Source organism: Pan troglodytes, chromosome 20, assembly GCF_028858775.2.
Source record: "Pan troglodytes isolate AG18354 chromosome 20, NHGRI_mPanTro3-v2.0_pri, whole genome shotgun sequence".
Lineage (NCBI taxonomy): Eukaryota > Metazoa > Chordata > Mammalia > Primates > Hominidae > Pan > Pan troglodytes.
This window is the reverse complement of record NC_072418.2, coordinates 25,757,599-25,829,687: the sequence shown is the minus strand read 5'-3', so window position 1 is coordinate 25,829,687 and position 72,089 is coordinate 25,757,599. Positions and strand designations below refer to the sequence as shown.

Below are 72,089 nucleotides of genomic sequence, written 5' to 3'. Positions count from 1 at the left end.
GTGGGGAGCAGCGTCAGGAAGATGTTTCTGGCCTGCGAGGCTTGCACCATCTGAATCAGGGCGGTTCTGTAAGAAATAAATTCACCCCAGGATTCCGGGAGGCCAAGACAGACAGAGCGCTTGCGCCCAGAAGTTTCAGACCAGTCTAGGCAACATGTTGAGACCCGGTCACTGAAAAAAAAATCAGTCAGGTGTGATGGGCCACGCCTGTAGTCCCAGCTACTCAGGAGGCTGAGGTGAGAGGATCTCTTGAGGACACAGTGAATCATAATCTTGTGCCACTGCACTCCAGCCCAGGTGACAGAGCAAGATTCTTTCTCATAGAACATATATATATATATAGATTACATATATATACTTGGCCGCCTGAGATAGGCTGGATTAATACTATCCTCCAAAAGCTAATATAAATGTACATCAGGTCTTTCTAGTGCAGCGCTGAAGAGGCTGCCACTACGTGTGCTGGATGCTGCTTGGCATGGCCAGTGGCTCAGTAAGAGGAGGAGTAGGAGTGGAGGAGTGAAGAAAGAGGAGGAGGAGAAGAGAAGAAAAGGAGGAGGAAAGAGAAGAACTGGAAGAGAAAAGGAGAAGAAGATAGTAAGAAGAGAGGAAGTGGAGAAAAAAAAAGAGAGGGGGACCACAGGACCAGGAGAGGAGAGGAGAAAAGGGAAGCTAGGAGGAAGTAGGGAGAAAAAAAGAGAAGGAGGAGGAGGAGAAGAATAAGAGAATGAGGAAAAAATGAGAAGGAGGAGAAGGAGAGGAGGAGAAAAAAGGAGGAAAGGAGGAAAAGAAGGAGAGAAGGAGGAGGACAGGAGGAGAAGAAGAGGAGGAGGAGAAGAGGAGTAGAGGAGATGGAGAAGGAGGGGGGGACAAGAAGAAGGAGGAGAAGATGAAGAGAAAAAGGAGGAGAGAAGGAGAATGGGGAGCAGAAGGAGGAGGAGATGAAAAGGTGAAGGAGAGGAGGAGGAAAGGAGAAATAGGAGGAGAGAAGGAGGAGAAAAGAAAGAGGAGGGGAGAAAAAGAAAGGAGAGGAGGAGAAAATAGGAGGAGTAGGAGATGAAGAGGAGAAGAAGAGAAGAAAAAAAGGAGGAAGAAAGGGATGGAAGAAAAGAAAAAGGAAATTTAGGAGGAGAGGAGAAGGAATAGAAAAGGAGGAGGAAGAGGAGGAGAAGGAGGAAGAGAAGATGAAAGAGAAGGAGGAGATGAAAAGAATGAGGAGAAAAAAGGAGAGGAGGAGGAGAAGAGAAGGAGGAGGAGAAGGAGGAGTAGAAAAAAGGAGAATGAGGAGGATTAGAGGAGAAAGAAAAGGAGAATTAGAAGAGGAGGAGAAGAGGAGAAAAAGAGAAGGAGGAAAAGAGGAGGAGGAAATGAGGATGAAAGGAGAAGAGAAGGAGGAGAAAGAGAAGGGGAGAAAAAGAGAAGGAGAAGGAGGATAAGAGAAGAAGGAAAAAGGATGGGAGGAAGAGGAGAGAAAAAAGGAAAAAGGATGAGGAGAGGAAGAGGAGAGAAAAAGGAAAAGGAGGAGATGAAGAGAAAAAGGAGTAGAGGAGGAGAAGGAGGAGAGGAAAAGGAGTATGAGGAGAGGAGGAAGAGAGAAGGAGGACAAGGAGAAGAGGAGAGAGAGGAGGAGAGGAGCTAAAAAGGAGGAAAAGATTGAGGAGAAGGAGGAAAGTAGGAGAAAAAGAAAAAGAAGAAACGGAGGAGAAAGAGGAGGAAGAGAGTAGGAGGAAGAGGAGGAGGGGAAAGGAGGAAAGGAGGAGGAGAGGAGGATGAGGAGAAGAAGGAGAAGAGGAAAATGAGGAGGAAGAGGAGAAGGAGGGAAGAAGGAGGAGAGAAGCCGAAAGAGAGAAGAAAAAAGGAAGAGGAGAAAGAGGAGAGGGAAAAAGGAGGGAGGAGAGGAAGAGGAGGAACAGGAGGAGAGAAGAAAGGAGAAGGAGGAGGAGAGCAGAAGAAGAAGGAGGAAAGAAAGGAAAAGTAAGAGGAAGAGAAGATGGGGAGAGGAGAAGGAGGAAGAGAAAAAGGTGGAGAAGAGGAGGGGAGGAGAAGAGGAGAAGGAGGAAGAGAGGAGACGGAAAAGGAGGAGAAAAGGAGGAAGAAAGGAGAAGGAGGAGAGGAAAAGGAGAGGAGGGGAAGGGAGGAGGAAGAGGAGGAGAGGAGGAAGAAGAAAAGAGAGAAAAAGGAGGGGAGGACGAGGAAAGGAGGAGGAGACAGAAAAAGGAGAGAGGAAGATGAGGAGAAAAAGAAGAGGAAAAGGAAGAGAGGAGATGGAAAATGAGGAGGAGGAGAGAAGGTGGTGGAGTGGAGTAAAAAGGAGAAGGAGAGGAGGAGGAGGAAGGGAAAAGAAAAAGGGGGGAAGAACGAGAAGGAGCAAGAGGAGAGGAGGAGGAGAAGAAAAGGAGGTGGAGGGAAAAATGAAGAGGAGCAGGAGAGGAGAAAAACGAAGTGGAGGAGGAGAGGAGAAGGAGGAAAAGGAAAAGAGGAGGAGAAGAAGGAGAAGAGAAGGACAAGAGGAGAAGAGGAGGAGGAGGATGGGAGAGGAGAAATAGAAAAGGAGGAGGTGAGAAGAAGGAGGGAAAAAGAAGGAAAAGGAGGGGAGGAGGAGAGGAGAAGGTGCAGGAGGAAAAAGAGAAGGAGTAAAAGAAGAAGTGGAGGAGAAGAGGAGAAGAAGGAGTAGAAGGAGGAGAGCAGAAAAAGTAGGTGAGGAGGAGAAAAAGGAGGAGAGGAGGAGGAATGCAGAAGAAGTATGAAAAAAGAGAGAAGGAAGAAAAAGAAGAAGAGAGGAGAAGGAGGAGTGAAGAAGGAGGAGGAGAGGAGAAGTACGAAAAAAGAAAGAAGGAAGAAAAAGAGGAAGAGAGGAGAAGGAGGAGTGAAGAAGGAGGAGGAGAGAAGAAGAGAAGGAGGAGGAGAGTAGAAGAAGGAGTAGAAGGAAGAGGAAAAGAAGAGGAGAAGGAGGAGGAGTGGGGAAGGAAGAGGAAATGGAGGAAAAGGAGGGGGAGAGGAGATGGAGGAGGAGAAGAGAGGAGTAGAAAGAAAGAGGAAAGAAAAAGGAGAAGAGAAGGAGAGAAAGAGGAGAGGAGGAGGAGGAAGAGGGGAGAAAAAGGAGAAGAAGGAGAGAACAAGAAGGAGGAGGAGGAAAGGAGGAAGAGAGGAAAACGAGTAGGAGTGAAGGAGGAGGAGAAGGAGGATAGGAGGAGGAGAAGAGGAAGAGAGGGGAAGGAGGAAAAGAGAAGAAAGAGGAGGAGGAAAAGAGTAGAAGAAGGAGTAGAAGGAGAGGAGAAAAAGGAATGAAGGAGGAAGAGGAGAGGAGGAGACAAGGAGAAAGAAAAGAAGAGGAGGAGGAGAAGAGGGAGGAGGAGAGGAAGAGGAAGAAGGAAGACAGGAGAAGGAGGAGGAAAGGAGAAGGAGGACAAGGAAAGGAGAAGGAAGAGGAAAAGAGGGAAAGAAGAAAGAGGAGAAGAAGGAAGAGGAGGAGAGGAAAAGGAGAAGAGAATAAAAGGAGGAGGAAGAGGAGAGAAGAAAATAAGAGGAGGAGGAGAAAAAAGGAATGGAGGAGAGGAGGAGGAGTAAAAGATCAGTAGGAGTGGAAGAAGTGGCAGAGGACAAGAAGAGGAGAATGAGGAGAAGAGGAGAATGAAGAAAGGAGAAGTAGAGGAGAAGGAGGAGGAAAAGAGGAGAAAAAGGAGGAGGAGAAGAGGAGGAGAGGAGAAGGAGGAGGACAGAAGGAGGAGAAAGAAAAAAGAAAAGGAGGAGAGTAGAAGCAGAAGCAGAAAAGGAGAGAAGGAGGAGGAGGAGTGGATGAGGAAGAGGAGACAAGGAGAGTAGAAAAAGAAGAAAAGGAAGAGGAGGAAAAGAGGAGGAGGAGAGGAATAAAAGGAGGAGGAGAGGAGAAGGAGGAGAAGGAGAGGAGAAGTAAAAGGAAGAGGAGAGAAGAAGGAAGAGGATAAAAGGAGGAGGAGGACAATAAGGAGAGGAGGAGAAGAAGGAGGAGAGGAAGAGGAGTAAAATATGAATAGGAGGATGAGAAGATGTTTAGGAGGAAAAGGAGGAGAGCAGAATGAGGAGGAGAAGAGGAGGAAAAGAGGAAAAAGAGAAGGAGAGGAGGAGAAGGAGGAGATGGGGAGGAGGATGAGAGAAGGAGAGGAGTAAAAGGAGGAGAGGAGAAGGAGGAGGAGGAAGGAAAATAAAAAAGAAGGAGAGGAAAAGAAGGAGGAGAGGAGGATGAGTAAAAGATGAGTAATAGTAGGAGGAGAGGGGTAGGAGGAGGAGAGGTTAAGGGGAGGAGGAAGAGAGGAGAATGAGGAAGAAAGAAGGAGGAGAAGAAGAGGAGAGGAGAAGGAGGAGGAGAGGAGGAGGAGAGAAAAAGAAGAGGAAAAGAAGGAGGAGAAGGAGAGGAGAAGGGGGAGGAGAGAAGAAAACGAAAGAGAAAAGTAGGAGGAAGAGAGAAGGAGAAGGAGGAAATTCAGAGGGTGAGAGGAGGAGGAGAGGAGAAATAGAAGAAGGAGGAGGAGTGGAGGAGGAGAAGAATAAGAGGAGTAGTAGGAGAAAAATAAGAAAAGGAGAAGGGGGAGGAGGAGGAGAGGAGGAGGAAAAGGGGGAGGACTAGGAGGAGAAGTGGAGGAGGAGGAGAGGAGAAGAAGGAGAAGAGGAGGAAAAAATGTAGGAGTGGAGGAGGAGAAGAGAAGAAAGGAAGAAGAGGAGAGGAGGAAGAGAAGGGGAAGAGGAGAAGAGATGGAGGAGGAGGAGGAAACTAGAAGGTGTAGGAGGAAAAGGAGAGGAGGAGAGAAGGAGGAGAGGAGAAAAGAATGAGTGGAGGAGGAAGAGGAAATGAGAGGAGGACAAGGAGGAGAGGAGGAAGAGGAGGAGAAGAGAGGGTGAGGAGGAGAGAGGAGGAGGAGACGAGGAAGAAATGGAGGAGGAAAGGAGAAGGAAGAGGAGATGAGAAAAAGGAGGAAGAGAAAAGGAGGAGGAAGAGAGGAGAAGGCAGAGGAAGAGAGAAGGCAGAGGATGAGAGGAGAGGGATAGGAGAAAAAAGAAGGAGAAAGATGAGAGAAGAAGAGGAGGAGAGGAGAAGGAGGAATGGGAGAAAGAAAAGGAAAGGAGGAGAGGAAAAGAAAAAGAGGAAGGAGTAAAAGATGAGTAGGAGAAGGAGAAAAGGCGAAGGAGGAGAGGAGAAGGAAAGGAGGAAAAAAGGAGAAAGAGGAGAGAAGAAGAGGAGGAGAGGAGAAGGAGCAGGAGAAAGAAAAGGAAAGAAGGAGAGGAGGAGAGGAGAAGAAGTAGAAGAGAAAGAGGAGTAAAAGATGAGAAGGAGGAAGAGAAGAGGTGAAGGAGGGGGAGAGTAGAATAAAAAGGAGAGGAGAAGTAGAGGAGAAGGAGGAGGAGATTAAAAGAACAGAAGGAAAGGAGAAAGAGGAGGAGAGGGGAAGAAGGAGAAGAGAAGGAGGAGCAGTGGAAGAGGAGGAGGAGGAGAGGAGGAAAAGGAGAGGAGGAGGAGGAAGAGAGGAGAAGGAGAGTAGAAGAAGGAGTAGAAGGAGGAGGAAAAGAGAAAAAGAAGAAGGACTTGTGGAGGAGGAAGAGGAAGAAGAAGGACGAGGAGAAGAGAAGGAGGAGGAGAAAAGAATGAGGAGAGGAGAAGTAAAAAGAGGGGAAAGAGGAGAGAAGAAGGAAGAGGACAGGAGGAGGAGGAGAAAAATAAGGAGAGGAGAGGAGGAGGAGATAAGGAGGAGAGGATGAGGAGTAAAAGATGAGTAGGAGGAGGAGTGGAGAAGGAGGAGGAGAGGTTTGGGGAAGGAGGAGGAGAGGAGGAATAGGACCGGAGAAGGAGAAGTAGGAGGAGGAGAGGAGAAGGAGGAGGAGAAAAGGAGAAAGAGGAGCAGGAGGAGAGGCGAAGAAAAAGAAGGAGAGGAGGAGGAAATGGAGAGGAAGAGACGAGGAGAGGAGAAAAGGAGGAGAGAAGGAGGAGAAGGAGGAGAGGAGGAGGAGAAGGAGGACAGGAGGAGGAGAAGGAGGACAGGAGGAGAAGGAGGAGAGGAGGAGGAGAAAGAGAAGAGGAAGAGGAGGAAGAAGTGAGGAGAGAAGGAGAGGAGAAAGAGGAGGAGGAAGAGAGGAGGATGAAACGAAGAGAAGTGAAGGAGAGTAGGAGGTGGAAGAGGAGGAGGGGAGAAATATGAGAGGAAGAAAAGGAGAGGAGGAGGAAGAAAGAGAAGTGGAGGAGGAGGGGAAGAAAAGGAGGGGAGAAAGGAGAAAAAGAAGAGGAGGAGAACATGAAGAGTGGAGGAAGAAGAGATGAGGAGGAGAGGAGGAGAAGGATGGGAGGAGGAGAGGAAAAGGAAAGGAGGAGGGAGATGCAAAGGAGGAAGAGAAAAGGAGGAGGAGGAGAAAAAAGTTATCACTTTGCGACAGTAATTATGACTATTTTCATGGCTTTGGATTACAGTTTATTTATTTTATTTAATTAATTAATTAATTAATTAATTTTTTGAGATGGAGTCTAGCTCTTTCGCCCAGGCTGGAGTGCAGTGGCACCATCTCGGCTCACTGCAGGCTACGCCTCCCAGATTCATGCCATTCTCCTGCCTCAACCTCCCGAGTAGCTGGGACTACAGGCGCCCGCCACCACGCCTGGCTAATTTTTTGTATTTTTAGTAGAGACGGGGTTTCACCATGTTAGCCAGGATGGTCTCAATCTCCTGACCTCATGATCCACCCACCTGGGCCTCCCAAAGTGCTGGGATCACAGGCGTGAGCCACCGTGCCCAGCCCTGGATTAAAGTTTAAACTCAACAGGAGAGATGGGCACAAAGATAAAAAATCCAGATTATTTCAGAGCTCAATTTCAGAGCTAAAGGAAAAGGTATGTGGTAATACACCTGTGGACGTTGCCAATGCAAAAGAGTTGCATTATTTTGGTTTTGGATCCAGCCATGTGTCACCATACGCAATGTATGCAGTGCCTAGGAGAGAGCAGAGAGCCACAACACTTAGATGCTGGCCTAGTGATACACCACAATCTCTTTTTGGTCAGAGACCAAACAGTAGAGGAGAGCCACATCATCTAGGTTCTAGGTCCAGCAATACATCACAATACTTTCTGAGAGGAAGACCAAAGCAGGAGCGCCACATCACCTAGGTGAGAGCCCCAGAGATACAGCACAATGCCTTCTGTGGGTAGGGCTCAGGAAGAAGAGGAAAGTTACATAACCTAGGGGCTACAGCCAGCTATATGTCACAATCACCCGAAGGGGCAGGGACAATGCATGACAGGAGAGTCACATCAAGTAAGTGGTGAGCAAAGCAATATTAACAATCAGAGCAGAGTGTCATCTCCTACATTCTGGGCTATGAGATATGTTACAACATCCCCTATGGGCAAAGCCCCAGGTAATAGAAGAGATTTACATCAAATAGTTGATGGGCTAAGAGATACTTCACAATGCCCCCTGCAGAAAGAGACGAGGAGAAATAAATCAGATTGCCTGTGTGCTGGGCCCCAGGGATAAGTCAGTTTTTCATCTGTGGACATGGCCCAGGCAGGAGAGGAGAGTCACATCACTTAGATGCTGGGCACAGAGATATGCAACAAGCTTTTCTATAAGCAAAACCCTGGTAAGAACAGAAAGATACATCAAATATTTTATGGACCCAGAGATACGTCACGATGTTTCCTCTTGACAGAGTCAAGGCAAGAAAGTGACATCACCTTGGTCCTGGGTCCCACAATAGGTCACAATGCCTTCTGAAGGCAGGGACAAGGCTAATGAGTAACATCTTAAAGCTGGGCCCAGCATATATGTAACAATCTCCCTTGTGGGCAGAACCTAGGAAGAAGAGAATTGTCACATTAGCTAGGTGCTGAGCTCAGAGATATGTCACCTTCCCTCCTGTGAACAGAAACCAGGCAAGAGATGGGAGTACATTACCTGGGTGATGAGTGCAGAGAGATGTCACAATCCCCCCTTTAGGCTGGGCCCAGGCAGAAGAGTCATATCACCTGGGTGTTAAAATGAGCAATATGACACAATGCCCCTTATTGGCAGCACCAAGGTAGGAGAGAAAATTTACATCACCCGACTGCAAATCCCAGCGATATGCCACAGTGCCTCCTGTAAGAGGCACCAAGGCTTGAGAATAGAGTCATCTTACCTGGGTGCTGGGTCCAGCAACATATCACAATTCTATCTGTGAACCAAGCCAGGCAGGAGAGTCAAATCAGGTGTTTGGCAGAGGTGTATGTCACAATCACACCTTCAAAAAATACAGGGATGAAATTACCAATCCCTCACATGTCCTGGTTCTAGGTATGAGAGTCCACATGTCTTGTATGATGGGTAAAGTAGACAAGTCACAACCTCAACTGTGAACTGGATCTGTGCAGCAGCTTCTCAATGTTTTCTGGGCATTGTGTCCCCTTAGATAAGTCACAGCCTGACACGTGTGCTAAATTATGGTTTAAGGGTCACAAAATCCATGCATAACAAATTCATGTATGAGAGTCAACATTGCAACTTTTGACTGCCTCTAGATATAAGATTCAAAACCTCAACAGTGGGCCATGCTCATGTGAAAGGAAAACAATCTTTACTCTTGACTGTGTCTGCTTACTACTGTCACAATCTTACCTTTCAGCTAGGCTATTAGTACACTCTCTGTACCACCCAAAGAATTTATGAGATACATGGTTTGGCTCTATGTCCTCACCCAAATCTCATCTACAATTGTAATCTCCACGTGTCAAGGCAGGAAGGTCATTGGATCATGGGGCAGTTTCCCCCATACTGTTTTTGTGATAGTGAGTGAGTTCTCAGAGATCTGATGGTTTTATAAGTGTTGGAAGTTCCTTCTTTATTCACTTTCTCCCTGCTGCCACCTGTTGAAGAAGGTCCCTGCTTCCTCTTCTGCCATAAATGTAAGTTTTCTGAGGCCTCCCCAGCCATGTGGAACTGTGAGTTAATTAAACCTCTTTTCTACATAAATTACCTGGTCTTGGGCAGTTCTTTACAGCAGTGTGAAAATGAAGTAATACAATATGATATGCGTGTGAGTTGCAATCTGCATTAAGACCTCCATGCTGATATGGGCCCATGATTGTACCTGTCACTCTAAGCTCAGGTATGAGAGTCAACACCTCCCCAATTGGCTGTGTCTAAATAGAAGAGTACTCATCTGCCTATGAGCTGGATTTAGAGATGGGTCACTATCCCATATGTGTCCAGATGTTCACATATGACTGACACAATTCCATCTGTAGACTGTGTCTACGTATGAGATTCAGGATCTCAACAGTGGGTTGTGTCCATGTGTGAGGATGACTATCTTAAGGATTGGCAGGGTGTGTATACCAGAAATACAATATCTCCTGTGTCCTTGGACCTGTGGTGACACTCTCTGTACCACTATAGGACTTTAGAGAGTGGTAAACCTCTGTGACTTTTGTACAAAAAGGACACCCAGAATCTTATCTTTTTCCTTAAGCCTAGCTATAAGAGACAGTATCTCTCTCATTGGCAAGTTGAAGGTATGACAGTCATCATCACACCAGTGAGCTGGGCCAAGATATATGTGACAATCACTCCTCCAGATCAGGAGTAAGCAGGAGAGTAACATTACCTGGGTTTGGGGCCAGATGTATGTCACAGTCTTCTCTGAGGGCTCAGCAATATGTCACAATAATCTATGTATTCAAGACCCAGTCAAAAGAGACTCACCACCTTCTTGCAGGGTCCAGTGATACGTCATAATCTTTTCTGTTAGGAGGGTCCAGGCAGAAAAGAAGAGTCACATTTCCTACGTAGTGTATGTGGATATATGTCACAAGGCCCCCTGTGGGCAGGGCCCAGGCAGGAGCCTCTTATTTTCTAGGTGTGGGACCCAGCATTATTTCACAATACACCAAATATGTGGGGCCTAGAAGAAAGGAGTCACATCACATAGGTGCTGAGCCAAATGATATGTTATAATCCCCCTTTTTAGCAGGGCCCAGGCAGAAAATAAAATGTGTCACATCATCCAAGTGATAAACAAAAAGAGTAACATTACCTATGTGCTGGGCTCAGCGATACATCACAATACCTCCTTGGTCAGAGCCCAAGAAGTAGAAGAGAGTTACCTCACCTAGGTGCTGAGTCCATCAATATATCACAGTACCTACTGAGTGAAGGGCCCAAGAATGAGGATTACATCATTTCGGTGAGGGGCCCAGAGCTATGTACCAAAGCTCCCTGTAGGTAGGGCTTAGGAAAAAAGAAGAGAGTCACATAACCTGTTACATAACCTAGACAGATGAGCCCAGCCTTATGTCAAAATTACAACAGTGATCAGAGTCCAGACATGAGAGGAGAATCACATCACATAAATGTTGGGTGAAGGAATATGTCACCATCCCTGCTGGGGACAGAAGCAGAAAAATAAGGAGAATTACACCATCTAGGTAATGGGCCCAGAGATACATTGCAGTGACCCCTGTGGGCAATGACCAGGCAGTAGAATCACATCGCCTGTGTGTCGTGCCTAGTGATCATTTACTTTACATCCAGTGAGCATAGCACAGGCAAACGAGGAGAGTCACAACACCTAGGTGCTGGAATCAGAGACATGTCACAATCTCTTCTAATTGTAAAGCCCACGTAAGCGAGAAGAGTCACATCAAAGAGTTCATGAACTTAGAGATATGTCACAATGCCCCCTGTGGGCAGGGTCCAAGCAAGAGACTCATATCATGTTGTTGCTGAGCCCAGTAATATGTCACAAAGCTTTCTGAGGTCAGGACCAAGGCAAAAGTGTAACATCACCTTACTATTGAGTCCAGAGACACATCACAACCTTTCCTGCAGGCAGAACCTAAAAAGAATAGAAGAATCACATCAACTCAATGCTGGGCCCAGTGATGAGTCACAGTATTCCCTGTGAGCAGCGATCAGGCAGAAGTGAGTCATATCACCTGGCTAATGGGTGCAGAGATGTCACAATGCCTCCTGTAGGAAGGGCCAAGGCAAGAGAGTTACATCACCTGGGTTCTGGACCAAGCAACATATCACAATGGGCCGTGTGGGCAGGGTACAGGTAGGAGAATCACATAACTTGGATGTGGGGCCCAACGTCACAATGCCTTCTGTGCACAGTGACAAAAGAGAAGAGTAGACTCACATTAACTGAATATAAGGCCTAGTGACAGTGATATGTCACAATGCTGTCTATGGGCAGTGCCAAGGCAGTGGAATAGAGTCCCATCATGAAGGTGCTGGGTTTAGCAATATGTCAAAATTCCATCTGTGGGTTGGGCCAAGGCAGAAGTGTTAAATCACTCAGTTGCTGGACAGAGGCATATGTCACACAGTCTCACATGCAGAAAGATACAGGGATAAAGTTAAAGTTCTTGCACATGACCCAATTCTAAGTATGGGAGTCAACATCTCCTTTATGTTGGGTCTAAATACATGAGTCACAATCTTAATGGTGGACTAGGTCTGTGGGTGGGAACCTCGCTTTCTTCTGTGCACTATGCCTCCTTAGTAGAGTCACAGCCTCACAGGTGTGCTGGATCCTGGTCTGAGAGTCACCAGCCCATCTGTGGACTGGATCCACATATAAGAGTCACTTTTTCAAGTTTTGACTGCCTCCAAATGTGACATTCAGAACCTCAAAAGTTGGCTGTGTTCATGTGGCAGTATGATGTGCATACAAGTGTCAAAATCTCACCTGTGCTGTGCCTTGTCAGGAAACACTTTGTAGCACCTGAGGGCTTTATGCATGAGGGTCTCAATATGCTCTGAGACCTCCCTTCTGGTATGGACCCATGGTTATAATTTTTACCCTAACCGCTTGTCTCAGAGTCAACTTCTCTTCAATTGGCTCAGTCCAAACAGAAGTGAACTAGGTTTGGAAATGAGTCACCATCCCAACTGTAGCATATGAAAGAAACAATTCCAGCTGTGGACTGTGTCAACCTGTGTGATTCAGGACCTCACCTGTGGGCTCTGTCCATGTGTAAGGGTGAAAATCCTAATGGATGGTAGGGTGAGAATATGAGAAACACAATCTCATTTGAATGCTGGGTTCCGTGGTGACATTTTGTTCCACACTAGGGCTTTATACAATGTGTGAGAAAGTAGTAATTTTCTATAACCTTCATACAAAGAGGAGACATGGGATCTTACCCGTGTCTCTAACCTCAGCTAAAACAGATAGTATATTTTCTGTTGGCTGGTGTGTGGTATTAGAGTCATCATTGCAACTGTTAGCTGGACCAAGATATATGTCCCTACCTGTGGGTAGGGAGCAAACAGGAGAGTCACATTGCCTATGTTCTGGTCCAGGAATATGTCACAATCTTCCATGACAGAAGGGACCAGGCAGAAGAATAATATCACCTGGGTACTTAGCCAGGAATATGTTACAATCACAATCCCCTCCTGAAAGCTGGATGCAGGATGCAGACTGCAGAACCACATCACCTTGGTAATGGGCCCAGCGATGTGTCAAAATGCTTTCTGTGGGCAAGGCCCAATTAGGAGAGACTCATCATCTGTTTGCTGAGGCCAGCAATATGTCACAATCTTCCCTGTAGGCAGGGTGCAGGCAGAAGAAGAGAGCCACATTGCTTAGGTGATAAATGCAGAAATATGTCACCAGGTCCACTGTGGACAGGCCCCAGCCAGGAGCATTCCATTTTCTAGGTATTGGGCCCAGCAATATGTCACAATACCCAAAACATGTGGGGACCAGGCAAAAAAAAAAAAAAGAGAGAGAGAGAGAGAGAGACTCATATCACCTAGATGACGGATGAAGTGATATGTCACAATCTTCTTATTTGGCAGGTCCCAGGCAACAAAAATGTGTCATATCTCCTAGATGACGAACAAACAGTATCATATAATACCCCTGTCTTCAGGGCTCGTAGAGTAGAGTTGCATCACGTGCTTGTTGGGTGCAGCCATATATTACAATACACAATGTATGCCGGGCCCAGGCAGGAGAGGAGAGTAACATCCCTTAGGCCCTGTGTCCAGGGATACATCACAATGCCTCCTTCAGCAGAGCCCAAGAAGTAGAGAAGGGTCACATTACTTAGGTGCCAGGTACTACAATTTGCCACAATACTTCCTGAGAGAAAGGCCTAGGCAGAGGTGTCACATCACCTTGGTGAGGGAACAAGAAATATGTAACAATGTCCCTGGTAAATACAGCTAGAAAAAAAGATAAGAATCACATAACATAAGGTCAGTGCCCACTTATCTGTCACAATCACACCAGTGGGCAGGGCTCAGGCAAGAGTAGAGAGTAATATAATGTAGGTGCTACAGCAAGAAATATGTCACAATTTTCACTGTGGACAAGTCCCAGAAAGAAAATGAGAATCACATCACCTAGGTCATGGGCCCAGAGATATGTCACAGTGGCCCTTGTGGACAATAATCAGGCAGAAGAATGACATTGCATGTGTGCTGGGCCTAGTGATAATTCATTATTCCTTCTGGGGGCCTGGCACAGGCAAAAGAGGAGAGTCACAACACCTAGCTATTTGGCCCAGAGATATGTCACAATCTCTTCTATGGGCAAAGTCCAGGTAAAACAGCAGAGTCACATCAAATAATTGATGCAGCCAGAGATATGTCATAATGCCTTCTGTTGGCAGGGCCCATGCAAGAGAGTCACATCACCTAGGTGTTGGACCCAGCCATGTGTCACAAAACACAATGTATTCAGGGCTCAGGCAAGAGATGATAGTGACATCATTTAGGTCTTGGATCCATTAAAACATTACAATTTTTTATTGAGCAAAGGCTAAGCAGTCTAGAAGAGTCACATCACCTAGGCTTTAAGTCCAGCAATACCTTGCAATAACCCCTGAGAGGAGGGCCCAGGTAAAAGGATAACTTTATTTAGGTGAGAGGCCTAGAAATACATCACAATTATCTGTGTGGGTAAAGATCAAAATGGGAGGCAGTTCCAAGATGGCTGAATAGGAACAGCTGCAGTCTACAGCTCCCAGTGTGAGTGATGCAGAAGATGGGTGATTTCTCCATTTCCAACCGAGGTAACAGGTTCATCTCACTGGGGCTTGTCAGACAGTGGAGGCAGGACAGTGGGTGCAGCCCACTGAGTGTGAGCTGAAGCAGGGCAAGGCATCACCTCACCTGGGAAGCACAAGGGGTCAGGGAATTCCCTTTCCTAGCAAAGGGAAGGGGTGACAGACGGCACCTGGAAAATCGGGTCACTCCCACCCCAATACTGCACTTTTCCAACAATTTTAGCAAATGGCACACCAGGAGAATATATCCCGTGCCTGGTTCAGAGGGTCCCACGCCCACAGAGCCTCACTCATTGCTAGCACAGCAGTCTGAGATCAAACAACAAGGCCACAGTGAGGCTAGGGGAGGGGCGCCCGCCATTGCTGAGGCTTGAGTATGTAAACAAGCGGCCAGGAAGCTCAAACTGGGTGGAGCCCACTGCTGCTCAAAGAGGCCTGCCTGCCTCTGTAGACTCCACCTCTGGGGGCAGGGCATAGCTGAACAAAAGGCAGCAGAAACCTCTGCAGACTTAAATGCCCCTGTCTGACAGCTTTGAAGAGAGTACTGGTTCTCCCAGCACAGAGTTTGAGATCTGAGAACGGACAGACTGCCTCCTTAAGTGGGTCCCTGACCCCTGAGTAGCCTAACTGGGAAGCACCCCCCCGTAGTGGCAAACTGACACCTCACATGGTCGGGTACCCCTCTGAGATGAAGCTTCCAGAGGAAGGATCAGGCAGGAACTTTTGCTGTTCAACAATATTCACAGTTCTGCAGCCTCTGCTGCTGATACCCAGGAAAACAGGGTCTGGAGTGGACCTCCAGCAAACTCCAACAGACCTGCAGCTGAAGGTCCTAACTGTTAGAAGGAAAACTAACATACAGAAAGGACATCCACACCAAAACCCCATCTGTAAGTCACCATCATCAAAGACCAAAGGTAGATAAAACCACAAAGATGGGGAAAAAACAGAGCAGAAAAGCTGAAAATTCTAAAAATCAGAGCACCTCTCCCCCTCCAAAGGAATGCAGCTCCTTTCCAGCAACAGAACAAAGCTGGATGGAGAATGACCTTGACGAGTTGAGAGAAGAAGGCTTCAGATGATCAAACTTCTCCGAGCTAAAGGAGGAAGTTCGAACCCAATGCAAATAAGCTAAAAACCTTGCAAAAAGATTAGATGAATGGCTAACTAGAACAACCAGTGCAGAGAAGTCCTTAAATGACCTGATGGAGCTGAAAACCATGGCACAAGAACTACGTGATGAATGAACAAGCTTCAGTAGCTGATTCGATCAACTGGAAGAAGGTATCAGTGATTGAAGATCAAATGAATGAAATGAAGTGAGAAGAGAAGTTTAGAGAAAAAAGAGTAACAAGAAATGAACAAACCTCCAAGAAATATGGGACTATATGAAAAGACCAAATCTACACCTGATTGGTGTACCAGAAAGTGATGGGGAGAATGGAACCAAGTTGGAAAACACTCTGCAGGATATTATCCAGGAGAACTTCCCCAATCTAGCAAGGCAGGCCAACATTCAGATTCAGGAAATACAGAGAATGCCACAAAGATACTCCTCGAGAAGAGCAACTACAAGACACATAATTGTCAGATTCATCAAAGTTGAAATGAAGGAAAAAATGTTAAGGGCAGCCAGAGAGAAAGGTCGGGTTACCCACAAAGGGAAACCCATCAGACTAACAGCGGATCTCTCAGCAGATACTCTAGAAGCCAGAAGAGAGTGGGGACCAATATTCAACATTCTTAAAGAAAAGAATTTTCAACCCAGAATTTCATATCCAGCCAAACTAAGCTTCATAACTGTAGGAGAAATAAAATCCTTTACAGATAAGCAAATGCTGAGAGATTTTGTCACCACCAGGCCTGCTCTACAAGAGCTGCTGAAGGAAGCACTAGACATGGAAAGGAACAACCAGTACCAGCCACTGTAAAAACATGACAAATTGTAAAGACCATCGATGCTAGGAAGAAACTGCATCAACTAATGAGCAAAATAACCAGCTGACATCATAATGACAGGATCAAATTCCCACACAACAATATTAACCGTAAATGTAAATGGGCTAAATGCTCCAATTAAAAGACACAGACTGGCAAATTGGATAAAGAGACAAGACCCATCAGCGTGCTGTATTCAGGAAACCCATCTCATGTGCAGAGACACATATAGGCTCAAAATAAAGGGAGGGAGGAAGATCTACCAAGCAAATGGAAAACAAAAAAAGGCAAGGGTCACAATCCTAGTCTCTGATAAAATAGACTGTAAACCAACAAAGATCAAAAGAGACAAAGAAGGCCATTACATAATGGTAAAGGGATCAATTCAACAAGAAGAGCTAACTATCTTAAATATATATGCACCCAATACAGGAGCACCCAGATTCATAAAGCAAGTCCTTAGAGATCTACAAAGAGACTTAGACTCCCACACATTAATAATGGGAGACTTTAACACCCCACTGTCAACATTAGACAGATCAATGAGACAGTAAGTTAACAAGGATATCCAGTAACTGAACTCAGCTCTGCACCAAGCAGACCTAATAGACATCCTCAGAACTCTCCACCCCAAATCAACAGAATACACATTCTTCTCAGCACCACATCACACTTATTCCAAAATTGACCACGTAGTTGGAAGTAAAGCACTCCTCAGCAAATGCAAAAGAACAGAAATTATAACAAACTGTCTCTCAGATCACAGTGCAATCAAACTAGAACTCAGGATTAAGAAACTCACTTAAAACTGCTCAAGTACATGGAAACTGAACAACCTGCTCCTGAATGACTACTGGGTACATAGTGAAATGAAGGCAGAACTAAAGATGTTCTTTGAAACCAATGAGAACAAAGACACAACATACCAGAATCTCTGGGACACATTTAAAGCAGTTTGTAGAGGGAAATTTATAGCACTAAATGCCCACAAGAGAAAGCAGGGAAGATCTAAAATTGACACCCTAACATCACAATTAAAAGAACTAAAGAAGCAAGAGCAAACACATTCAAAAGCTAGCAGAAGGCAAGAAATAACTAAGATCAGGGAAGAACTGAAGGAGATAGAGACACAAAAAACCCTTCAAAAAATCAATGAATCCAGAAGCTGATTTTTTGAAAAGATCAACAAAATTGATAGACAGCTAGCAAAAATAATAAAGAAGAAAAGAGAGAAGAATCAAATAGATGCAATAAAAAATGATAAAGGGCATAACACCACTGATCCCAGAGAAATACAAACTACCATCAGAGAATACTATAAATGCCTCTATGCAAATAAACTAGAAAATTTAAAAGAAATGGATAAATTCCTGGACACATACACTCTCCCAAGACTAAACCAGGAAGAAGTTGAATCCCTGAATAGACCAATAACAGGCTCTGAAATTGAGGCAATAATTAATAGCCTACCAATCAAAAAAAGTCCAGGACCAGACAGATTCACAGCTGAATTCTACCAGAGTTACAAGGAGGAGCTGGTACCATTCCTTCTGAAATTATTCCAATCAATAGAAAAAGAAGGAATCCTCGCTAACTCATTTTATGAGGCCAGCATCATCCTGACACCAAAGCCTGGCAGAGACACAACAAAAAAAGAGAATTTTAGACCAATATCCCAGGTGAACATCAATGCAAAAATCCTCAATAAAATACTGGCAAACCCAATCCAGCAGCACATCAAAAAGCTTATCCACCATGATCAAGTGGGCTTCATCCCTGGGATGTAAGGCTGGTTCAACATACACAAATCAATAAACGTAATCCATCATATAAACAGAACCAAAGACAAAAACCACATGATTATCTCAATAGATGCAGAAAAGGCCTTCGACAAAATTCAACACCCCTTCATGCTAAAAACTCTCAATAAATTAGGTATTGATGGAACGTATCTCAAAATAATAAGAGCTATTTATGACTAACCCACAGCCAATATCATACTGAATGGACAAAAACTGGAAGCATTCCCTTTGAAAACTGGCACAAGACAAGTATACCCTCTCTCACCACTGCTATTCAACATAGTGTTGGAAGTTCTGGCCAGGGCAATCAGGCAAGAGAAACAAATAAAGATATTCAAATAGGAAGAGAGGAAGTCAAATTCTCTCTGTTTGCAGATGACATGATTGTCTATTTAGAAAACCCCATTGTCTCTGCCCAAAATCTCTGTAAGCTGATAAGCAACTTCAGCCAAGTTTCAGGATACAAAATCAATATGCAAAAATAACAAGCATTTCTATATACCAATAACAGACAAACTGACAGCCAAATCATGAGTGAACTCCCATTCACAATTGTTACAAAGATAATAAAATACCTAGGAATACAACTTACAAGGCGTGTGAAGGACTTCTTCAAGGAGAACTACAAACCACTGCTCAAGGAAATAAGAGAGGGCATAAATAAATGCAAAAATATTCCATGCTTATGGATAGGGAGAGTCAGTATCTTGAAAACTGCCATACTGCCCAAAGTAATTTATAGATTCAATGCTATCCCTATCAAGCTACCACTGACTTTCTTCACAGAATTGTAAAGAGCTACTTTAAACTTCATATGGAACCAAAAAAGATCCCACATAGCCAAGACACTCCTGGGCAAGAAGAACAAAGCTGGAGGCATCATGCTATCTGACTTCAAACCACACTACAAGTCTACAGTAACCAAAACAGCATGGTACTGGTACCAAAACAGATATATAGACCAATGGAACAGAACAGAGGCCTCAGAAATAAAGCCACACATTTACAATCATCTGGTCTTTGACAAACCTGACAAAAGCAAGCAATGAGGAAAAGATTCCCTATTTAATAAATGGTGTTGGGAAAACTGGCTAGCCATATGCAGAAAACTGAAACTGGACCCCTTCCTTATACCTTATACAAAAACCAACTCAAGATGGATCAAAGACTTAAACGTAAAACCTAGGACCATAAAAATCCTAGAAGAAAACCTGGGCAATACCATTCAGGTCATAGGCATGGGCAAAAACTCCATGATTAATACACCAAAAGCAATGGCAACAAAAGCCAAAATTGACAAATGAGATCTAATTAAACTAAAGAGCTTCAGCACCGCAAAAGAAACTATCATCAGGGTGAAAAGGCAACCCACAGAAAGGGAGAAAATTTTTGCCATCTATCTATCTGACAAAGGGCTAATATCCAGAATCTACAAAGAACTTAAACAAATTTATAAGAAAAAAACCCCCATCAAAAAGTGGGCAAAGGATATGAACAGACACTTCTCAAAAGAAGACATGTATGCAGCCAACAGACATATGAAAAAATGCCCATCATCACTGGTCATTAGAGAAATGCAAATGAAAACCACAAAGAGATACCATCTCATGCCAGTTAGAATGGTGATCATTAAAAAGTCAGGAAACAACAGATGCTGGAAAGGATGTGGAGAAATAGGGATGCTTTTACACTGTTGGTGGGAGTGTAAATTAGTTCAACCATTGTGGAAGACAGTGTGGCAATTCCCCAAGGATCTAGAACTAGAAATACCATTTGACCCAGGAATCCCATTACTGGGTATATAACCAAAGGATTATAAATCATCCTACTATAGAGACACATGCACACATATATATACTGCAGCACTATTCAGAATAGCAAAGACTCAGAAACAATCCAAATGTCCATCAATAATAGACTAGGTAAAGAAAATGTGGCACATATACACCATGAAATACTATGCAGCCATAAAAAAGGATGAGTTCATTTCTTTTGCAGAGACGTGGATGAAGCTGGAAACCATCATTCTCAGCAAACTATCACAAGAATAGAAAATCAAACAGCTCATGTTCTCACTCATAAGTGGGAGTTGAACAATGAGAACACATGGACATAATGAGAAGAACATCACACACTGGGGCCTGTCAGGCTGTCAGGGGCTAGGGAAGGGATAACATTAGGAGATATACCTAATGTAAGTGACTGGTTGCTAGGTGCAGTGAGCCAGCATGGCACATATCTACCTATGTAACAAAACTGTACGTTCTGCACACGTACCCAAGAACTTAAAGTATAATTAAAAAAATTATATATTGAAACAAACAAGAGCCTGAATACTCAAGACAATCCTAAGCAAAAATAACAAAGCTGAGGATATCATGCTACCCAACTTCAAACTATGCTACGGGGCTATAGTAACCAAAAAGACATGGTACTGGTACAAGAAGAGACACGCAGACCAATAAAACAGAATAGAGAACCCAGAAATAAGACCACATGGCTACAACTATCTGATTTTTGGCAAAACTGACAAAAACAAGCAATGGGAAAAGGACACCCCATTGAATAAATGGTGCTGGGATAACTGGCTAGCCATATGCAGAAAATTGAAATGGACTCTCTTCCTCCATCATCTTCAGCAAACTAACATAAGATCAGAAAACCAAACACCAGGTGTCCTCACTTGTAAGTGGGAGTTGAACAATGATAACACATGGACACAGGGAGGGGAACAACATACACTAGGGCTAGTCGGGGGATGGGAGGCGAGGAGAGGGAGAGCATAAGGACAAATAGCTAATGCATGCATGGCTTAAAACCTAGATGATGGGTTGATAGGTGCAGCAAACCACCATGGCATATGTATACTTATGTAACAAACTCATACATTCTGCACTTGTATCCTGGAACTTAAAGTAAAATTTAAAAAAAGAAACTGAACTCCTTCCTTACAGCGTATACAATAATCAACTCAAGATGGTTTAAAGACTAAAATGTAAAACCCCAAACTATAAAAACTTTGGAAGACAACCTAGGCAATACAATTCAGGACATACACATGGGCAAATGTTTTATGATGAAGATGCCAAAAGCAATTAAAACAAAGGAAATATGGATGAATGGGATCTAAGTAAACTAAAGAGCTTCTGCACAGCAAAAAAAAAAAAAAAAAAAAAAAAAGGAAAGAAAAAAAGAAAAGAAAAGAAAAGAAAAAACAAAAACTATCAGCAGAGTAAGCAGACCACGTACAGAATGGGAGAAAATTTTTGCAAACTATGCATCTGGCAAAGATTTAATTTCCAGCATCTGTAAGAACTCAAATTTACAAGAAAAAAGTAAACAACCCCATTAAAAAGTGAGCAAAAGACAAAAAGAGACACTTCTCAAAAGAAGACATACATGCAGCTAAAAAAGCATATGAAAAAACCTCAACATCACTGATCATTAGAGAAATGCAAATCCAAACCACAATGAGATATTGTTTTATACCAGTCAAAATGGCTATTATTAAAAAGTCAAAAAATAACATATGCTGGTAAAACTTTGGAGAAAAAGGAACGTTTTTACCCTGTTGGTGGGAGTGTAAATGAGTTCAACCATTGTGGAAGACAGTGTGATGATTCCTCAAAGACCTAAAGACAGAAATAAAATTCAACCCAGCAATTTCATCACTGAGTATATACCCAAATGAATATGTCATTCTATTATAAAGTCATTCTATTATAAAGACACATGCACACACACATTCATTGCAGACCTATCACAATAGCAAATACATTAAATCAACCCACGTGTTCATCAATGATAGACTGGATGCAGAAAATGTAGTACATATACACCATAGAATACTGCGCAGCCATTTAAAAAAAAACCAAGATCATGTCCTTTTTAGACATGGAAGAAGTTGGAGGCCATTATCTTTAGCAAACTAATGCAGGAAAAGGAAACCAAATACCACATTTTCTCACTTACAAGTGGGAGCTAGATGATGAGAACACACAGAAGGGAACAACATGCACTGGGGCATATCATGAGGTGGAGAGTGGGAGGAGCGAGAGAAGCAGAAAAAATAACTAATGGATAGTAGGCTTAATACCTGGGTGATAAAACAATGTATACAACCAATCTTTATGACACATATTTACCTATGTAACAAAGCTGCACATCCTGCACATGTACCCCTGAACTTAAAATAAAAGTTAGAAAAAAAGTTGTAGCAAAAAGATAGATTATTTTTGACTGCCTTGGTGCACAGTCCAGAGTCAGCATGGACTGTCCAGCTCTAAGATTCTTATTTATCAGAAAGAAAGCATTCTGTCTTTTGTCTGCACTACTATTATATTGGGTATCCTTCTACTTGTAGGCAAATGTAATCCTAACCAACGTGCTAGCTTTGACATGGAATCCCTGGTAATCTTCGGTAAGACATGTCTCTTTCTTAAGACATTTTCTTATCCGCATAGTGGGGGAGGCAGGAGTGGGGAGATTTAATTCTGAAGTTCTAGTGCTTCTATATGGCCCACCTCCATAATTCCTTGTACAGTAATAGCATCTCAGATTCTTTTTGTAGGACTACTCCACCACAAAGGGCTTATCAGTCCGTGTGTTAAGTGTGGATGTCACCACTTTCTAGATGCAGAGGACAGGGGACATATTGGGTATGCTCCAGTGGGAGCTGCTGGGGGATAAAGGTGGGTCTCACATGCACACATTGTCTGTGGGCCTTGAAGGATCCTGTGTGCATGACCTTTTTGGACAGAAGGTCCAGCTGCCCAGTGCAGAACCCATCTATTTCTGCCCAAGTGAGGAAGATCTGGGCACACCCTGATCACAGCCCTGCTACACCCATCCTAGTTGGTAGGGAGCTTGCACCGTATGCATGCTGAGCTGTGGTTTAAGCACTTTGACATCTAACATCTCACTGGATAACTGGGAAATTGAAGTCTGGAGAGAAGCAGAGAATGGCCCAGAGAACATAAAGTTGGCAGAGTCCAGAGGATAAAAGAGCATTCTGACCTCATAGGCCAAGGTTCATCCTTATCATGGGGTTTGCTTTAGGAATGAGAGTCCCTGAGATCCTGAGAATTTCTGCCAATTTTCTCATATGCAGCAAACTCATGTCTGCATCATTAAACCTGCACAGTTTTGCATGCACGTGTGCACACACAGACACACACACACACACACACACACAGACTTCTCAGATTAAAGGAAGAGTTAACACTGATGGAGTGACGAGAAGAAAGAAGACAGAGGATGGCGGCAGCTTTGCCATGGGGTAGGGGCACCCAGTCTCCTGGTAACATGTCCAGGACCTATAACTGATGACTTGGGAACTTCAAGGTTCCCATGGATCTGCCTGGGCTGTGGCCATCCCCAGGAAAGCTTTCAGAGGACAAAAACTTGGCTTCTGCATTCACTGCTCTGCGTAATTAAAACCGGGAGGAATTCCCCTACACCCAGTATGGAGGGGAATACAGCAGTGAAAACCTCAAACTTTTTTCTCTGTAAATTGAAGTAATTGACCTGAGTGGCCTCTAAATTTCAAAGGCTTAAAAAGGTGAGTTGACCTTGCTGTCTATCAGTTACCCACTCTACTCTCAGATCCTTAGAAATTTCTCTATTATCCTCTGGAGGTTTTTCAGAGCAAAAATTGGCCTGGCGGTTTGTGGGACTGAGCACTCAGCTTAGTATAGAACATGGCAGAGCATCAGATCACTGATCTGAAGGCCATCCCTGTCATAGCTTTGGGGTTCTTTTTTGGAAGTGGAACCAGAGTCATTTTCCAGGCTGGGATGATGGAGTCTTGTGAGTTAACTGGATACCTCAGAACAGTGGAGGCAAACAAGAAAGCATGGGAGGCTTCTGAGATCTCTTACATTGTCCTGGAGCCTGTAGGCCTCACTAACTTGCCCTCCTGTTTCTTAGTTTATTTTTGGTTTGTTAAATTGTTTTAAATTTGGATTTTAAAATTTTGTTTAGTCTGCTGAAAATTTGTCAATTTTTAACTTTTCAAAAAAGCCAAATTTTTTCATTGATTTCTGCTCTAATCTTTATGATTTTTTTCTTCTAATAACTGGATTTGGTTTGTTCTTGCTTTTCTAGTTCTTTAAGATACATTATTAGGTTGTTTATTTGAAAATGTTCCCATTTTTGGGATGTAGGCACTTATACCTATAAACATTCCTGTTAGTACTGCTTTTGTGTATCCCATAGATTTTGATATACAGTGTTTTTATTATCATTTGTTTCAAGAACATTTTTAATTTTCTTCTTAATTTCTTCATGGACCCAATAATCATTCAGAAGCATATTGTTTATTTTTGTGTATTTGTATAGTTTTTATAATTCCTCTTCTTATTAATTTATAATTTTATTCCATTGTGGACAAATAAGATGTTTGATATTATTTCTAGTTTTTGAATGTTTTAGGACTTTTTTGTGACCTAACATATAGTCTGTCCTTGAAAATAATCCATGTGCTAAAGAAAAGAATGCATTCTGCAACCATTAGATAAAATGTCCTGTAAATATTTACTAGGTACATTTGGTCTATAGTCCAACAGATTAAGTCCAATGTTTCTTTGTTGATAATGTGTCTGGAGTATCTGTAACATCTATTCAATGCTGAAAGTGGGTTTTTGGAGTCTCCACCTATTATTGTATTAGAGTCTATCTCTCTCAGGCTCTAATAATATTTGCTTTATATATTTCAGTGCTCAAGAGTTGGTTGTATTTATATTTAAAATTGTTATACCCTCTTGTTAAATTTACCCCTTTATGATTATATAGTAACCTCTCTGTCTTTTTTTTTTTTTTTTTGAGATGGAGTCTTGCTCTGTTGCCCAGGCTGAAGTGCAGTGGCATAATCTCTGCTCACTGCAACCTCCACCTCCCAGGTTCAAGCAAGTCTCCTGCCTCAGCCTCCCAAGCAGCTCGGACTACAGGTGCATGCCACCACGACCAAATAATTTTTGTAGCTTTAGTAGAGATGGGATTTCACCATATTGGCCAGGTTGGTCTCGAACTCCTGACCTCGTGACCCACCCACTTCAGCCTCCCAAAGTGCTGGGATTACAGGTGTGAGCCACCGCACCCAGCCCTCTTTGTCTTTCCTTATAAATTTTGTCTAAAAATCTATTTTTCTGATGTAAGTATAGCTACTACTGCATTTTTAAAATTGACATTGCATATCTTTTTCCATTTCTAAAATTTTTAGTCTATGTATGTCTTTATAGATGAGGTGAATTTCTTACAGGCAAAGGATCAATATGTCTTGTTTTTATATACATTCATCCACTCTGTCTTGATTGGCGAGTTTAGTCCATTTACATTCAATGTTATTATTGATAAGCAAAACCTTACTTCTGCCATTTTATTTGTTTTATGGTTGCTTTGGGGTCTTTTTTATCTTTCTTTGCTTTTTGTCTTCCTTTTAGTGAAGGAGGTCTTCTCTTTTATCTTTCTTTGCTTTTTGTCTTCCTTTTATTGAAGGTAGTTTTCTCTGGTGATGTGACTTAGTTTTGTGCTTTTTATTTTTTGTGTATTCTTGTATGTTTTTTGGTTTGAGGTTACCATGAAGCTTGCAAATGCGATCTTGTAATCTATTATTTTAATCTAATAACAACCTAACACTGTTTGAATAAACAAAGAAGCAAAAAGAATAATAAAAACTGTATGCTTTAAATCTTTTCCCTCAGTTTTTATTGTTTCTATTTATATGTAATTTTACTGTCTATGTCTTGAAAAGTTGTTGCAGTTGTTATTTTTGATTGGTTTATTGTTTAGTCTTTCTACCTTGCATAAAAGTAGTTCACACACCACAGTTACAGTGTTATAATATTATTTGATTTTCTGTGTACTTACTATCACCAGCAACTGTATTTAACTATGTGGTTTAAATAATTCCTCCATCAGCAAGTGTTAGCTGAGTTTGGTTTGCTTTTTCTTTCCGTTATAACAGGAAAGCACTGAATTCAATGCCTCACAATTGCTGAACTCTCCCTTTCTGCACCATGCCACCATTGTTGGGGAATGTGGGAAAAATAGTGTAAAAGACTCAAGACTGTTATTCCTACCCGTTCAGTGCCTCTTTCAGCAATATGAAGTTAAAACCAGGTACCATGAGTGCTCACCTGACTTTTGGTTCTTATGAAGGTGCTTTTTAAATGTAGGTCATTGTTAAATTGGTGTCCTTGCAGGGGGGATGGTTGGCGAAGCCTTCCATTCTGCCATCTTGATGTACCTATGAGCCATCTATGACATTTTAAACTAATTAGTTTAAAGCTACATAACCATTTAAGCTTTCCATTGTCTAAATTATTAGAGGCTCAATTTTAAGATAAATTTTTGGCCTCTACATTTCTTTATTATAACATTTAGTAAATAGAAAATTATCAAGAAACTATTCAAAACATTTAGTCTGTAACTGTCATTGCTACCATACAATAAATTCTATGAGGGCAGGGACTCAGTCTGTGACTCACAGGTTCTCTGATATGTGACTGCTCTTTGTGGGAATTTAACCTCTGCATAAAATAATGAATACATGTCTGCACATTTAAAAAATAATTCCACATAAAATGTAGATCTGATTATCTTAGGAAACTATATATTCCTTCCACAGCATGAAGAGGTTATCCTGTTTATCCTGGGGTCATGGCTTAGGAGAACAATGGGCCTGACTATAGAAAAAACAAGCGGTAATCAGTTTAGAGTTGTTCATAAGCCAACAATTTGAATTATACAAAATAACCATATATACTGAAAAGATGTAGGAGAGAGTGTAAAAGGATACAAAGGTGCTCCTTTAGGACAAAGATGTTTTGGGTGACTCTGGACTCAGGTGAGAATTTAGGAGTGGTGTTGGACCTATGAATGTGTTGGACCCACCACTTGTGTTGAACAGAATAAAGGTCATGGAGCTGTTGGCCCAGGTTATAATTTCCAAACACAAAACACTAAAAAATGATAAAAACACGACATGTCATAAATGTGGAATTCTGTTATTAACTACTCCAGAACAGTGTTTAAAATAATCTTTGTGTTCTTTATGGTGTTCCACTTACCAGTAACATACACAGGAAAAAATGACATTTACAAGCCTATTCAGAATTCAGCACATAATTTGGATATTAGAGATTCAAATATATTTGGAGGCATGTAGTTTAAGCTACGTTCACCTGAGGTTTTGGGGGCTGATGGTGATGACCTGGGAGATGGTCAAGAGGCAGATGGTGCCAATGCACATGCTGTGGCCACTCTGTGAATATAGAAAACAACTTTCTATCTAATATTACTGAAAAAATATTTCAACTCCAAATCAGTCATTGTCTAAGGGACTTTTTTGGAGAGTACCAAGGAGTTGGCCATAGGTGCTTGAGAGTCAAATCTGTGTATCACAGTGTGCATCTGGTAATTAAAGAAAACTCTGATGTCAAGGAAGAAAAAAAAATCCAGCTATTTAACTATGGTCTGAGATAAGATCATTCCTACTGCTATATTACTGGAGACAATCTGATATTTTCAAGTAACTGATAATTTCATTTCCATGTGAGGAGATCTTTCATGGACAGATGAGGTCTGTTTTATGGAGAAAATAGAAACATTCTACTGTGTACTTCCCATTGTATCCAACTCAGAAATATTTTATTGAACCTTTTATTTCACAATACTTTTGTTCTAAAGAGAAAAACATATATATTCCCACTATACTATAACACTACTCTAGAATACTATAACAGGTTTTACATGTATTTTTGTCATAAATCTACAATGTGCTTTATTGTTCCCTTTTTACAGGTGAGGAGATATTAAACAAAAGAAGGCTGAATGACATTTCTAAAGTCACCTCATTGTAAAAACGAAGTTTCAGGTGTAGACAATGTGCTTATCCACTATGTTTCTCAATCTTACAGACACAGATACACTTTAATATGTCACAAATTTGTTATTTTTAATTGTGCATATTTGTCAGTTATAAAATATATTTGTACTTTAAAAGAGTTTTGATTGTAGCGATCTCATTTAAATCTAACCAAATTAAATCTAACCATTTATTATAGGGAAAATTGTATTTTTAGTGAATGAAAATATCAAATAAAGTTATTTCAATGTTAGAATCATTAAATATATTAAAACAAATCCATTTTGGAGAGGAAAACTGGAGGCACAGATACTTATTTACTTAAATAATTGAAATAGTTGAATATTAAGCCTGGCAAGGGTTTAGAATTTTTTTTTCTTTGAGACGGAGTCTCCCTCTGTTGCCCAGGCTAGAATGCAGTGGCACGATCTTGGCTCACCACAACCTCCGCCTCTTAGGTTCAAGTGATTCTCCTGCCTCAGCCTCCCAAGTAGCTGGGACTACAGGTCCCAGGACTACACATGCCACCATGCCCGGCTAATTTTTGCATTTTTAGTAGAGATGGGCTTTCACTATGTTGGCCAGGCTGCGGCTTTAGAATATTTTTAAACCAAGAAGAAATGTCACAAACTATTCAATTCTGAAAACAATTGAAATCCATGCTTTTTTTTTCTAATGTGAAAACATTAAGGTCATCAAGTTACCTCTCCTTGAATCCTCCTTCCCTGATTTAATGAAGCAGTCTTATCATAATTGACAAAGACCAGATGTTTTCTGTCGCCATCCAATTATGATCTTTCTTAAGTATATAATATGCCCTAGCAGGTAAAATAACACAACAAAAAACCTACATTTAATATTTTTGAAAAGAATAAGATAATTCAATCAGCTACATTCTATGCACTTTATATGCATGAAGGTATTGGAGAAATATATCTACTAATCTTGGAGTCATTCCTGACTCTTGTAGAGAAAATAAGAGTTAGCGGATTAATAGTCAAAATGTATTGAAGAACTTTTCATAAAACATATTCCATATCTTTATACATCACAAAGCAACAATGATGACCACTGAGAATTACATTATATTAAATTATGATCAGTTAGGGAATGGCTTATGTTCTTGATATTATATTCTTTCCACAATTTCAGCCTATGAGTTAGTAATTATTTCACACCTTATGCATGGTTTTGGCAGTGGTCAGTTTCTGGAACAGAAGTTACTTTTTCAGACAAGGCACAACCTACAACAAATTTAATTTAAAGATGGAATTGGCTTATATTTGTAATTGTAGAGTTTTATGGATTCTACTTTGAGGCTCAAACAGCACTAATTCACTTGGGTTAACTTCAAATGCATTATGAAGTCAAACTTAGCCAGTTTTTTGGTATCAATATTTGTTGTCTAAGATTCCCCAGGTCTTCCTGGATATTAATGCACCATTACATGTGCATTTTGTTTAATTTTGGTTCAGAGAAAGGAGATGGTACCTCCAGATGTGGCCCCTAAACAATCCCTGCAGCTCAACTCCACTGAACCCACAGAGCCCACTCCGTGTTCTCAATCTAGGTCTGGAGTGAAGCTTTGCCCAAGACAATCTATACAGAGCCTTTTCACAAGTGCCATTTCATGAAATGACAGTTAGATAAAGATGGGAGGAGACTGAGGTAAGGTCCTGGGTGAGTGCAAGCCAATGTGTCAGGTAGGAGACTGCAGAATCAAAGGTTAGTCAGTGCTAAACACAGCACTGCATTAAGAAGATAATCAACCAAGAATGACTATCACCTGGGTTGATATTGCCATTCTTCATGCCTCTTTCTTTTCTCTCTTTCTCCAGACTTCTTTCTTAGATAAGATCAGTCCTGAGAAGTCACTTCACAATGTATAATATGACATTTAGAACTTCAAATATGCCTTTTTTTGGTGCCACAATCCAGTAATTAGGAAGAAACTCACATGTTGAAAAAAGGTTCTATGCTGACCAGTAGAAGAAAAAAAAAATTCACACTGAAAACTCTTATATGAAGTCTGGGCATTGTGGCTCAGCACTTTGGGAGGCAGAAGAGGGTGAATCACCTGAGCTCACTTTGGGAGGCAGAAGAGGGTGAATCACCTGGGGAACATGGTGAGACACCGTCTCTACAAAAATATAAAAATTAGCTGGGCACGGTGGCATTCGCCTGTAGTTCCAGCTACTTGGGAGGCTGAGGCAGGATAATTGCTTGAGCCCCAGAGGCAGAGGTTGCAGTGTGCCAAGATTGCACTATTGTACTCCTGCCTGGGTGACAGAGTGAGACTTTGTCTTAAAAAAAAAAATTACATGGAGACAAACAAATGATCTATTTCTACTCTTTTCCCCAAATTACTATCTAATGTTAGTGAAGCCCACACATTAGGTAACAGCCAGGGGTATGTGGCTGGACTCATCCTCCCTTTCAAATCACAAAACCCTCAGTTTCTGCTAGTCCCTGCTGAGCATAGGGTCACCAGGGGAGAATGAACACAGCTTTTCATTTCTTGTGGTTCTGCATTTCCCAGCCTTCCTTCTATTTCTGAGCCCTAACCCGGAAACTATTCTTTTATGCTCCATCCTGCATGCTGAAGTTGACTTTTTGGTTTATTTTTTGTCACACTCGAGCCTGAGTGTGACAAACAGGGAGAGAAAGAGAGAGAGATAAAAAATGAGAGTAAGGGGAGAAGGTCTTAATTGTAATATTAATTATCTTTTACCTTTGTTCACTCGCTTATTTATTTATTGGTCTTTCATACTGTTTGCTATTTTTTGTTATTGTTATATATTCACTGTTGGTGTTTAAATTTATTTTGAGACAGATGTTGGTCGCAAGTGTTGGACTTAGCCAACAGCTTGCATTGTCTAAAGTCGACCAGGTGGCTCTTGCCAGCGGTAGTACCACACAGGTCCAGCAGAGGGATGCAATCGTGATTCACTGTGGCCTCCATCTCCCCGGTCTTGCCCAGGTGGTCTACCCATCTTGGCCTTCCGAGTAGTACGTGGGAGTACTCGCATTTTCTTCTTCTGTTTGTTCTCTAACCCCACTTTCAGATTGTTTCCATAGTACTTAGAGTGACTTGTTGTTGTTTTTCTTCTTTGTTCTTTTCTCTATTTTCCTTAGCTCCTTCCTGGACATTGAAATTGAAGTTTTAGATTTTGTTTTTTGTCACACTCCAGCCTCGGTGTGACAAATGGAAAAAAGAGAGAGAGAGATAGAAAAAAGAGACAGGAAAGGAGAAGATCTCAATTGTGATATTAATTACCTTATACCATTGTTCACTCCCACTTTATTGGTCTGTAATATTGGTTGTTATTCTTTGTTATTGTTAAATATTTACTGTTGGGTTTTTTTGTTTATTTATTTTGAGACTGATATTGGCCTCGAGCCTCGGACTTAGCTTCCAGCTTACCATCTTTAAGGCTGACCAGATGACTCTCGCTTTGCCATATCTAAGGTCGACTGGATGGCTGTCGCTGGAGGTAGTACCATTCAGGTCCAGCAGAGGGATGCGATTGTTAATCACTGCGTCCTTGATCTCCCTGGTTCCACCCAGGTGATATTCCCATCTCAGCCTGCCAGTACCTGGGACTACTCAGACCTTCTTCCTCTGTTTTTTTCCTAAACACACTTCCAGTTTGTTTCCACAATACTTAAGGGTGACTTGTTGTTGTTTATCTTCTTTGTTCTTTTTTCTTTCTATTCTCCTATGCTCCTTCTTGTACACTGAAGCTGACCTTTTGGTTTGTTTTTTTTTGGTCACTCTCCAGACTGGGTGTGACAAAGAGACAGAGAGAGAGAGAGAGAGAGAGTGTGTGTGTGTGTGTGAGAGAGAGAGAGAAAATAAATGTTAATTTTGACACTAATTACCTTTTACCTTTGTTCACTCCCATTTATTTATTTATTGGTCTTTAATTTTTTTTTGTTGTTATGTATTTACTGTAGGTTTTTAAATTTATTTTGAGACAGATGTCAGTCGCAAGCGTTGGACTTAGCCTACAGCTTTCCATGTCTAAGGTTGACCAGATGGCTCTCGCCTTGCCATGTCTAAGATCGTCCATACGATTCTCAACAGTGGCAGTACCATTCAGGTCCAGCAGGAGGATACGATGGTGATTCACTCTGGCCTTGACTTCCCTGGTCTTACCCAGGTGGTCAACCCATCTCGGCCTCTTGAATACCTGGGACTACTCGGACCTTCTTCCTCTGTTTTTTCTAACCCCACTTTCAGTTTCTTTCCACAGTACATAGAGTGATTTGCTGTTGTTTTTCTTCTTTGTTCTTTTCTCTCAGTATTTTCCTACACTCCTTCCTGCACACTGAGGTTGAATTTTAGATTTTTTTATCACACTGTAGCCTGGGTGTGACATACAGGGAGAAAGAGAAAAGAGATCTTAATTGTGATATTAATTACCTTTTATTACTGTTCACTTCCACTTATTTATTGGTCAATAATATTGTATGTTACTATTTCTTTATTGTTAAATATTTACTGTTTTTTTGTGTGTATTTATTTTTTGACAGCTCTCAGCCACAAGCATTGGACTTAGCTGCCAGCTTGCCATGTCTAAGGTCAACTAGGTATCTCTTGCCTTGCTATGTATAAGGTCGAGCAGATGGCTCTCGCTGGTGACAGTACAGTTTATGTGCAGCAGAGGGATGCGATCGTGATTCACTGTGACCTCAATGTTCCCAGTCTCACCTGGGTGATCTATCCATCTTGGCCTCCCGTGTACCTGAAACAACCTTCTTCCTCTGTTTTTTATCTAACCCTACTGATAGTTTGTTTCCAAAGTACTTACAGTGACCTGCTGTTGTTTTTCTTCTTTGCTCTTTTCTGTGTTTTCCTATGCTCCTTCCTCCTCAGTGAAGTTGACCTTTTAAATATTTTTTATCACACTCTAGCCTGGGTGTGACAAAGGGGAGAGACACACACACAGAGGAGAGAGAGAGAAAGATCTTAATTGTGATATTAATTACCTTTGTTAACTCTCATTTATTTATTGGTGTTTAATATTGTTATCATTTCTTTGTTATTGTTAAATATTTACTTTTTTTGTTTATTTATTTTGAGAGACATTGGCAGTGAGCATTGGATTTAGCTGTCAGCTTGCCATGTCTAAGGTTGACCAGATGGTTCTCACCCTGACATGTATAAGGTTGACCAGATGGCTCTTCCCTTGCCATGTCGAAGATTCACCACTTGGCTCTCACTGGTAGCAGTACTGTTCAGTTCCAGCAGAAGGATGTGATCGTGATTCACTGCAGCCTCAATCTCCCTGGTCACACCTGGGTGTTCTTCTCATCTCAGCCTCCCAAGTACCCGGGACTACTCAGAACTTCTTTTTCTGTTTTTTGTTTTTTTGTTTGTTTGTTTGTTTTCTCAACCCACTTTCAGTTTATTTCCACAGTACTTACAGTGACTTGCTATTGTTTTTCTTCTTTGTTCTTTTCTCTATTTTCCTACACTTCTTCCTGTAAGCTGAAGTTAACCTATTTTCTTTTCTTTCTTTCTTTTTTTTTTTTTTTTTTTTGTCACACTCCAGCCTGGGTGTCACAAATGGAGAGAAAGAGAGAGGAGAAAATCTTCATCGTGATATTTATTGTACTCTACCTTTTTCACTCCTCCTTATTTATTTTCTTTAATATTGTTTGTTATTATTTCTTTGTTATTGTTAAATATTTACTGTTGGGTTTTTTGTTTATTTATTTTGAGACAGCTGTTGGCTGTACGCATTGGACTTAGCCACCAGATTGCTATGTCTATGGTCGACCAGATGGCTCTTGCCTTGCCATGTCTAAGGTCCTCCAGATGGCTCACGTTTTGCTATGTCTAAGGTTAACCATATGGCTCTTGCTGGCAGCAGTCCCATTCAGCTCCAGCAGAGGGATGCAATCCTGATTCACTGCAGCCTTGATCTTTCCAGTCTTATCCAGGTAGTCACACAACAAAACGTCAACCTCGGCATGCAGGAAGGAGTGTAGGAAAATACTGGGAGAAAAGAACAAAGAAGAAAAACAACAGCAAATCACTCTATGTACTGTGGAAAGAAACTGAAAGTGAGGTTAGAAAAAAACAGGGGAAGAAGGTTCGAGTAGTCCCAGGTATTCAAGAGGCAGAGATGGGTAGACCACCTGGGCAAGACCAGGGAGGTCAAGGCCACAGTGAATCATGATCGTATCTTCCTGCTGGACCTGAACGGTACTGCCACTGGCAAGAGTCATATGGATGACCTTAGACATGGCAAGGCCAGAGCCATCTGGTCGACCTTGGACATGAAAAGCTGGCGGCTAAGTCCAATGCTTGCAACCAACATCTGTCTCAAAATATATTTAAAAACCTACAGTAAATATATAACGATAACAAAAAATAACAAACAATATTAAAGACCAATAAATAAATAAATGGGAGTGAACAAAGGTAAAAGGTAATTAGTACCACAATTAAGATGTATTTTCTCTCTCTCACACACACACTCTCTCTCTCTCTGTCTCTTTGTCACACCCAGTCTGGAGTGTGACCAAAAAAAAAAAAAAAACAAAAACAAAGATTAGCTTCAGCATACAGGAAGGAGCATAGGAGAATAGAGAGACAAAAGAACAAAGAAGATAAACAACAACAAGTCACTCTAAGTATTGTGGAAACAAACTGGAAGTGTGTTTAGGAAAAAAAAAAAACAGAGGAAGAAGGTCTGAGTAGTCCCAGGTACTCAGTAGGCTGAGATGGGAAGATCACCTGGGTGGGACCGGGGAGATGAGGCCACAGTGAATTGCGATGGCATCCCTCTGCTGGACTTGAATGGTACTACCTCCAGCAAGAGCCATCCAGTCAACCTTAGACATGGCATAGAGAGAGTCATCTGGTCAGCCTTAAAGATGGTAAGCTGGAAGCTAAGTCCAAGCCTTGAGGCTGATATCAGTCTCAAAATAAATAAAAAAACCAAACAGTAAATATTTAACAATAAGAAAGAAAGAATAACAAACAATATTACAGACTAACCCCACTTTCCATTTGTTCCACAGTACTTAGAGTGACAGTACTTAGAGTGCTGTTGTTTTTCTTGTTTGTTCTTTTCTTTATTTTCCTATGGTCTTTCATGCACATTGCAGTTGAATTTTTAGGTTATTTTTCATTTGTCACACTTCAGCCTGGATGTGACAAAAGGAGAGAGACAGAGAGAGAAGATCTTAATTGTGATATTAATTACCTTTTTTTTTTTTCACTCCCACTTATTTACTTTTGGTCCTTAATATTGTTTGTTATTTCTTTGTTATTGTTAATTTTTTTTTACTGTTGGTATTTTTGTTTATTAATTTTGAGACCGATGCCACCCATGACCCTTGGACTTAGCTGCCAGCTTGCCATGTCTAAGGTTCACTAGATGAATCTCACCTGTGGCAGTACCATTCAGGTCCAGCAGAGGGATGCAATTGTGATCCACTGCAGCCTTCATCTCCCCAGTCTCACCCGGGTGGTCTTCCCATCTTGGCCTCCTTGAGTACCTGGGACTACTGAGACCTTCTTCCTATTTTTTTTCTAACCCCACTTTCAGTTTGTTTCCAGAGTACTTAGAATGACTTGCTGTCCTTTTACTCCCACCCTAATACTGCACTTTTCCAACGGGCTTAGGAAACGGCGCACCAGGAGATTGTATCCCGCACCTGGCTCGGAGGGTCCTATGCCCATGGAGGCTCGCTGATTGCTAGCACAGCAGTCTGAGATCAAACTGCAAGGCGGCAGCGAGGCTGGGGGAGGGGCGCCCACCATTGCCCAGGCTCGCTTAGGTAAACAAAGCAGCTGGGAAGCTCGAACTAGGTGGAGCCCACCACATCTCAAGGAGGTCGGCCTGCCTCTGTAGGCTCCACCTCTGGGGGCAGGGCACAGACAAACCAAAAGACAGCAGTAACCTCTGCAGACTTAAATGTCCCTGTCTGACAGCTTTGAAGAGAGCAGTGGTTCTCCCAGCACGCAGCTGGAGATCTGAGAATGGGCAGACTGCCTCCTCAAGTGGGTCCCTGACCCCTGACCCCCAAGCAGCCTAACTGGGAGGCACCCCCCACTAGGGGCAGACTGACGCGTCACACGGCCAGGTACTCCTCTGAGACAAACCTTCCAGAGGAATGATCAGACAGCAGCATTCGCGGTTCACAAAAATCCGCAGTTCTGCAGACACCGCTGCTGATACCCAGGCAAACAGGGTCTGGAGTGGACCTCTAGCAAACTCCAACAGACCTGCAGCTGAGGGTCCTGTCTGTTAAAAGGAAAACTAACAAACAGAAAGGACATCCACACCAAAAACCCATCTGTACATCACCATCATCAAAGACCAAAAGTAGATAAAACCACAAAGATGGGGAAAAAACAGAGCAGAAAAACTGGAAACTCTAAAAAGCAGAGCACCTCTCCTCCTCCAAAGGAACGCAGTTCCTCACCAGCAATGGAACAAAGCTGGACAGAGAATGACTTTGACGAGCTGAGAGAAGAAGGCTTCAGACGATCAAACCACTCCGAGCTACAGGAGGAAATTCAAACCAAAGGCAAAGAAGTTGAAAACTTTGAAAAAAATTTAGACGAATGTATAACTAGAATAACCAATACAAAGAAGTGCTTAAAGGAGCTGATGGAGCTGAAAGCCAAGGCTCGAGAACTACGTAAAGAATGCAGAAGCCTCAGGAACCGATGCGTTCAACTGGAAGAAAGGGTATCAGTGATGGAAGATGAAATGAATGAAATGAAGCGAGAAGAGAAGTTTAGAGAAAGAAGAATAAAAAGAAACGAACAAAGCCTCCAAGAAATATGGGACTATGTGAAAAGACCAAATCTGCATCTGATTGGTGTACCTGAAAGTGATGGGGAGAATGGAACCAAGTTGGAAGACACTCTGCAGGATATTATCCAGGAGAACTTCCCCAATCTAGTAAGGCAGGCCAACATTCAGATTCAGGAAATACAGAGGATGCCACAAGGATACTCCTCGAGAAGAGCAACTCCAAGACACATAATTGTCAGATTCACCAAAGTTGAAATGAAGGAAAAAATGTTAAGGGCAGCCAGAGAGAGAGTTCGGGTTACCCACAAATGGAAGCCCACCAGACTAACAGCGGATCTCTCGGCAGAAACTCTACAAGGCAGAAGAGAGTGGGGGCCAATATTCAACATTCTTAAAGAAAAGAATTTTCAACCCAGAATTTCATATCCAGCCAAACTAAGCTTCACAAGTGAAGGAGAAATAAAATACTTTACAGACAAGCAAATGCTGAAAGAATTTTTCACCAGCAGGACTGCCCTAAAAGAGCTCCTGAAGGAAGCACTAAACATGGAAAGGAACAACCGGTACCAGCCACTGCAAAATCATGCCAAAATGTAAAGACCATCGAGACTAGGAAGAAACTACATCAACTAATGAGCAAAATAACCAGCTAACATCATAATGACAGGATCAAATTCACACATAACAATATTAACTTTAAATGTAAATGGACTAAGTGCTCCAATTAAAAGACACAGACTGGCAAATTGGATAGAGTCAAGACCCATCAGTGTGCTGTATACAGGAGACCCAACTCACGTGCAGAGACACACATAGGCTCAAAATAAAAGGATGGAGGAAGATCTACCAAGCAAATGGAAAACAAAAAAAGGCAGGGGTTGCAATCCTAGTCTCTGATAAAACAGACTTTAAACCAACAAAGATCAAAAGAGACAAAGAAGGCCATTACATAATGGTAAAGGGATTAATTCAACAAGAAGAGCGAACTATCCTAAATATATATGCACCCAATACAGGAGCACCCAGATTCATAAAGCAAGTCCTGAGTGACCTACAAAGAGACTTAGACTCCCACACAATAATATTGGGAGACTTTAACACCCTACTGTCAACATTAGACAGATCAATGAGACAGAAAGTTAACAAGGATACCCAGGAATTGAACTCAGCTCTGCACCAAGCAGACCTAATAGACATCTACAGAACTCTCCACCCCAAATCAATAGAATATACATTTTTTTCAGCACCACATCACACCTATTCCAAAATTGACCACATAGTTGGAAGTAAAGCTCTCCTCAGCAAATGTAAAAGAACAGAAATTAAAACAAACTGTCTCTCAGACCACAGTGCAATCAAACTAGAACTCAGGAGTAAGAAACTCACTCAAAACCACTCAAGTACATGGAAACTGAACAACCTGCTCCTGAATGACTACTGGGTACATAAGGACATGAAGGCAGAAATAAAGATGTTCTTTGAAACCAACGAGAACAAAGACACAACATACCAGAATCTCTGGGACGCATTCAAAGCAGTGTGTAGAGGGAAATTTATAGCACTAAATGCCCACAAGAGAAAGCAGGAAAGATCCAAAATTGACACCCTAACATCACAATTAAAACAACTAAAGAAGCAAGAGCAAACACATTCAAAAGCTAGCAGAAGGCAAGAAATAACTAAAATCAGAGCAGAACTGAAGGAAATAGAAACACAGAAAACCCTTCAAAAAATTAATGAATCCAGGAGCTGGTTTTTCGAAAGGATCAACAAAATTGATAGACCGCTAGCAAGACTAATAAAGAAAAAAAGAGAGAAGAATCAAATAGATGCAATAAAAAATGATAAAGGGGATATCACCACCGATCCCACAGAAATACAAACTACCATCAGAGAATACTACAAACACCTCCATGCAAATAAACTAGAAAATCCAGAAGAAATGGATAAATTCCTCGACACATACATCCTCCCAAGACTAAACCAGGAAGAAGTTGAATCTCTGAATAGGCCAATAACAGGATCTGATTATTGTAGGTAATAATAATAGGTAAGCTATTGAATCAATAGCTTACCAACCAAAAAGAGTCCAGGACCAGATGGATTCACAGCTGAATTCTACCAGAAATACAAGGAGGAATTGGTACCATTCCTTCTGAAACTATTCCAATCAATAGAAAAGGAGGGAATCCTCCCTAACTCATTTTATGAGGCCAGCATCATCCTGATACCAAAGCCGGGCAGAGACACAACCAAAAAAGAGAATTTTAGACCAATATCCTTGATGAACATTGATGCAAAAATCCTCAATAAAATACTGGCAAAATGAATCCAGCAGCACATCCTAAAGCTTATCCACCATGATCAAGTGGGCTTCATCCCTGGGATGCAAGGCTGGTTCAATATATGCAAATCAATAAATGTAATCCAGCACATAAACAGAACCAAAGACAAAAACCACATGATTATCTCAATAGATGCAGAAAAGTCCTTTGACAAAATTCAACAACACTTCATGCTAAAAACTCTCAATAAATTAGGTATTGATGGGACATATTTCAAAATAATAAGAGCTATCTATGACAAACCCACAGCCAATATCATACTGAATGGGCAAAAACTGGAAGCATTCCCTTTGAAAACTGCCACAAGACAGGGATGCCCTCTCTCACCACTCCTATTCAACATAGTGTTGGAAGTTCTGGCCAGGGCAATTAGGCAGGAGAAGGAAATAAAGGGTATTCAATTAGGAAAAGAGGAAGTCAAATTGTCCCTGTTTGCAGATGACATGATTCTATATCTAGAAAACCCCATTGTCTCAGCCCAAAATCTCCTTAAGCTGATAAGCAACTTCAGCAAAGTCTCAGGATACAAAATCAATGTACAAAAATCACAAGCATTCTTATACACCAACAACAGACAAACAGAGAGCCAAATCATGAGTGAACTCCCATTCACAATTGCTTCAAAGAGAATAAAATACTTAGGAATCCAACTTACAAGGGACGTGAAGGACCTCTTCAAGGAGAACTACAAACCACTGCTCAATGAAATAAAAGAGGATACAAAGAAATGGAAGAACATTCCATGCTCATGGGTAGGAAGAATCAATATTGTGAAAATGGCCATACTGCCCAAGGTAATTTATAGATTCAATGCCATCCCCATCAAGCTACCAATGACTTTCTTCACAGAATTGGATAAAAACCCTTTAAAGTTCATATGGAACCAAAAAAGAGCCCGCATCGCCAAGTCAATCCTAAGCCAAAAGAACAAAGCTGGAGGCATCACGCTACCTGACTTCAAACTATACTACAAGGCTACAGTAACCAAAACAGCATGGTATTGGTACCAAAACAGAGATATAGATCAATGGAACAGAACAGAGCCCTCAGAAATAATGCTGCTTATCTACAACTATCTGATCTTTGACAAACCTGACAAAAACAAGCAATGGGGAAAGGATTCCCTATTTAATAAATGGTGCTGGGAAAACTGGCTAGCCATATGTAGAAAGCTGAAACTGGATCCCGTCCTTACATCTTATACAAAAATTAATTCAAGATGGATTAAAGACTTAAACGTTAGACCTAAAACCATAAAAGCCCTAGAAGAAAACCTAGGCATTACCATTCAGGACATAGGCCTGGGCAAGGACTTCATGTCTAAAACACCAAAAGTAATGGCAACAAAAGCCAAAATTGACAAATGGGATCTAATAAAACTAAAGAGCTTCTGTACAGGAAAAGAAATTACCATCCGAGTGAACAGGCAACCTACAAAATGGGAGAAAATTTTCACAACCTACTCATCTGACAAAGGGCTAATATCTAGAATCTACAATGAACTCAAACAAATTTACAAGAAAAAAACAACCCCATCAAAAAGTGGGCAAAGGATATGAACAGACACTTCTCAAAAGAAGACATTTATGCAGCCAAAAGACACATGAAAAAATGCTCAGCATCACTGGCCATCAGAGAAATGCAAATCAAAACCACAATGAGATACCATCTCACACCAGTTAGAATGGCAATCATTAAAAAGTCAGGAAACAACAGGTGCTGGAGAGGATGTGGAGAAATAGGAACACTTTTACACTGTTGGTGGGACTGTAAACTAGTTCAACCATTGTGGAAGTCAGTGTGGTGATTCCTCAGGGATCTAGAACTAGAATTACCATTTGACCCAGCCATCCCATTACTGGGTATATACCCAAAGGATTATAAATCATGCTGCTATAAAGACACATGCATACATATATTTATTGCAGCACTATTCACAATAGCCAAGACTTGGAACCAACCCAAATGTCCAACAATGATAGACTGGATTAAGAAAATGTGGCACATATACACCATGGAATACTATGCAGCCATAAAAAATGATGAATTCATGTCCTTTGTAGGGAGATGGATGAAATTGGAAATCATCATTCTCAGTAAACTATCACAAGGACAAAAAACCAAACACCACATGTTCTCACTCATAGATGGGAATTGAACAATGAGAACACATGGACACAGGAAGGGGAACATCACACTCTGGGGACTGTTGTGGGGTGGGGGGAGGGGGAAAGGATAGCATTAGAAGATACACCTAATGCTAAATGACGAGTTAATGGGTACAGCACACCAGCATGGCACATGTATACATATGTAACTAACCTGCACATTGTGCACATGTACCCTAAAACTTAAAGTATAATAATAATAAAAATTTTTTTTAAAGTTTACCTTTTAGATTTTTTGGTCACACTCCAGCTGGGTGTGACGAAGAGAGAGAGAGAGAGAAAAAGAGTGAAGAAGATCTTAATTGTAATTGTAATATTAATTACTTTTTACCTTTGTTCACTTCCACTTATTTATTTACTGGTGTTTAATGTTTGTTGTTATTATTTCTTTGATATTGTTAAATATTTACTGTTGGTTTGTTTATATATTTTGTGATGGACATTGACCATGAGCGTTGGGCTTAGCTGCCAGCTTGCCATGTCTGAGGTCGACCAGATGGCCTCGCTGGTGGCCATACCGTTTCAGGTCCAGCAGAGGGATGTGATTATGATCCACTGTGGCCTCGATCTTGGTCTCACAAGGGTAGTCTTCCCATCTCAGCCTCTCAAGTACCTGGGACTACTAGGACCTACTTCCTCTGTTTTGGTTCTAACCCCACTTTCAGTTTCTCCCACAGTACTTAGAGTGACTTGCTGTTGTGTTAAATCTTTGTTCTTCTCACTCTATTTTTCTATGTTCCTTTCTGCATGCTGAAGTTGACCTCTTAGATTTTTTTTTGACACACTGCAGCATGAGTGTGACAATCAGAGAGAGAGAAAAATAGAGAAGAAGATCTTAATTGTGATATTAATTACCTTTTACCCTTTTTCACTCTCATTTATTTATTGGTCTTTAAAATTATTTGTTATTATTTCTTTTTTTTTTTTTTTTAGACCGAGTCTCGCTCTGTCACCCAGGCTGGAGGGCAGTGGCTCGATCTTGGCTCACTGCAAGCTCCGCCTCCCAGGTTCACGCCATTCTCCTGCCTTAGCCTCCCAAGTAGCTGGGACTACAGGCGCCCGCCACCATGCCCAGCTAATTTTTTGTATTTTTAGTAGAGACGGGGTTTCACCATGTTAGCCAGGATGGTCTCAATCTCCTGACCTCGTGATCCGCCCGTCTCGGCCTCCCAAAGTGCTGGGATTACAGGCATGAGCCACCATGCCCAGCCTATTATTTCTTAGTTATTGTTAAATATCTACTATTGGGTTTTTTTGTATATTTATTTTGTAACAGATGTTGGCTGCGAGCGTTGGATTAGTTGCCAGCTTGCCATGTCTAAGGTCAAACAGATGGCTCTCGCTGGTGATAAGGTTGACCAGATGGCTCTCACCGGCAGTAGTATTGTTCAGGCCCAGCAGAGGGATGCCATCATGATTCAATGCAGCAACGATCTTCCCGGTGTCACCCGGAGGACTTCCCATCTCAGCCTCCCATTTACCTGGGACTACTCAGGCCATCTTCCTTCTTTTTTTTTTTTTTCTACTCCCACTTTCATTTTGTTTCCATGGTATTTAGAGGGGGTTGCTGTGGTCTTTCTTCTTTGTTCTTTGCTCCATTTCTTTTTTCTTTTTTGTTACCCTCCTTCCTGAACGCTGACGTGGATGTTTAAATTTGATTTTTGGTAGGTCTTCTCACTGTCACACCCTGGCTGGAGTGTAGGTGCTGGATCAGCAGTGAGCCGTTACCATGCCCCTGCACTCCAGCGTGTGTGTGACAGTGTGACACATGGAGATCGATGGAGAGAGGGACAGAGAGACAGAGACACAGACAGTGGCAGAGAGACAGAAACAGAGAGAGACAGGGAGGCAGACAACAATTAGTTGTTATATTAATTACATTTTACCTTTGTTCACTCCCACTTATTTATTTATTGGTCTTATCATTGTTTGTTATTTCTTTGTTATTGTTAAATATTTATGTGCTAGGCGAGGTGGTTCACACCTGTAATCCCAGCACTTTGGGAGGCTGAGGCGGGCAAACCAGCTGAGGTCGGGAGTTTTAGACTAGCTTGACCAACACGAAGAAACATCAATTCTACTAAAACTACAAAATTAGCCAGGCGTGGTGGCGCATGCCTGTAATCCCAGCTACTCCAGAGGCTGAGGCAGGACAATCACTTGAACCTGGGAGGCAGAGGTTGCGGTGAGCCAAGATCACGCCACTGTACTCCAGCCTGGGCAACAAGAGCGAAACTCCAGCTCAAAAAAAAAAAAATTATTGTTTGTTTATTTGTTTATACATTTTAGACAGATGTCAGCCATGAGTGTTGGACTTGGCCGCCAGCTTGCCATGTTTAAGGTTGACTATTTGGCTCTTGCTGGCAGCGGTACCATTGAGGTCCAGAAGAGAGATGTGATGACGATTCACTGTAGCCTGGATCTCCCCAGTCTCACCCGGGTGGTCTTCCCATCTTGGCCTCCCGAGTACCTGGGACTACTCAGACCTTGTTCCTCTGTTTTATTTCTAACCCCACTTTCAGTTTGCTTCCACAGTACTTAGAGAGAGTTGCTATAGTTGTTCTTCTTTGTTCTTTGCTCTCATTCTCTCTCTCTCTATTTTATTTTTTTTTTACGCTCTTTCCTGTATGCTGAAGTTGATGTTTCATATATACACATATTTTTTTTAGCCAGGTCTTCTCAATCTGTCACACCCTGGCTGGAGTGCAGGTACATGATCAGCAGTGAGCTGTGACCACACACCTTCACTCCAGCCTGGGTTTGACAGTGTGACACGGAGATCAGGGAAGAGAGATTCAGAAAGACAGAGAGACAGAGACCCAGACTGAAACAGAAAGACAGAGAGAGGCAGAGAGACAGAGAGAGATACAGTTAATTGTGATTTTAATTACCTTTTATTTTTGTTCACTCACACTTATTTATTTATTGGTAATATTATTGTCCATTATCATTTCTTTCTTATTATTTACTGTTGGTTATTTATTAATTTTGAGGCAGATGTTGGCTGCGAGCATTGGACTTGGCTGCCAGCTTGCCATTTCTAAGGTCTACCAGATAGCTCTCACCAGTAGTAGTGTTCAGGTAAGGCAGAGGGATGCAATTGTGATTCACTGCGATATTAATCTCCCTGGTCTTTCCCAGGTGGTCGTCCCATCCATCTTGGCCTCCAGAGTACCTGAAAATACTTGGACTTTCCTCCTCTGTTCTTTTTTTTTTTTCCAGCTCCACTTTTAGTTTTCTTCCGCAGTACTTACACGGAGTTGCTGTGGTTTTTTTTTTTTTTCCTTTCTTCTTTGCTCTTTCTCTCTCTTTTATTTTCTTATGCTCCTTTCTGCATGCTGAAATTGATGTGATATATATATATATATAAAATTATTATTTTTAGCTAGGTCTTCTTACTGTATCACATTCTGGCTGGAGTGCAGGTGAGTGATCAGCAATGAGCTGTAACCACACACGTGCACTCCAGCCTGGGTGTGAAAGTGTGACACATGGAGATTGAGGAAGAGAGAGACAGAGAGAGACAACAATTAATTGTGACATTAATTACCTTTTATCTGTGTTCCCTCTCACTTATTTGTCTTATTATTATTTGTTATTACTTATTATTGTTAAATAATTACTGTTGGTTGTTAGTTTATTTATGTTAAGACAGACTTCAGCCATGAGCATTGGACTTGGCCACCAGCTTGCCATGTCTAAGGTAGACCAGAAAGCTGTCACCAGTGGCAGTACTCTTCAGGTCCAGGAGAAGGATGCGACTGTGATTCCCTGCAGCCTCGATCTCCTCAGTCTTCATAGTCACATGTGTCTTTGAGTTTCTGTCATTCTGGTTTAAAAGAGACCATTTGACATTTTGGAGATGACTGCATGCAAACATTTATAACTTTTGAGAGAATACGGTGAAGCAGGGAGACACTACTATTTCAACTATCAGGAGAATGATACCAAGAGTTTGAAGCAAGCTTTTTAGCCAGGGTCCCCACGAAACACCAACTAAAATTAAATAGGCCGAATAGTTAGCTAGATAAGTGGTCTACTCATTTCAACCAAGCACACTGTTCATTAATCCTCTGCAACTGCATCTCCGTGGATGCAGAGTAGGCTCAGGGAGCCTACACTACGTATTTCTCCATGTGCAACTACAAGTGTTAGCAACTTCATAGGTACTTCTCTGTTCATCCAATAAGTAATTAAAAGAAATAATATTATTGCTGGGCGCAGTGGCTCACGCTTGTAATCCCAGCACTTTGGGAGGCCGAGACAGGTGGATCACGAGGTCAGGAAATCGAGACCATCCTGGCTAACATGGTGAAACCCCATCTCTAGTAAAAATGCTAAAAATTAGCCGGGCATGGTGGTGGGCACCTGTAGTCCCAGCTACTCAGGAGGCTGAGGCAGGAGAATGGCGTGAACCTGGGAGGCGGAGCTTGCAGTGAGCCGAGATCGAGCCACTGCACTCCAGCCTGGGCGACAGAGCGAGACTCCATCTCAAAAAAAAAAAAAAAAGAAAGAAAGAAATAATATTATTTAGCACAACTTTAGTAAGTAAATTTAAAATCTATTGTATAATCATAGGCTTTACAGTATAATCTTCTATAGAGCCCTATTGGGGGGATACATTTCTAACCATTGCCTCATTTACTTTATACCATGGAAAGAAAGACCTAACAAATGATGGCCATTCAGAAGAGTAAGGGCATCCTAGAAATGCTCCTTAACTTATTGTGAAAAAGTTGTCCTTAACTTATGAAGTAGGTTAAGAGCAGTGGACCAATATTCTGTTTCTGATATTGTGAGGGAACAAATATCCCATAAAAATTTCTCACACAGGCTGGCCCTTCATCTTTTACCTATCAAGGTGTAAGTTTTTTCATATATAATGTTGGCTGCAAAATTCTCTACATTTGAGTATACCCCATAAGTGCACACGAGACCCCTTCTTTATTTCTATTGTTTGTAGAGCCATAAAAAACTGTGAAATAAGTGTGTCATGATAGCAGAGAAGTATGATCATGTTCTGAGTGTGTCTCACCATGAAACAAGCAAAAAAAAATACTGCTGTTATTTTGAGATAGTGAGTTAGCATTTTGTGCAAATATGTACTATGTAATTTTTTATTGATATGTAACATGCATAGAGAAATACACGAAGAAATTCTTCATTCAAGTAAAGCTCAGTGAATTGTTATGAAGAACTATACTTGTGTAATCAGATAATAAAACTAGGCCAGGCACAGTGGCTATGTCTGTAATTCAGTACATTGGGAAGCCAATGCGGGCGGATTGCTTGAGCTCAGGAGTTCAAGACCAGCCTACCCAACATGGCAAGGCTCTGTCTCTACTTTAAAAAAATACCAAAAAAAAAAAAAAAAAAAAAAAAAAAGAGCCAGGCAGGCTGGTGCATGCCGGTGGTCCCAGCTACTGGGGAGGCTGAGGTGGGAGGATCACTTAAGACTGAAAGTTTGAAGCTGCAGTGACCCATCATTCAGCCACTGCACTCCAGCTTGGGTGACAGAGTGAGAGCTGTATGTGTAAACACACACACACACACACACACACACACGTGCACATGGTGGGGGATGTGAAAAAGAGTGTGGCTCCTGCAATTCAGTGAGATCTGGTTCTCCATCTTGGGAACTGCCCATCCACACTGAAACCACAACCTAGCACATGCCAATTCTCACACTAAACCTGCTGAGATACCACTGTTTACCCTTAAAAAAAAACTGAAGTATTTCACCTAAAAGAAGGGAAAAAGAAAAGAAGGATTTCACATCCAAAGCCTTTGTTTCCTTTATAAAACAACAGCCCCTTGTCATTCGAGTTGTCCAGAGGTGTCTGACAACACTAACACACTTATGAAATCAGCCAGGAAAAATGGGCCTCTCAGGTGACAAAGAGGCACAATGGTAACTAAAGGCAATCCATTCTCATCTCTACATGATGCTCCCAACTCATGAAGTGGTGTTAACTGTGTGAACCATACTCATCAGAGGAAAGTATGTTCAGGACAACACAATCATGAGGTTGCAAATCAAATCGGGGGTGGGAAGCACGTAGGAGGTTTCCATGGCCAAGACACTGGTGGCTATCCTTGGGTGTCACTTAAAAATTTCAGGTGAAAAATCCTTTTCTTCCAGTTGGCTCAGGAAAACTAACAGACATTACAATTGGAATTCGTTTTACTTTTTAGAATTTCTAAGACATAAAGCATGCTTCAAACACTCCAAAAGACATTCAGCTATACCTGAGGCTGAGGACCTGCCTCCTTCTCCACGTTAGGGCCCTGACAGCAGGCAAAGAGAAGGAGCACAGGGGCCGGGTGTGGTGGCTCACAGCTGTAATCTCAGCATTTTGGGAAGCTGAGGCAGGTGGATCACCTGAAGTCAGGAGTTTGAGATGAGGCTGGTCAACATGGCGAAAACCCTTCTCTACTAAAAATACAAAAATTAGCCATGTGTGGTGGTGTGCACCTGTAATCCCAGCTACTCAGGAGGCTGAGGCAGGAGAATCATTTGAACTGAGGAGGTAGAAGTTGCAGTGAGTCAAAATCATGCCATTGCACTCCAGCCTGGGCAACAAGAATGAAACTGCCATCTGAAAAATAAAACAAAACAAACAAACAACAACAACAAAAGAGAGAAGGAGCACAGGCAGGTGGGGACAGAGAGCAGCCCAGGCCTATAGGGATCCCCAACAACCCCCAGAGCCACTCTACAGTGTCTGTAGGAGGGACTGTGTGGCAAGAATCAGGTAGGGAGCTGGGCTTCATGGAGAGGTTACCACCACTTCTGTATCTTTAACTTTTCCCAAGGATTTATGATTCCACTCTGGTTCTCCCCAGGTCCCCCACCCATCCTACCCTCACTCCCACACTGTGTGTTATGTGGGTCTGGTTAAAATGAGGAGAATAATACTTCCAGATTGTAGCCCTCAAGGTATTCCCATCTGGGGTACAGGGAGTAGGGAGGCAAGTCAGAGTCTGTGGTGGTGCTTACTTCTGGGTCTGAGGGCAGGAAGGCCAGGGCTGGGCACATGGATATCTGGGGAAACACCACTGTTGATTCCTTCTCCCCACCCAGAGCTACAACCAGGCCAGGGCAATCACAATTAATAAAACCACTGCAGCTCACATCCTGCACAAAACTAAAGTGTACCCCAACACCCAGTCCTACCACAGATCGAGAACTTCCCATCCCAGAACACAGGAAGCCCTCCGTCTTTTTGACCTAAAGCCTGGACTTTAAGCCAGGTTGGGCTTGGGGGAAGTGGCAGCAAAAGCAGCAGCCACAAGGTCAAACATACCAATGACCTGAGAAATCTCATCTGCACGTCATTCACTCAGAACAGACCTGGAGTTGTGAACAAATTAAGAAAAAGGCCAGATCTATACACTCATGGGCATGGACACCTTCCACACTTGCTGGGGAGAATGAGAGGCACCTGTTTCCCAGCTGCAAGCTGATGTCCACATACACCCATTCATGTGTCTTCATTTAGGTCTCTGCATTGTATATTCATTGAACCAATACAAACACATCTTCGGTGGCGGGAGGGGGGGGACATCATATAGTGCAACACCACTCCCCACTTGTTATAGGGGGCACTCAGGAGGTATCTGGTCAGCTCCTAATTCCCTAGGACAAAGGTGGCGCCCTATTTCCAGCACTCACATCCAGCAGCGCCATCTCAGTTTTTTTTTTTTTTAAACATGAACAGCATGAGGAAGCAGGCATGGTACGACAGGCTCAGGGCCATGGACAGCTGGCTGCTGGAGAAGCAGCACAGGCAGTCACATCTGTGGGTGGGGCCATGACAAGACAAGGCCACCATAGTTCCTACCCCTGACAGCCCTAGACCAGATAGCATTCAAATCTTCCTTGATGGGCTTCATGGCTGTCACTCACCGGCTCTTTAGCACCGCCTTGTGTTGGTTACTCAGGGCCTGGGAGAGGTAGTGGGGATCGTAGATCCAGGGTGGGAACCACCTCACACCCAGAGTTCACCTGGCCACAGGCCAGCAAGCAAGCCCAAGCAGCACAGCTCTAGACACTGAGCCTCGGCACCTCCAGCTGCACTTTCTATTTATATATCAGGTTTTTAAATTCCATAAATAAACAAAGAGACACAAAAACAACCACTTTGATTGAGGAGAAAGTGGGAGCCTAAAGCAGCTGACCCTCAAACATCTCCACCAAGCCCCAGGCCAGGCCATCTGAACACTCCAAGGTCACATGATAGTTACAGAGGATGACAGTTCCCACAGGTACTTGTCAAGCACTGTGCTAGCTTCTCAATCACAGTCTCAGAATGCCTCCTTGCCAATACCCTGTGAGGGGAGGCTCTGCCTCACTAGAGCACAGGAGTTTCCTAAGCTCTTCCCAGGAAATGGTTAGCAAAGTGTCGAGCTAGGAGAAAGCCCAGTCAGAACAAGTGACTCCTCAGGGTCTTCCTAGACTCCATCTGCTCCTCCACATGGGGCCCGGAGGTGATGCGGGCAGCCTCCTAACCCCCTCCATCCCACTCTCTCCTCAATCAAAGTGGCTGATTTTGTGTTTGCTTGTTTCTTTATGGGATTTTAAAAACCTAATATTTTATTTAGAGTAGTTTCAGGCTTGTATGTGTGTATTTGTATAGACTTTATTAGAAGGAAGAGGGCTTAAGATAATAACTTTTTTTTCTTTTTTTTTTTATTGATCATTCTTGGGTGTTTCTCACAGAGGGGGATTTGGCAGGGTCATAGGACAATAGTGGAGGGAAGGTCAGCAGATAAACAAGTGAGCAAAGGTCTCTGGATTTCCTAGGCAGAGGACCCTGGGGCCTTCCGCAGTGTATGTGTCCCTGGGTACTTGAGATTAGGGAGTGGTGATGACTCTTAACAAGCATGCTGCCTTCAAGCATCTGTTTAACAAAGCACATCTTGCACCGCCCTTAATCCATTTAACCCTGAGTGGACACAGCACATGTTTCAGAGAGCACCGGGTTGGGGGTAAGGTCATAGATCAACAGCATCCCAAGGCGGAAGAATTTTTCTTAGTACAGAACAAAATGGAGTCTCCTATGTCTACTTCTTTCTACACAGACACAGCAACAATCTGATTTCTCTATCTTTTCCCCACATTTCCCCCTTTTCTATTCGACACAACCGCCATCGTCATCATGGCCCGTTCTCAATGAGCTGTTGGGTACACCTCTCAGACGGGGTGGCGGCCGGGCAGAGGGGCTCCTCACTTCCCAGAAGGGGCGGCCGGGCAGAGGCGCCCCCCACCTCCCGGACGGGGCGGCAGCCGGGCGGAGGAGCCCCCCACCTCCCTCCCAGACGGGGCAGCTGGCCGGGAGGGGGCTAGCCCCCACCTCCCTCCCGGACGGGGCGGCTGGCCGGGCGGGGGCTGCCCCCCACCTCACGGACAGGGCGGCTGCCGGGTGGAGACGCTCCTCACTTCCCAGACGGGGCAGCTGCCAGGCGGAGGGGCGCCTCACTTCTCAGACGGGGCGGCTGCCGGGCGGAGGGGCTCCTCACTTCTCAGACAGGGTGGCTGCCTGGCGGAGGGGCTCCTCACTTCTCAGACGGGGCGGCCAGGCAGAGACACTCCTCACCTCCCAGACGGGGTCGCGGCCGGGCAGAGGCACTCCTCACATCCCAGACGGGGCGGCGGGGCAGAGGCACTCCCCACATCTCAGACGATGGGCGGCCGGGAAGAGAAGCTCCTCACTTCCTAGATGGGATGGCGCCGGGAAGAGGTGCTCCTCACTTCCCAGACTGGGCAGCCAGGCAGAGGGGCTCCTCACATCCCAGACAATGGGCGGCCAGGCAGAGACGCTCCTCACTTCCCAGATGGGGTGGCGGCTGGGCAGAGGCTGCAATCTCGGCACTTTGGGAGGCCAAGGCAGGCGGCTGGGAGGTGGAGGTTGTAGCGAGCCGAGATCACGCCACTGCACTCCAGCCTGGGCAACATTGAGCACTGAGTGATCGAGACTCCATCTACAATCCTGGCACCTCGGGAGGCCGAGGCTGGCAGATCACTCCCGGTTAGGAGCTGGAGACCAGCCCGGCCAACACAGGGAAACCCTGTCTCCACCAAAAAAATACGAAAACCAGTCAGGCGTGGCAGCGCGCACCTGCAATCGCAGGCACTCAGCAGGCTGAGGCAGGAGAATCAGGCAGGGAGGTTGCAGTGAGCAGAGATGGCGGCAGTACAGTCCAGCTTCCGCTTGGCATCAGAGGGAGACCGTGGAAAGAGAGGGAGAGGGAGACCGTGGGGAGAGGGAGAGGAGAGGGAGGGGGAGGGGGAGAGGGAGAGGGAGAATAACATTTTTAAAACGTCTCAGTGGGGAATAGACTTCCATGTCAGAAACCATGATGTTGGCCTATTTCTGCTGCCTTTGAGCAAAGTATAAATAGTGTGAGAACTGGCATGTGCTGGGTTGTTGTTTTAGTGTGGGAGAGCAGTTCCTCAAGATGGAAAAACAAATCTCACTGAGCTGTAAGAGCCATGCTCATCTTTTTACCACATTCCCAACCAGGGTCTTTCACTTTTCTTCTGTGCTTGAATTTCTTTTAACATACATATTATTTTGATTATATATATAGGGTACATATATGTGTGCATATATATATATGTATGTGTCTGTGTGTGTGTGTGTGTGTGTGTATACACTCTGTCACCCAGGCTGGAGTGTAGTAGCTGAATGATGGGTCACTGGTCACTGCAGCCTCAACCTCCAGTGATGGTTCCACCTCAGCCTTTCAAGTAGCTGGGACTACAGGCATGCAATACCACATGAGGCCAATTTTTAAAATTTTTGTTGAGACTGAATCTCACTACATTGCCCAGACTGGTCTTGAACTCCTGGGCTTAAGCAATCATTCCACCGTGGTCTTCCAAAGTATTTGGATTACAGGTGTTAGCCATCAAACTCTGCCAAAAATATTTTTTAAGGAACTGTTACAACCAAGTTATGAGCTATGGTTGTGCCAGTGCATTCCAGCCTAGGTACCAGAGTGAGACCTTGTCTCCAAAAACAAAACAAAACAAAAAAACTTACGACCAAATTAAAATTCTAAGGTTGTGTCATATGTGTCCCCTTCCTGCCCTGTAATATAATGGTATTGGCCGGGCACGGTGGCAAATGCCTGTAATCCCAACACTTTGGGAGGCCAAGGTGGGCGGATCACCTGAGGTCAGGAGTTCAAGACCAGCCTGACCAACATGGAGAAACCCTATCTCTACTAAAAATACAAAATTAGCCGGGCGTGGTGGCGCATTCTTATAATCCCAGCTACTCGGGAGGCTGGGAGGCTGAGGCAGGACAATCGCTTGAACCCAGGAGGTGGGGGTTGAGGTGAGCTGAGATCATGCCATTGCACTCCAGCCTGGGTAACAAAAGCGAAACACCGTCTCAAAAAAAAAAAAAAAAAAAAAAAAATATATATATATATATATATATATATACACACACACATATAAAATGGGTATTGAGAAAACTGTTATATATTATTAAGAAATTCCTTGCTGGGCGCGGTGGCTCATGCCTGTATTCCCAGTACTTTGGGAGGCCGAGGCAGGTGGATCACCTGAGGTCAGGAGTTTAAGACTAGCCTGGCCAATATGATGAAACCCTGACAGACCCAGGGCATGGTGGTGGGAGCCTGTAATCCCAGCTACTCGGGAGGTTGAGGCAGGAGAATCGCTTGAACCCAGGAGAAGAAGGTTGCAGTGAGCCAAGATCACACGATTGCACTCCCTTCTGGGCAACAAAAGCAAACCTCCATCTCAAAAAAAAAAAATTCCTATATATTCTCTAAATGAGAATAAGTTATTCTGATGTGGCCCAATATTTCCTCACTCTTACCTCCATGGTCTAACCCAGCAAATCAAATCAGGACACCCACAAAGGACAGTTGGCCATTTTCAAATAGAAATAAAATAGAAAATAAAATACCCCATTAGTGAGAGTAATCCAGTGATTTTAAAAAAGAGAAGTCAGATTGAGATGCAGTGCAGTCAGGGCACAATTACCCTGGAATACACACTTCACACAGAATGATTGAGAAGTCTTTCTAAAATAAACAAATTTGGGTAACATAATTTTTGCTTAACCATTCTCAGCCACCGCTTTCCCCTACCCCTGCCCCATTCCTAATGGCCATCCCACAATGTGGTCAACAGTGTGGTACAGCATGATGAGAGAGGTGCTCAGGGATGGGATGAGGGTCTTTCCTGCATTATCAAAATGATTAAAAAGTTGTTAAAATATGTTCAAATGGGCTGGGCATGGTGGCTCACGCCTGTAATCCCAGCACTTTGGGAGGCTGAGGTGGGAGGATCACCTGAGGTCAGGAGTTCGAGACCAGCCTGCCCAACATGGCGAAACCCCGTCTGTACTAAAAATACAAAAAGTAGCTGGGTGTGGTGGCATGCGCCTGTAATCCTAGCTACTCGGGAGGCTGAGGCAGGAGAATCACTTGAACCTGGGAGGCAGAGGTTGCAGTGAAACAAGATCACACCATTGCACTCAAGCCTGGGCAATAAGAGCAAAACTCAGTCTCAAACAAACAAAAATAGTCCAAATGTTCTTTTCTTACCCTTAAGTAGCAAATAAGATGCATTATACAAGCAGACCCAGGTAAGGGAAAGAGCAAGTTCATTTCAAGTCTCAGCTTACTTCTTAATTGGCTGTAATTCCCTGTGGTTGACACTCCCTGCTTCAGCCTGTTTTCCTGGGGGTGGAGGGAGTGGTACGGGGCGAGTGGTACGGGGCGAGTGCTGGTGCTTTACCGAATCAGTGGCGCAGTTGGAGAGGAGGGCGTGGCATCCGGCATTGGCGGGGCTTTTGTCTCTCGCTGCAGCCAGAGCTTGGGATCCCTTTCTGCTATTCAACGTCCTCCACCTCGGCCCCCCTCTCCCCCCAGCCGGTGACAGGCTGTTGCCCTGTGATCTGCAGGTCCTGGGACGTGCACAGCTAAGATGCCAGGACATTCTAGAAGGTGGGAAAGGGTGAGTGTGAGGGGTTGAGCATCCCGAGAGGGGAGAGCTGGCTGAGAAACCGACGGGACTGGCCACCTCACCGCTCCTGGGTTGCCGACCTGAGTCCCTGCTGGCGCAGCTCCGTCCCAGGTCCCTCTGGCCGAAAGATGGTGGCTGGGCCCGCCGCAATGACCCCCGCGTCCCGCCCAGTCCCTGCGGCGCCCTGTCTGGAGCTCCCTGGGCAGCTCTGCACGCAGCCCCGAGTATTTCCCAGATTGTTCAGGGATGCCAGGCGGGTCATCAGGGCAGAATCCCGACTCGTGTGTGCGTAGGAGGAGCTGTGGCCGGTGGGGCTCCCAGTCTCTTTTGTTAAACATTTTGTTGGTTTGTTTGAGACAAAGTCTTGCTCTGGAGTGCAATGGCGTGATCACTGCAACCTCCGCCTCCCAGGTTCAAGCGATTCTCGTGCCTAAGCCCCCCGAAAAGCTGGGATTAAAGACCTGCACCACCACGCCTGGCTGATTTTTGTATTTCTAGTAGAGAAGTGGTTTCGCCATGGTGGAAGCTGGTCTGGAATCCCTGGACTCAAGTGATCCCCCCGCCGCGGCCTCCCAAAGTGCTAAGATTACAAGCATGAGCCACCGCGCCCAGCCTCTTCTCTTGCAAAGTAAAGGGAGTCAACGTTAAAACGTTAACGAGTTTATCTGAGCAGTGATTAGTGAAATGGAAAGCACCCAGCCATAATATGTGGGCCACCTGAAAGGCAAAAAGGGAAGGGTTTTACAAAGGGCGTGTGAGAAGGCAAACCAAATTCAAGAATTGGTTACAGTTATGTAGTCACCTTATTTGTATGATTCGGGTGGAAATTTCCTGGTTATGTAATCAGAGGTTAATTGCAGGTTAAGCCTGAATTTTGTTTCTGCCTAAAATAATTTATAAGAAGTGAATTCGAGATAGGTTTTACATTTTTTACTTATGAACACAGGGCACTAGAGCCCCTTCAGTCTAATTTCCTGCTTTTTAAGTAACACTCCACAGGAGGACTGGTTTTCCTCTGTGACTTCCTAATGTATGGCAAGCAGGACTTCTAATCCACTACCCTTTTACCCTAGCTTAACTCAGGCTTGTAGTCAAATTATAAATTTCCACCTTTGTTCCTACATTCTCAAAAGTGGAAATGAGAACAACTTCCTCTCTCCAATTTACAACACTATCAACTATTTGTCCTTTATTTTACATTTCAAACACAGTGTTTTTATTATTAATCATGTTCTTACACAGCAGTGGATGGCAGGTTTTAAAATAATTGTTGTCTGTATACAATTTTTTTTTTTTTTTTTTTTTTTGGAGATGGAGTTTCACTCTTGTTGCCCAGGCTGGAGGGCAGTGCAATCCCCGCCTCCCAGATTCAAGCGATTCTCATGCCTCAGCCTCCCAAGTAGCTGGGATTACAGGCTCCCACCACCATGCCCGGCTAATTTTTGTATTTTTAGGAGAGACGGGGTTTCCTCATGTTGGCCAGGCTGCTCTTGAATTCTTGACCTCAGGTGATCCACCCGCCTCAACCTCCGAAGTCTGTAAACATTTTACGTGAGAAAATAATCCTCTGGAACTCCACTGTTAAAAAGAAAAAAAATCTCTGTGACTGTCCTTTTATCTTCCCTGGTGCATACACCTTGTTAGTAGGTCTTTCGGTTGAAGTTTTGCTTTGGAGAAATTCCAGGGCCCTTTGTGGCAGCCCTCCGGTCTTTTCTTGTTCATGATTTTCAGAACCGTCAGGGATAACCCAAGATGCCCACAGTGGCCATATCTCTTGGAGTGTCTAATGAATATCATCCCCTGGGTCATCTCTTAGAGGACAGCCTGAGGAGTAAGAGTGTAGCCTCTCAGAAGAGCAGCTGGATGGCTTAGGCCTGTGGAAATTTCCTCGCATACCATTTGTCTTAGAAAGCTAACCTTTTAGAAAATTAAAATTATTTTTTCACAAAGGAACACGTATACACTGTTGATGGGAGTGTAAATTAGTTCAACCATTATGGAAGACAGTGTGGCAACTCCTTGAAGACCTAGAGACAAAATACCATTTGACCTAGCAATCCATTATTGGGTATTTACCCAAAGCAATGTGAATCATTCTATTATAAAGACACATGCATACATATGTGCATTGCAGCACAATTCACAATAGCAAAGGCATGGAATCAACCTAAATGCCTATTAATGATAGACTGGATAAAGAAAGTGTAGTACATATACACCATGGAGTACTGTGCACCCATTAAAAAAAAATGAGATCATGTCCTTTGCAGGAACGTGGATAGAGCCATAAGACATTATTCTTAGCAAACAGAGGAATAGAAAACTAAATACTAGCTGGATGCGGTGGCTCACAGCTGTAATTCCAGCACTTTGGGAGGCCAAGGCAGGTGGATCATCTGAGGTCAGGAGTTTGATACCAGCCTGAGCAACATGGTGAAACCTCATCTCTACTAAAAATACAAAAAATTAGCCAGGCGTGGTGGCAGATGCCTGTAATCCCAGCTACTCAGGAGGATGAGGCAGGAGAATCTCTTGAACCCGGGAGGCAGAGGTTGCAGTGAGCTGAGATAGTGCCACTGCACTCCAGCCTGGGTGACAAGAGCGAAACTCCATCTCAAAAAAAAAAAAAAAAAAGCAAAACAAACTACTACATATTCTCACTTATAAGTGAGAGTCAAATGATGGGAACACATGGGCCCATAGAGGGGAAGAACACATACTGGGGCCTATTGGAGGAGGGAGAGGATCAGGAAAAATACCTAATGGGTACTAGGCCTTAATACTTGGGTGATGAAATAATCTGCACAACAAACCCCCATGACACACGTTTACCTATGTAAAAAACTTGAACATATACCCTTGAACTTAAAAGTTAAAAAAAAAAGAATTTGGTAGCTTTTCCAATAATTCCCTGACAGCATTTTGATTTTATGTGTATATGACAGCTATTAAGTATCAAACATTTGGATTACACAGATGAACAGGGTTCAACATACCTGCCCCATAGGAGTTTATAGTTCATTAGCATGGATAGGTGTGTAAATGATTAATTTATTCTGGAGAATAACCCTTGTACATAAAAAGACTTATAAAGTATTGAGGAGCTAAATGGTAATAGTGATCAATTCTGCCAGTGACATAGCACTGGGAAAATCAAGGAGGGCTTTATAGAGGAGGTGACATTTGAGTGGGTGTCAGGGTTTACTAGAACTTTTTGTGTTAATGCTGCTAGTGTAGAGTATGCTTTTTTTTTGAGACAGTCTTTCTCTGTTGCCCAGGCTAAAGTGCAGTGGTGCAGTCTCGGCTCACTGCAACCTCTGCCTCCCAGCAATTCTCTCACCTCAGCCTCCCTCCGCCTTTAAGCGATTCTCTCACCTCAGCCTCCCAAGTAGCTGGAATTACAGGCATGAGCCACCACACCTGGCCCCAGAGTAAAAAATTATTTCCAGCTTGGACAACATGGTGAAACCCCGTCTCTACTAAAAATACAAAAACATTAGTCAGGCATTGTGGCATGTGCCTCTTCCTGAATATTTTACCTTGGAAAGATTTTTTCACTTATTTCTATTTCAGTTTTTTAATAACTGTAACTTATATTTTATCAGAAGAGTTTAAAAGATGTTTAAAAAGTCAGACTATGAAAGGTATATTTCAGAAAAATCTACTCATATATTTTATGTATTAAAGATTCTTATTTACCTTTATCTTCTCCAGAGTGAGTGTAGTAAGTTTCTCATGTCTGCTTTTCCTGGTTGCATGATTTTAAATAGAACCCCAGGGCTTTGCTTTGGGAATGCTACCAGAGAAAAGAAATAGGAAAAATCTTTTTTTCATTATGGCTATACAAAGTGAATATATTTCCACAAGCAAATGTGATAGATTAATTGGTGCATTGTATATATTTCTCAAACCATCAGCTCCTCTTTTTTGTGGTGTCTAGAATTTGTAACAGTGGATAATCTCTGTTCTGTATTCTGTTGTCTAGATGTCCAAGTTTAATGCTAAATTTTATGAGATGGAACTTGACATCTTCTAGAAATGTTCACATATGATTGTTTATTAAATTATCTATCATGGAAATAGTTAAATGAGATGTTTATCATCTGAAAAGGACAGATACTTTTTTTTTTTTTGAGATGGAATCTTGCTCTGTTGCCCAGGCTGGAGTGCATTGGCACAATCTCGGCTCAGTACAACCTTTGCCTCCTGAATTCAAGCGATTCTCCTGCCTCAGCCTCCCTAGTAGCTGGGATTACAGTTGCCAGCTGCCACACTCATCTAATTTTTGTATTTTTAGTAGAGATGGGTTTCACCATGTTGGCCAGGCTGGTCTCGAACTCCTGACCTCAGGTGATCCTCCTGCCTCGGCCTTCCAAAGTGCTGGGATTACAAGTGTGAGCCACCATGCCCAGCCTTACTTAAGCTTTTTATATTGTAGTTGAAAATTTAAGTCTTATAATTTCCTTACACTATTCTATAAACAGTGTGTTGGAGTGATTTTGCACTTTTTTGAAACATTGATCATTTTTTTTTTATTATTATTATTTATTTATTTTTGAGACTGAGTCTCACTCTATCACCCAGGCTGGAGTGCAGTGGCACAATCTTGGCTCACTGCAACCTGCGCCTCCCAGGTTTAAGGGAATCTCGTGCCTCAGCCTTCTGAATAGCTGAGATTACAGGCGCATGCCACCACGCCCAGCTAATTTTTGTGTTTTTAGTAGAGATAGGGTTTCACCATGTTTGCCAGGCTGGTCTCGAACTCCTGACCTCAAGTGATCCACCTGCCTCAGCCTTCCAAAGTGCTGCAATTACAGGCGTGAGCCATCATGTCTGGCCATACATTGGTCATTTTCTTATTTCAAACTAAGTGAATAATCCTGACTGGGAAGTAGAAGCCTGAACTCAGTGACTGCAAGCTAAGGATAGTTTTGCCTGCAAAGGGAGATCATTGAAAAAGCAGCTGTTCTGCCTGAGGAGCCTCCCCTGCAGATGTCCTGGCCTGCTCACAATAGCCATGGACAGAGCCTTTATACTTACAGAAGCCACAGAGCCTTGAAAACCTTGAAATCCACAGGCAGATGCAGTTGGGATTGGCACAAAGGTGGGGTTGGGAGGCTCTTTCTGGGGATGGAGTTGTTATTGTTCTGAGGTTGTTTCTAGATTTTGTAAAATATGATGAATCTAGATTTAGGTAAGAAGTTATTTATTTATTTATTTATTTTTATTTTATTTTATTTTTTTTTTGAGCCAGGGTCTCATTCTGTTACGCTGTAGTACAGTGGCATGATCTGGGCTCACTGCAACCTCAGTCTCTCAGATTCAAGCCATTCTCCTGCCACAGCCTCCCTAGTAGTTGGGACTACAAGCAGGCACATCGACGCCCACCTAATTTTTGTATTTCTAGTCGGAAGGTTTTGCAAAGCCTCCTGGGAGAATAGCTGAAGGCAGCTGTTCTATAAGCCTGAGGCAGAGGGCAAGGAGTAGGTACAACAGAGTATAGGGGAATTTATCTTAAACAGGCTTGTTTACTTTTATTGACCAGGAACTGACCTTTGATCATCAGTGCGAGTGATGTTCCCTGAACTTTTTTGGTTTTATTTTTCCTTCCTTCCTACCTTTCTTTCTTCTCTCCTTCCTCCTTTCCTTCTGCTTTGTGTTCCCAGGGCTGGTGTCAAAATTCTGTGCTCAAGCAATTCTCCCATTTCAGCTTCCCAAAGTTTCGAGATTACAGGTTTGAGCCACCATGCTCTGTCCTCTTTTATTTTCTTCTTGTTTTTCCTTTTCATTCTTCCTTTTCCTCTCTTCCTCCCTCCCTCCCTCCCTTCCTTCTTCCTCATCTTCCTTTTTTTTTTTTTTTTTCCGGGATGGAGTCTCACTCTGTCACCCAGGGAGTGTTGGGAAGCTCGCAGACTTAGACGCCAGAGGGACGTTTTCAGGGGCGAGTGCCACACATGGCCTGCAGGGTGGACACGGTGGCTTCTCGGTCTGGCCGCCGGGTGACCAGATGTGGGTGGCGAGCTGTGGCCAGTAGTTGTGGCTGCTGGCCTCTCGTTTGGGTGGACCAGGGATTCAAAGCTTAGGAAGGAAGGTCGGCAGACTTAGAGGCTGGCTGCGGAGGTGGGCCGCCTTGGGGGAAATAAGGTTCCAACAGGGACAGCTTCAGGCCGCAAATGCCACATGTGGCCTGCAGGGTAGACACAGTGGGCTTCTGCTTCTGCCTCCACCACCAGCTGGCTTCTCTTTCTGGCTGCCAGGTGTACAGGATGTGGGCCACGAGCGTAGGACTTGGTTGCCAGCTGGAAATGTTTACGGTGGACCAGATGGCTCTCACCGGGACAGTACAGCTTCGGTCCAGCAGAGGAGTTCAATGATGGCTCACTGCACTCTTTACCTTCCTAGGCTCATCCAGTTGATCCTCTTATTTTGGCCTCCCAAATAGCTGGGGCTCTCAGGATCTTTCTGTTTCTTTTTCTTTTCCTTTTTTTTTTTTTTTTTTTTTAGCACCACTTTGAGTTTGTTTTCACAGTACATTGAGTTCTGTTGTTTTTTTCTTTTTTTCTCTTTGTCTCTCTTGCTCCTTCCCGTACACTGAAGTTGCTGTTGTTTTAGATTTCTTTCACCCAGGCTAAAGTGCAGGTGCATGATCACAGCTCACTGCAGCCTCGACCTCCCTGGGCTCAGGTGATCCTCCCATCTCAGACACCCCACTTCTCAGTAGCTGGGACTAAAGGCATGCGCCACCACACTGGCGCTTTATTTTGTATATTTTACTTTTTATTTTTGTAGAGATAGGGTCCCATCATGTTTTCCAGGCTGATCTCAAACTCCTGCAGTCAGACGATGTGCTGGCCTAGACCTCTCAAATTACTGAGCTTACAGGCGTGAGCCACCATGACTGGTTCTATCTATATCTATCTATCTGTCTATCTGTGTGTCTCTCTGTCTACCAATCAATCATCTATTTTTTTTTTTTTTTTCAGTAGAGATGTGTTCTTGCTATGTTTTTCAGGCGCTGGTCATATATATATATATATATATTTTAACTGTAATTATTATTTTTTAATATAGGTGTTGTCTCACCATGTGGCCCCCAGGATAGTCTCAAAATCCTGGGCTCCAGATATTCTCCCGCCTTGGCCTCCCAAACTGCTGGGATTACAGGCATGAGGCACTATGCCTGGTCTGGTCATTTTTTTTTTTTTTTTTTTTTTTTGAGATGGAGTTTCACTCTCATTGCCCAGGCTGGAGCGCAATGGCACAATCTCGGCTCACCACAATCTCCGCTTCCTGGATTCAAGCAAATCTCCTGCCTCAGCCTCCCGTGTAGCTGGGATTATAGGCATGTGCCAGCACACTGGCTAATTTTGTATTTTTAGTAGAGACGGGGTTTTTCCATGTTGGTCAGGCTGGTCCAAACTCCCGACCTCAGGTGATCCGCCAGCCTCGGCCTCCCAAAGTGCTGGGATTACAGGCGGGAGCCACTGCGCCCGGCCTGGTCATATTTTTGATGTGTTGATTCTTCCCAGTCCAGAGGTATAATCTCATCCCTGAACATTTTTGATAGTGTAATTATGACATATGACTTTACCCGACACCAGAGTGAGTTGATGCTCCTGCCCAGCTTACAGAAGGGATTGTGACATATCACTGGACCCAGCACCAAAGTGATGTAACTGTTCTACTGCTTTGGCACTTCCCACAGTGGGCATTGTGACATATCACTGGGTCTTGTACCCAGGTGGTGTGAATCTTCTCTCCAGCCTGGCTCTTTCACAGGGGGCATTGTGTCATATTGCTGGGCCCCACACATAGGTTATGTGAGTCTCCTGCCTGGGCCCTGCCCATGTAGGCCATTGTGACATATTGCTGGGTCCAACACCCAGGTGATGTAACTCCACTGCCTCGGTCCTGCCTACAGCGGACATTGTGATATAACCCTGCACCCATCACACAGGTAATGTGACTCTCTTCTCCTGCCTGGCCCCTGCTCACAGAAGGGATTGTGACATATCACTGGGCTCAGCACCTAGCTAATGTGACTTTTCTCCTCTTCCTGTGTTTTGCCTGCAGGGGATATTGTGAAATGTCACTAGGCCTAATACTAAGGTGACAGTACTCTTTTGTCATGGCACTGCCCTCAGAAGGTATGGTGATATATTGCGGGGCCCAGAACAAATGTGATATGAGTCTCCTGCCTGGACCCTGCCTACAAGGTGTATTGTAACATATCTGGGGCCCTTTGACTATTTTATTTATTTTATGTTATTTATTTTAATTTTATTTTTGAGACAGAGTCTCACTCTGTCACCCAGGCTGGAGTGCAGTGGTGTGATCTCAACTCACTTCAACCTTTGCCTCCTGGGTTCAAGTGATTCTCCTGCCTCAGCCTCCTGAGTAGCTGAGGTTACAGGTGTGCACCACCACGCCTGGCTGATTTTTGTATTTTTAGTAGAGACGAGGTATCACCATGTTGGCCAGACTGGTCTCAAACCCCTGACCTCAGCCGATCTGCCCGACTCAACCTCCCAATGTGCTGGGATTATAGGGGTGAGCCATTTCGCTTGGCCCTTTTTGACTATTTTATGTGACTCTACTCTCTTACCTGGACATTGCCTAAAAAGAGATTGTGACATATCTTTGGGCCCAGCACCAAGGTGATTTGACTCTCCTTTTCTGCCTGGGCCTTGCCCATAGTAGAGAGAGTGACTTATTGCTGAGTTTAGCATACAGGTGGTAGATTCTTCTGCTGGCTCCCAAAAGTCACTGTAAGATATATCTGGGCCAATTGCTGAGATTGTGTGACTCTTCTCCTGGGACCTGTCCACAGTGGGGATTGTGGCATATTGCTTGGCCAAGTACCTACATGATATGACTCTTCTTAGGTCTGGGCCCTGCCCACTGAAGTAATTTTGACACATAGCTGGGCCCAGCTCAAAGGTTATGTGACTTCACACTTCTTCCTGAGCCCTACCCATGAGGGCCATGGTGTCTTATCTCTGAGACCGCTTATTAGGTGATGTGACTCTATTTTTTTTGAGATGGAGCCTGGCTCTGTTGCCCATAATTTAGAAGATGTGACTCTTTTGCGCCAGAATGGGTACTGTGACATATTGCTGAACCCGTTACATAGGTGATGTGACTCTCTTGCATGGGCCCTCCTCCTAAGGGGGTAGTGTGACACATTACTGAGCCCAGTACATAGGTGATGCGACTCTTTTCTATGGCTTTGCCCAAGCAGGGATTTGTGATGTGTTGCTGGACTCACCACCTATGTGTTATGACTCTCCTCTTCTGCCTAAGCCCTGAATGCATTGTGTGTTGTGACATATGCCTGGATTCAGCACTTAGGTGATACAACTTTATGACATGGGAACTGCCCACGGAAGTATTATGACATGTCTCCTTTCCATCACCTAGGTGATGTGACCCTTTTATTTTTCTTGTTTCTGGTATATTTTGGATATAGTGATGTACCATTGAGTTCAACAGACATGAGATGGGAAGCTTCTGCCTGAGCCCAGCACATAAGTGGCCTTTTGATATATCTTTGTACCCATTATCTTTGAGATTTAACCCCCCTTTTCTGCCTGCACCCTCACCACTGGAAAGATTGTGATGAATCACTGTTCTCAGCAATCAGGTGATGTGTTTTTCCTTCCTGGTCCTTGCCCACAGATCATTGTAACATATCACTGGGCCTAGCATCCAGGTGATGTGACTGCTGACTGTATTCTGCTTTCAGGAGGAGATTGTAACGTATCCCTAATTGAGCACCCAGGTGGTGTGACACTTCTGCCCTGTCCCTGCCCTCAGAGGAGATTCTGACATATCACTGCCCCAAAATGCAGGTGCTGTGAGTCTACTAGTCAGTCCCTTTTCATTGGTGGGATTGTGATGCATATCTTGTCCAAACTTAAAGGTGCAATAATGATTTTCATACTTCGAAAAAACCAATAGCAGATACACTATCTCTCATAGCCAGGGTCAGGAAAATGAGTAATGTCTTGGGTCTCCTCTTTGTATGAAGGTCATAAAGAATTAACACTCTGTCACATACTGTGTAAAGTTGTCAAGAGGTACAGAGAATGTCCTAACAGAACTCAGCACACAGGGGAGGTTGTGACACTCATATGCATAGCCTGCCAACAGTAAAGACTGTCATCTTGCCACATAAACACAGCTCACTGTTGAGGTTCTGAAGCTCTTATGCAGATGCAGTCAAAAGTTGGAAAATTGAATCTCATATGTGAATTCGATCCATAGAGATGTTAGTGTCTCTGACACCAAGATTCAGCACACCTGTGAGTCGGTGACTTCGCTAAAATGACACAATTTGCAGGAGGGAATGAGGTTCTCATACGCAAATTCAGACTATCATTGAGATTGTCACTCAGGTACTTACACCCAAGATACAGAGGGAATTATGTCTCAGCTAGAACTAAAAAATGTGTGAAATTGTTAATCTCATACCTCAACCTTAATTCAGCTGTGTTTGTGACATACACCTTTTTTTAGCACCTGAGTAATTTGACTCTCCTGCCTGGACCCAGTGTACAGATGGGATTGTGCTTCATTGCTGGACCCAGCATTTAGGTAATGTGAGTCTATTCTTATTTCACAGAGGGCATTTTCACAGAGGGCAAGGGAGGATTGTGGCATATCACTAGACCCAGCAACTAGGTGTTGCAATTCTCCTGTTTTTCCTCAGCCTCACATATTTTTGGTATTGTAAATATTACTAGGCCCACTACCTATGAGATTGCATGCTCCTGCCTGGGCTGTGCCCACAGTGACCTTGTGACATATATCTGCATCCATGACCTAAAAGATGTGACACTTCTTGCCTGCAACCTGCCCTGCACAGGAAAGATTGCGACTTCTCCCTGGAAGCAGACACCAGGTGATGTGGCTCTCCTGCCTCTGTCTTGCCCCCAGGGAGCATTGTGACATAATGCTGAGCTCAGCACTTAGGTGTTGTGACTCTGTTGCCTATGCTGTGCTTTCAGGAGAGAATTGTAACATATCCCTGGCTGAGCACCCAGGTGATGTGATATTCCTGCTTGGTTCTTTCCCTCAGGGAAGATTGTGAGATACCCTTGGCTGAAATCCCAGGTGATGTGACTCTCCTGCTAACTCTCTACCTACAGGTTAAATGGAGGCATGTACTGTAGTCAGCTTATAAGTGTAATGATGACTCTCATACCTCTAGTCAGCTATTAGAAGAAATACTGTCTCTCATAGCTTGACTTAGAAAAATGAGTCACATTCTTGGTCTTCTCTTTTTATGAAGGTCATACAGAATTGCCACCCTCCAACATATCATATAATGCCCTCGAGTGTTACAAAGAGTGTTATCCCAGGGCACACAGCACAAAGGTGAGATTGTTTCTTATATGCACACCTCACCAACCATTAGGATTATCACCCTTACACATGAAAAGAGCCCATTGCTGAGGTCTTGAATCTCAAATGCAAACACTGTCCAGAGTTGGAATTGTGACTGTCATATATGAGCCTCCGGCCACAGTTGAGATGGTGACACACTTCTAAACTCAGAACATAGCAGATGAGGACTCTACTATATAAACCCTACCAACTGGAGAGATGTTGGCTCTAATACCTGGGCTTAGAGCCACAAGTATGGTCATGGGTGCTTACAAACATGACTTTAGAGTAAATTGTGACTCTTATTTATACTGGATAAAGCCTTTGAGTAGTATAGAGAGTGTACTAGCTGGGCGCCATGGCTCATGCCTGTTATCCCAGCACTTTGGGAGGCTGAGGCAGGTAGATCATGAGTCAGGAGTTTGAGACAAGCCTGGCCAACATGGTGAAAACCTGCCTCTACTAAAATTGCAAAAAATCAGCTGAGCATGGATGTGGCCGCCTACTGGGCCTTTCCTGCAGGCCCTGGCTGATGGATAGAATTAGTACTCAGACACAGGTATGCAGTGTAACAGCAGCTAGATAATGGCCTGCCTCTAGTGGCCAGAGAGCTGCCCCAAGAAGCTGGAGCTGCTTGCTTTCTTTCAGTGCAGGCACAATGCCAAAAACCTGGAGCAAACACAACCTGCAGGTAATTAACATTTATTGTTCTCCTTTCAGGGGTCATCACTCCCGTGGATGATCAAAGGTCAGTTCCTGGTCAATATAAGTAAACAAGCCTGTTTAAGATAAATTCCCCTACACTCCACTGTACCTAGTCCTGGCCCTCTGCCTCAGGGTTATAAAGCAGCTGCCTTCAGCTATTCTCCCCTGGGTCTTTGCAGAACCTTCCGAACTTTCAGAAGGTTTGCGTCCTTTCCCTGTAGTTTTTCTTACCATTCTGACTGATCCCTCACAGGCGCCTGTAATTTCAGCTACTCCGGGGGCTGAGGCAGGAGAATCGCTTGAACTCGGGAAGCAGAAGTTGCAGTGAGCCAAGGTCGCACCACTGCACTCCAGCCCAGGCGACATTGTGAGACTCCATCTCAAAAAAAAAAGAAAAAAAGTGTACTAACAAGACCCAGCACACAGAGGAGACTTTTACCATTATATGAACACCCATCAAACAGTACACATCATCATTGTGAGTTCTGAATCTCACACATAGAGGAAGTCAAAGGTGGAAAAATTGACTCTCATATTTGGATCCAGTCCACAGGTGAGTTGGTGACATTCAGAGCAAGAATCAGCACGCCTATGAGGCTGTGACTTCACTAATTAGACAAAGTCCACGGCAGGAGTATGGGCTGTTAGGTACAAATTTTGTCTACTGTTGAGATTGTAACTCCTGTCCTTAGATACAACATATAGGAAGGGTTAACCTCCTATACCTAAAACCGGAACATGTGTGGGATTGTTAATTTGATCCCTGCACCTTCTCACAGGTTTACTTGGAACATATTTCTCTGCCCAGCACCTGAGTGATCTGACTGTCTTGCCTACAGATGGAATAGTGACATATAGCTGAACCCAGAACTGACTCTCTTTTTCTGCATTGGTGCTGCTCACAGGGGGCATTGTGACATATTGCTGGGCCTTGCACTTAGGTGATGTGAGTCTCCTTTGCCTTGGCACTGCCCACAGAATGCATTGTCACATATCTCTGGGCCCCACACCCAGGTTTTTTGACTCTCCTACCTGTCACCTGACCACATAAGCAATTGTGACATATTGCTGGGACATACACCCTGGTAATGCAACTCTACTGCCCACAAGGAGCATTGTGACATATATTTTCACACCTCACCCACATGATGTGACTTTCTTCTCCTGCCTGGTCCCTGCTCACAGGGGGAGTTGCGACATATCATGTGGCTCAGTACCAAACAAGTGTGATTCTTCTTCCATCATAGGTTCTGCTAGCAAGGAAGACTGAGACATATTGTGGGGCTCTACGCCAATGTGACATTACTGTTCTGCCTTGGCCTGCACCTGAAAAGGCATTGTGACATATTGCTGGGCCCAGCAACAAGGTGGCATGAGTCTTCCGTATGGACCCTGACAACAGAGCATTGTGACATATCTTTAAGAGCATCAACTATTTGATGTGACTCTCCTTTTCTACGAAGGCTTTCCTCATATGAGAGATTGTGACACATCTTCTGGCACAGAAATCAAGTGATGTGTTTCTCCTGCCTGAGCTTTGCTCATAGGGAGCATTGTGACATATCTCTGGTCTCAGCACCCAGGTAATGTGACTCTACTCTCTGTGCCCTGATTTCAGGAGAAAATTTATACGCCTAAGCACCCAGTTTTTAACTCTTCTGCCTTGTACCTGTTCTCAGAGAAGATTGTGACATATACCTGGCCTATTACGCAGATGATATAAGTCTCCTGCTCTCTCCCTATCCACAGGGGAGATTGTGACATATATCTTTGTTCAGATCATTGGTGCAATGTTGACTCTCATATCTGAAATCAGCCAATAGGAGACATACTATCTCTCATACGTGGGCTTAGGAAAATGGGTAAGATTCTGGCTCTCCCCTTTGTAGGAAGGTTAAAGAAAATTACAGTCTCTCCCATATTGTATAAAGCCCTCCAGTGCTCCAGAAAGTGTCATAACAGGGTCCAGAAAACAGGAGATTGTTTTATATTTGCACAGTTTGCCAATTGTTAAGATTGTCACCCTCATCCATGGACAGAGCCTACTGGTGAGGTCTTAAATCTTACATGTGGATGCAGTGCAGAGTTAAAATTGTGACTGTCATATGTGAACATCAGGCAACATGAGGTGGTGACTCATTAGCCTAGCTTATAGGCAGGTGACAACTCTCATATCTGGACCCAGCCATTACAGAGATGTTGACTCTCTTATCTGAGCATAGAGCCACAGGTACGATCATGGGCCCATACCAGCACAAATGTCTCCTAGTCACAAAAGATTGTGACTCTCATGCATACCTTATAAATCCTCGGTTGGTACAGAGAGTATTCTAGCTAGACTCAGTGTACAGTTGAGGTTTTGACATTCCTGTATACCCAGTCGACAGTAAAGATTATCATCTTTTCACAAGAACGGTCCACTGGAAATTCTGAATCTCATATGCAGAGACAGTTGCAAGTTGTAAAATTTACTCATAAGTGAATCCAGTCCAAAGGTAAGTTGGTGACTTTCAGACCAAGATTGAACACACCTGTTTGTCTGATTCCACTAAGGTGACACAGCCAGTAAGAGGGATTGAGTCTCTCATTCAGTGATTCAGCTCATTCTAAAAATTGTGACTTATGTACTTAGACCCAACATACAGGAGGTGTTGACTCTCATACCAAGAATTAGGGTACGTACAGGATTGTTAATCTCATCTCTGGTCTTTCCTTCAGGTGTGATTTTGACGCACACTTCTGCCCAGCACCTGAGTAATGTGATTCTTCAGAATTGGCCCGGCCCACAAATAGGATTGTGCCACACTGCTGCACCCAGCGCCTAAGTGATGTAACTCTATTCTTCTGCCTTGGTGCTACTCGAAAAAGACATTGTAACATATCTCAGAGCCTTACACCCAGGTAATGTGAGTCTCCTCTTCTGCCTTGCTGCTGCACACAGAAGCGGAATAGGTACAGGATTGTTAATCTCATCTTGGATCTTTCTGCACATGTGATTGTGACACATGCCTCTGTGTAGAACCTGAGTGAGTTTACTCTCCTGCCTGGATTTAACCCATAGATGGAATCGTGACATATCACTGTACCAGAAACTAGGTGATGTGACTCTATTTTCTTGCCTCTGTGTTTTTATATGGGGCATCGTGACATATCACTGGGCCTTGCACCCAAGTGATGGGAGTTTTCTCTCCTGCTTTGGTGCCGTCCACAATGAAAATTGTGAAATATTGCTGCCCTCCCCACTAGGTTATGTTACTCTCCTGCCTCTGCTTTGCCCACATGGGTCACTGTGACATATTGCTGGGTCTAAAACCCAGGTAATGTCACTCTCTTGTTTGGGTTCTGCCTGCAGGAGCCATTGTCACATATCTCTGTGCTCATCACCCAGGTAATATGACTCCCTTTTACTGCTTAGTTCCTTCTCACAAAACAACTTGTGACATATTGCTAGGCCCAATACACCTACTTGGTATAACTCTTCTTTTCTTTTCTTTCCTTTTTTTTTTTTTTTTTTTCGAGATGGAGTCTCACTCTGTTGCCCAGGCTGGAGTGCAGCGGCATGATTTCAGCTCACTACAGCCTCTGCCTCCTAGGTTGAAGCGATTGTCCTGACTTAGCCTCCCAAGTAGCTGGGATTAAAGGCATGTGCCACCACGCCCGGCTAATTTTTGTATTTATAGTAGAGACAGGGTTTCGCCATGTTGGCTAGGCTGGTTTCAAACTTCTAACCTCAGGTGATCCTCCTGCCTCCGCCTCCCAAAGTACTGGAATTACAGGCATGAGCCACTGCACCTGGCCTGATTCTTCTCTTCTTTCTAGGTTTCAACTGCAGCAGAGATTGTAACAAACCACTGGGCCCAGCCGCATAATGATGTTACTCTTTTGCCTTGGGCCTGCCCTCAGAAGGCACTGTCACATATTCATGGGCCCAACGCCAAGGTGATATGTGTCTCCAGCCTGGACCCTGCCCACAGGGGGCATTGTGACATATCTCTTGGCCCATCAGATGTTTGATGTTATCCCCTCCCCTCTTCTACCCTGTGTTTGCCTATAAAAGACACAGTCATATGTTCCTGGGCCCAGCACCTAGGTATTGTCTTACTGGAATGTGTCCACATGGGGATTGTGATATGTCACGTGGCCCAGTACTTAACTTGATGTGACTCTCCTCTCATGCCTAGGCCTTGTAGAGAATCCCCTTCCCCTTTTGTTTTCCTTTTTTTCTTTGCAGATCCAGGAGATAATCAACTAAGAGCCAGGCACCCGTTTAGGTCTAATAAGAAACATTTTACAAACTGCTCTCTCTTTTAATTCACCTATCTGAGAGATTCCTCTGTACAATAAAACTTGGTCTCCACAATCCTTTACCTTAACCTAAACCTTCCCTTTCATTGATCCCAGGTCTTCAGATTCCACCATTTGTCAACCACAAAATATTTAAATTTACCTGGAAGCCGCCCGCTTTGAGTTGTCCCGCCTTTCTGAACCAAACCAATATATTCCTGCAAAACCGGCCATGATTAAAACATCAAAAAATAATACGTGTTGGCATGGCTGTGGTGAAAAAAGAATACTTTTTCACTGCTGGTGGGTATGTAAACTAGTACAACCACTATGAAAAACAGTATGGAGATTCATTAAATAAAAGTAAAGCTACCATTTGATTAAGCAATTCTACTACTGCGTATCTACATGAAGAAAAAGAAATTATATGCGTAAGACACTTGCACACACATGTTTATAGCAGCACAATTTGCAATTGCAAAAATATGGAAGCAGCCTAATGCCCATCAGCTAATGAGTGGAAAAAGAAAATGTGGCATATATATACCAATGCATACTACTCAGCCCTAACGAGGAATAAAATAATAGCATTTGCAGCAATCTTGATTTAGTTGGAGACCATTATTCTAAGTAACTCAGCAATAAAAAATCAAGCATTGTATGTTCTCACTTATAAGTGGGAACTAAGCTATGAGAATGCAAAGGCATAAGAATTATGTAATGGACTCTGGGTACTCAGCAGAAAGGGCGGGAGAGAGGGGTGAGGGATAAAAGACTACATATTGGGTACAGTGCACACTGCTTGGGAGATGGGTGCACCTAAATCTTAGAAATGATTACAAAAGAACTTATCCATGTGACCAAACATCACCTGTACCTTAAAAACTTTGGAAGTAATAATAATTACAAACAAAAACAAAAAAACACAAAACCCCGTAAGTTTAACTTTCTATGTTTTGGCTGTTTTGTTTTGTTTTGTTTAGAAAAGGTTTCTGTCACCCAGAATAGAGTGAAGTGGCTCAATGAGGGCTCACTGCAGCCTCGACTTCTGGGCTCATGCAATTTTCCTCCCTCAGCCTCCTGAATAGCTGGTACTAAATGTGCAGGCTACCATGCTCAGTTAATTTTTAAATTTTTTTTAGACATGTGTTTTTGCCATGTTGCCCAGGCTGGTCTCGAATTCCTGGGCTTAAACAGTCTTCATTACTTGCTCCCCCAAAGTGCTGGGATTATAAGCATGAGCCAACATGCCTGACTATAATTTTTTTATTTTATTTTACTTTTTATTTTTTGAGACGGAGTCTCACTCTGTCAGCAGGCTGGAGTGCAGTGGTGCGATCTCGGCCCACTGCAACCTCTGCTTACTGGGTTCAAGTGATTCTCCTGCCTCAGCCTCCTGAGTAGCTAAGACTACAGGAGCGCGCCACCATGCCTGTCTAATTTTTGTATTTTTTAGCAGAGACAGGGTTTCACCATATTTGCCAGGCTGGTCTTGAATTCCTGACCTCATGATCCACCCACCTCAGTCTCCCAAAGTGCTGGGATTACAGGCGTGAGCCACTGCACCCAGCCCAGAATCTTTAATATGTTATAAAAAAGCTAACTATATTTAGATTTGTTAGTTTACAGAAAATTCAAAAAAAATCTTTTATTAAATGTTAGAAGCAAATTTTTGATGCCGCAAAGGAAATAGTACTTGAATGTAAATTTTCTCAGCAAGACAATATTTACTTTTATAGAAGGGTGCATCTTGCGAATGGAGCAATGGCAAGAGCACAC

At 43.3% G+C, this 72,089-nt stretch overlaps 1 long non-coding RNA gene and 1 pseudogene across 11 annotated transcripts; one reads left to right on the top strand and one right to left on the bottom strand.

The window, feature by feature from the left end:
• PANTROV1R-PS272 (vomeronasal 1 receptor panTroV1R-ps272 pseudogene) lies at positions 26,371–27,252 on the bottom strand (annotated as a pseudogene).
• LOC107969706 (uncharacterized) lies at positions 53,676–70,694 on the top strand. 11 transcript variants are annotated; one of them, XR_008540892.2, is made up of 9 exons: positions 53,676–53,924; positions 63,679–63,784; positions 64,452–64,529; positions 64,679–64,836; positions 66,042–66,069; positions 66,296–66,579; positions 67,274–67,609; positions 68,745–68,927; positions 69,846–70,694. It is a non-coding gene; the product is annotated as an uncharacterized LOC107969706 (long non-coding RNA). The 11 variants fall into 11 exon arrangements; XR_001711700.4 differs by having other exon boundaries at positions 53,676–53,914; positions 68,745–70,694; XR_001711699.4 differs by having other exon boundaries at positions 68,745–70,694.
• The last annotated feature ends 1,395 nt before the right edge of the window (positions 70,695–72,089 follow it).